Raw genomic sequence first — 72,089 nt, forward strand, 5'->3', positions numbered from 1 at the left:
ACACTGGAATGGCGTATGTTCAACTTCATTAGCCCAGTCGGTGCAGAAAAGTGGACGTTAAACCCTGTTTCGTTTCATTTTTCATTTCTTATTTTATTATATCATATGGTATAATGTTTTTAGTCAGTGAAGATGAAAATAAGACAGTCGACGGTTTCTATCAATAATATGTTCCGTATCAGGTTCTACCAGAAAATGCAGTTCGATCATTGAAATCATTAATGTGGAGGTCTTCGTTTTAAGACATATATATGCCTACTATTTTAACATACTACTTTATACCACTTTCCATCTTTGAGTTGTTCACACGGCTAACAGAGAAATGAAATGAAATGGGGTTTAACGTCCTACTGTTCTGCTACGACTGGGCTAATGAAGACGGACATCATACGGTGTGCTATGGGGCGAAATTTTGTCCGGGTAGCGGCACTATGGCCTACTCTTATATCGAATTCCAACTGCCAAGGGATCTTTTACGTGCACGCCAATGTATACACGGGACCTCGATTTTTCGTCCCACCCGAACGACTAGATAGCTGGTCCTTGTCAGGCCCTCCACCCTGCACCACTGACATAGGACACCACGTCTGAAAATCCCGATGATCTTTCTCGAACACTCGACCTCCAGACTAGCGAGCCAGCGTGTTACCCACTTAGCCATCGTGACTCCCACTCTTCTAACAATATTGTATGTTGTACTTTGGTACTTATTGAACCCTAGCTAAATTATAATCGATAGAATATTATTTGACTTTATTCATATGATTTGAAAACCTGATGTCAGTCTGGCAGTCCTCCGATGAGATTTGGACTCTTCTATTAGAACAATACAACTCATGGAAACTAAAGAGGTATCCAAAAAGACTTTAAAAATATTTGATGAACATATTAGATTAAATATCTGTCATTTCTGGGTCAAAGTGATACCAACATAAGGGTATATATTAACAGTGAAAGAAAATCTCAAACCGTCGCTATAAAACTGCGGTTTATTTAAACATGAAGGACAGCATTCACCTGCTATATCCTGTCCCACCGTGCATGTATTTAAGTATAAAGATAACCACCGGTTACTATAAATAACGAATGAAAAACTCGATGATGTTTTGGCCACGCCCATAGTACCGTTGACATACAATTGACCAGGGTATATGTGTCGCGCTGTTACTGAATTTAACTTACTTCCTTGTGGAGTTACGTCTTAAACTAAAGAGGTGAAATTATGGAAAGTCATATACAGGTAGTTGAAATGTTTATAAAAGTATTCAACTATTTTACAACAGATTGTTTGATACGGTACGTGTCTGATATTGTGTGGTTATAAATAGCTCAAATTACTGTCAGATTTAATATAGGCCTACGTAACTCGACGAAACACGAAAATTGTGTAAACTGGAAGGCGGTTAGAGGCGATGCTTGATTCAATTTAATACGTGTAAAACTTTGATTTGGAAACAGATAAGTGACCTGCAAGAATATTAGGAGTTGTTGTTAATGTCGCTAACCAGAAATCTATCACATACGACGGATGTTAACTTTTCGCGTTGTTTTGAGTTTGGAGCTTTGTGGCTATAATACGAGGACAATATGAATTAATTGCTTCTTTTGTAAACGATTTGCGTATTCAAGGCTATAGTCTAGATTATATTGACAATATTTCTAACCTCATCAATGGTTTAGAAAGACAAAAAATAGATATAACCATTTTTGTATTGCTAATAGTGAACTGTGCAAGTATTAATTTACGTTATTGGAATTTATCTCTTGATTGTAAGGTTGACCTAATCATTAATGTGTAAACTTATCTAGCGAGTGAATTTCATCTTGGTCACGTTGAGTGAACTTATCAACTCTTTTCGTGAACGCTACGGTGAATGAACAGACGCTTTGAACTCGCTCAGTATCCATCACGGTTATACGTAAAACTCTGATCGGCTTTAGTTTATATATAAAGGTATGTATATAGGCTACCTAGATGGGATTTGCATTAAGCCCGCATGTCTTGAATAGATAGAGGACTAAATCAGATTATTGACATTTTGGAGTCCACGACACATGCTAATCAAGTGAGTCTCCCTGTGAGAACACGCTGCTGAACAATTGTCTGATTTATTATCAGTGAAACAAGTTAGTTTGTTGATAATGTATTAATCAATAAACATAAATTTTATTTATCTTTATTGCTGGGATTTATTTGCGATGTGTCTTGTGATAGTGTAACAGAAACTCAAGATGAGGCTTAAAGGAATACAGGTTGATTCAAGCGATCAGAAACCATCTGGAGACGACGAGTCAGACGTAGAAGTGGGCGAAGAAGAAGGTAAATTATTCGGTGATATTTTAAATTAAAGGGATGTCGTGTTTTATCTTTTTTTTAAGACACGTGCAACCGTTTTCTTACCTATAACCCACAAAACTGACCATAGCCAAAATATGTGTTTATTGTTTCACACAGTACGTGACGCGATCCTACTGTCGTAAATCGAAACCGCCGCCCTACGTATGGAATCCACACACTGAAAGGAATGTCCCACAAGTCAAGCAAGAAGTATATTTAAACCCGAGACACCCTAGGACAGAACAATCTAGGTGTCCCTAGATATACGAACAATTAAAAGGCACGCCACATATTCACACCCCCGCTACAAATAAATACATAGTTACAATGTTTTGAACAAACCGTATTAGTAGCTGAACTGTTAAACTGTTTAAAGAATCATTATGTATATTTGGTTGGCTTATAAATTCATCATTACATTATACATGAAATTGATTTGATATGGATATTTAAATTAGATTGCGTGTATGTAATTTGAGATTAATCTAGCAATCTTTCAATTTATTTTTCAATCAGAGACAGTTTATGTTCAATATGAGTAGCCTATATTTTATGATGGCTTTCACGAATATCATAGTTAAAGGAACTAAATCAGTAATATTTGGGACCTAGAAATTGATACAATGGGTCGTAACACATTTAATAATGTAATACGAATAAATGTAAACTGAGTTAGATTCAATCGTTTCTCTTTTTTACTATAATTGCTAATCAGTTATGTTCGGCGAAATACACCAGAAGTCTCAATCGAATGACAATCTCTAGCAGCTAGTTATTCCAGTCTACACTGATAGTATTTATTGCGCATGCTCTCCAGATAAGAATATTGCGTCACCGTTTGATATGACTTGTGGAATATGTCTAGCCTCTTTCTTCGAGTCCCTTGTGTACAAATTGTAAAATGTTTATTTTGTCTTAAATATTGGATGTCAGAAGCCCATCTTTTCCCGGTAAGATTATCACAACATCATTGTTGATTTAAATTGCCAAATATAAGTCGTGTTTTCAATGTCGAAGACTTTGGATGATATTGAGTTAGAGACTTAGCTACATTCAATTATATCAGTATTAATTGAGAAAAGGTCTTTTTCAAAAGGGATACACCGTTGTTAACTATAGCTTAACTTGTAGACATTTGAATTATGCTGGCAAGGGGACCTCTCGGCTGGCATGTGGACTTCCAACTGTCAAAAATTCTTCTTCGAGCTTGGTGTTATTCAAGAGCTAAATTTACATATTGCAGGGCCTTCTTGATGCCTTAAATGTTATAAATTATTATTAGACATTTATTAACATAACTAACTCTCGATGCCATCGGATGCTCGAGATTTTAACTTGATTAGAATGGTCCGGCCATTTAATTATTTAATTTAAAAATGGAGAAGCGAGGCTAAGCATATTAAGATTCGAATATACCAATACCGTAGTTACGATAATAGTAAATCAATGCACATATCTTGTCAAAGCTATACAAACAGTGATAACTTGGCTCAGAAAATGTAATTTGAATGAAATTTTCAATATATTGATTATGCATTTTCTATTATAGCCCGAACGGCCAGCTCTTTATCCAAATCTTACATAATGTACCTTTAAGAAGCTTCGCGCCCATGTAGAATTTCTTTTTTTAGTAGCCGTTTTCTCTTTTGTTGTGTATATATCTGTGTGCTTTACTGTTAATTATAAACTTGTGGCCTTTCAATACCTATATTAATATAGCTATGAAAATGGAAAACCCATACTAATTTAGTTTTGCCGATGTCGCTTTTTAAAAGCTTTAATAGTTTATAAAATTGTACTGATGTTGATATCTATGACACCAGAAAACCAACAGTAATTTAGTTTATAGCTATGTCTATTTAAACGCATAAACAGTTTTCGGTGAGTTTCGTGAACATATTTTAAAAGCTAGTTTGCTTACTTTAAAATATTGTCAATTTGATTAGATTTTATATATTGATTTATTTTGTGGCCCTTGGATGAAATTTTTTTGTACGTCTAAAAGATAAAGTCTAGGTTAATATATGGTCGATTGTGTGTTTTGCTGTCGACACATGAAGCCAAGCATGAAACTAAATCTAGTAAATAAGCCGACTCCCAGTTAGTCTTTTGAAATAAAATTTTAATTATAAAGTTATGTCACCCATCACTAATTAAAATAAACCATTAGATTAACCCAATTACATCTTTATATTAGTCTAAATTCAGGTTACAATTCACCGATTTGGATAATGTTTGGACCAAATAGCTTTTAATAAAAGTACGTTTGATTGTGTGTTGGTTTTAAGCTGTATATTTAACCGTTGTTTTGGCTTTAATCAGATAAATCGTGCTTTGTATAAAAGATATAAAACAAATGCTATATTGTATATACATATATTACTTGTATACAGAGCACTTTGGGGAAGCCAGTGTTTTATAAATGTTTTCTAAAAATAAATAAATAAATAACAATTACGTTAGCGTTCTTTCGGCCTTCTGACTTAGTTGCATAACGAAGGCAATTGCTCTCACATTTACCCGCCTTAAAGCCGATCAACTAACTTAATATACGTGATAAGTTTTCAAACCACTTAACCCCGTCAGTATTCATCTTGAAATAAAGACCGGTGTCCCAAGCTGTTTTAAACAATGTCCGGATAAAACCAGACTTTTATTTAATAATAATACTTTTCGTTATCAAGTACAGCACGTGGACCATGCACTGTATAGACCTCTAAAGGAACGGCAATAGATTATCAGGTCCCCCAACGAAAAGATTGACCCGAAATCTTAAAAGGGTTATGTGTCCGGATAAGCGGTTTCGGCGTTCACGTCCAAACGACTCAATATTTTGAGCTGAATTTTTGCGACAAGGCAAATACACAACTCCTCTAGGCTATATTTTGGCGCTGAAATTTATCCGTACACGGACTTTTATATCCAAGACTCTGTTAACGAAAAACTCGAACAATCGTTAAGTCAGTTTAACTCTGTCGTCTAAACACAAAACTGTTACATTAGCAATATTATTTTTATGTGGAGTTACAACGTGTTTATAAGTTGAAATTTTATTTTATGTACGGTTTTGGGGATTGGGTGATATCATTTCTAGTGATGAATATCATAATTTATTATTAACATGCACGTTAAAGTTATGAATTGTCAGATATACTCGCACAGTCTCATACAACAACTTTTGGTCTTGGAAGGAATTATTAGTGAGCAGAAATTCGGCCGTGTATCTGTTATCACTCGTCACATCAGTCAGTTATGTAGAGGGATGCCTCGTGTTTTCCTTTGGCGTTCGTCACTTCCGATTCAGGAAACCTGTATTACTCAGCTATCGTAGCAATGATCTCTGTGTTTAAATTATATTTGGAACGTGTTTAAAGTTACAATTTCATATTTTCTAAGAAGGTCAAAACATAATTATTTCTATGTCTTTTGCTCAATAGGTTGTCAACTCACTATTATACGATCATAGGTGTCATTCTCACACTTAAAACGCATTTACACCGGAAATAATAACACAATTACCTCCCATGTTTTCTATTCTCCACCATGGAGTAGCTATCTTCAAACGTTTGAATTTGAAGATGAAAATGATATTTTTGCCAATTTCTCAACTGGCAATAGTGAATTTTAGGATAAATAGGATTATTCTTTAACAAGGTAGGACTGTTTATAGATACCATCTATTTTATGGCTTTATTTTAATAAATTTTAAAAATATAACTTAAAAATATGAAATTGTAACTTTAACAACAGGGGCTGCATATTTTAGACCAGGATATCTATATCCTGTTCAGTTAACCGCGATGTTATACTATTTTTTCTAGCTATATCGGTAATAACTGTTTTTTTGTTTTTTTTACATAATTATGATACTACTACGCGTTTAAAAATGACCTAACCAACACATTTGTATTTTACCTTTGCTTCGTATATGTCATTATTTCGCACAGTCTAAGCTTAATCATTTTTTTTATATTTGTTTTATTAACAAGGCAATTATTGTTACCACCAACTAGACTTAACCTTGCATTTGAAAAGCTCTATGGTCGCCATCCCAACATTGCCCACACTCGGCTATTCATTTTACCACAGTGACAATTATTGGTATCATACTAATCGGTTCCAGAACATCTAGTATCACTTGATAATAAATTAATTTTTCTTAAGTGTCGCTAATCCAAAAGCTATTGTTTGATTTTGTGTAATTTGTCCATATACATTATACATGTATTATTACTATTATATATTTAGGATGTGTTGTATTGAACGTTTACCTCAACCTTTATCACTGTTAAATCTACATATTGTACAACACTCACTCTACATTTTAAACTATGACTTATCTTACCTAACATTTAGTTAAAGGTCATGATAAAGATAACAAAATTACTACAAGTGTATTCATACTTTTCATTTTTTAATTTTAATTCCCACGTTTACTACTCGCTTCTTTAAAGAGACGGTCGTGTGACGTCTACTGGCCTATATGTGGTGTCGAATTGAAAATATAAATTGATACCTACGTCGTCTTGTAGGCTAACGCCTATAACGTAATAGCGGTTTGATTTGACCAACCTTGTCCAAGGCGTGTTTAATTACCGCAAATGCGAATCGAGAATCTTTACAGGTTCGCAACCCATCATGTTTCTTTCTTAAATATGTTGAAATTCAAATCTATGTTCGGTGAGGTTTCTTCCGATTCAAAATGGCAACATTCACATGTCCACAGCAATTCAGGTCGAATGCGTATCTGTAAATTAGTTTGTTTACGATCTGGATCTGAAATCTGGTAACCACCCTCGCTCTTGCAGAATGTTTGCTTCCAGGATTAACTGTTAGCCCAAACCGCTACCTTTCATAGCTGTCCCGAAACAATTGTGCCAGGTTGTTTTGAAACAGTATTCCGGAAACTGAACCATTGTATTCCATAGATTAATTTACTGGGCGGACACCTTTTAGTAAGTTCTGGTAAATTCTATCAAATATTCATTTATTTCTAACTAAGCAACATGTATTTTCCAGTGGGGAATATTCCACAGACGGTGTCGATGATAATGGTATTTACCATTCTTCTAATTTACCCCCGATAAGTGAGAAACTTATAAGTTATTCCCTGAACTTTGAACACGGAAGATTTTTGTTGACTTTTCATAACTGAACTTATACAAAGACCTGTTGTTTAGTTGGGTTTATTCTTTGTTTTTATTTGTTAAAAAAAACAACAACAAAACAAACAAAACACCAACTGTCTGGTATACTAGTTTGACCTCGTTCAAGTTGGAGACATATTTTAACGCGTTTTTTTTTCTTTAGTGACACCATTACTGGCAAATATAGTAAAAACACAGTAGGGGGGCGTGGTTTTAAGTCAAATATATGCAGACCACATGTTTCGATCACGCTTCACTAACAGCTGGACTAAACGTTGACGATATATATTTACTTGTTTATTTTATATATGACATGCATGACAGCTTTACCTACTAGAATACGTTTCATTTAAAGGGATAAGTTTGTCTGCGGTATCACCTCGGTGGAAGCGGACGTAATATACAGAGAGAGAGAGAGAGAAATGGGGTTTAACGTCCACTCGACACAAACTAGGTCATTTCGGGACTAACATATGGTTTAATTTTATTTCAATAATTCGCTTGCGCGTAGACGTAACATACAACTAACTCACACACAAAGAGAGAAGTAACATATCACATCTCTTTATTTCAATAATTCGCTTGTAAAAGCCCACATGATTTCCCAGAGAAAAAGTACCAGGTTTGGTATTCGACCCTACTCTTTGTCACGTACAAAAACAGGATCTAACCCTACTTGCATATTAATGAAATGGGGTTTAACGTCCTGACAGCGGCGCTACGGACTACTCTTATATCGAATTCTAGCTTCCAAGGGATCTTTTACGTGCACGCCAAAGTGTACACGGGACCTCGATTTTACGAACCATCCGAGCGACTATACCCTGTTCCTTGCCAGGCCCTCTGTTCTGAACAACGCCGGAAAATCTCGATGAACTTTCTCGGCCAACGCAGGGATCGAACACGGGACCTCCAGGTTAGCGAGCCAACGTCTTACTCGCTGAACCACCGTGGCTCACTACTTGTATAGATAACAGCCATTCGAATTGACTATTGTTAAAAAAAAACGGTTGTGAATTTAAAGTGGACAGGAGACAATTCGCGTTTTAGTCTTTAAGCGGTACTCATTTACACACCACTTTGCATGACGGGAAGCTCTAAAAAGCGACGGATGTCGTGTATGTGGCATGGTATGCTTATTCTCCTCCCTAGCATCGGGTAATATTGTCTTTTTATTTGTATTCAAATAAAGGACAAATTATATAGTCAATGGAGACCACTTTAAACATGAAGTCACGTGATCTATTGAAGTTTATAATCGATGCGGTCTTGTATAGAAAGGTATATAAACCGTGGATATTCTATATAAATAATATAGGAAAATGGCCTCTGATTTTCTTACTACTTTCACTTCCTCATCGATCTACAGTCTACTTACTGTATAGCCTTTCTTCAAACACCAAGTTTATAGTTTGGTGTAGGTTCGTATAGGAATATGTGTAGATATATAACAATAGGATAATTAGAACAATATACAGGAACCATGACATCGATAGAAGAGCAGGACGAAGGTAACATTATATTTATATATTGAACAATTCCTTCATATACTTCGTGTAAGAGTGTTTAACATTTATATACATATATATATTGCGATACAGGTTTTTTTATCCTCGTGTACAGTTTGTCTAGGAGCCGCCATGTCTTAGTGGTTAAGACGCTGGTCAGCTTACCAGTAGGACTTGGGTTTGCTTCTGGTATTGGCTGATAAAGTTCTTTGGGGTTTTAGGCGCGGCTTCCAGATGTCAATGGTGCAGGGCGGGGATTGGGAGGGGTGGGGGGCTGGCAAGGTCAAGTCGTTCGGGTGGTATGAAAAAAACGAGGCCCCGTGAACATTGGCGTGCACGTAAAAGAACTCTTGACAGTTGGAATTCGAAATAAGACTAGGCCATGACATGAGCTCGTCTTCATTAGCTAAGTTGGAAGTTAAACCCCATTTAATTTATTATCAGAAATTGATCACTAAAGTGTAGTCCTGTTCGGTGTGATATGCCAGAAAACACCATCTCTATTTTATACCCTCGCCCCCCAAATTCTAAACATAAGACGGTTTGTGGTTTTTTAAAACCCTGTTTTTGAAAATACTCATGAATCACTTCTTTGTTCTTCATTTTCATTTAAAACCACCCGTGGCCATCAAAAATAATGGGTGCAGAAGGCGGAACATGGGGCACTTTATCATTTGGATAACATCTCTAATTTGATAGAAAGAAAAAAACAAACATAAATAAATTGCGTGCTTTAATTCCAACGTTAAAGGGGAAGTCACAAATGAATCAAACGCGTTTTTGACTCTTTATCCTAGTCTTGTACAACTATCTGAATCTCTGTGGTACCCTTTCACAGAAATACAAACTCTCCGTTTCCACATTTGAATGATAATAAGTACATGTCTTCATAATGTGTTTAAGCTAACGAAGTTAAGTGTAAATGACGAGGGGGGGTGGATGACCAAATTGTTAGCACGTGCGCGTTGTATCATAAGGTCTGTCATTGAGTCAACTGGCGTGGTTTCGATTCACCGGCTGTACGTGACAAGGAGTAGGATCGCCTGTCCAACCTCGTGGGTTTTCTTCTGGTCCTCCAGTTTCCTCCCACTGCTAAAGAACCCTACGCGCATGCGAATTATGGAAATAAAATTGAATCATTTTAGTCCCGAAATGACCTAGTTTTTGTGTCGAGTGGATGTTATCTCCTCCCCCTCTCTCTCTCTCTCTCTCTCTCTCTGTAAAATTGTAAAATTGATTATGGTTGATTTGCTGATTTGAATCCATTTTTCTTTTAAGGCCAAGAATGGCTCAAAATACTATGCATCTTTTTTTTTTTAAAATATGGCGTACAAGTTTTTGCTGTACACAAAACGTAAGCTTCGCGAAAAACGCTGAAAAGGTGGGAGGGGGGGGGTGAAATAAACCACAAAGTAGATTTCCGATCGTATGCCAACTAGTTTTAGTCATAACCTAAATCTTCAGCAACGACACAATGTCACTAGGACAAGGCACTTAAATGGTATTTCCTTTCAGAAGAAATGGTGGCCTAGCTGATAAATATTTAACATTGTCTAGCATGAACAATTCAAACTTCTTACTTTCGATATATCATATCAAAAAGACCCATGTCAAGGGCAATAACCGGTGGCTTAGAGTCTCTGGGCATGATTTGAGCGATATAGGAATTATGTGGCTAACTACAATATTCTTAACTTTTTTATGTTCTCTCTTCTTTTAGTTTTTGACAGAACCTGTCAACGAAACAGGTCTTCATTTTTTCGAATTTGCAATTTGGTCGCCACTTACGAGTCTGTTTATTGTTAGATGATGTCATGATATTATAACACGTCCGCTGCCATCTTAACTTGTTCGGGAAATCTTATTGATTGGCCTGGGGATCACGTGGCTAAGTGGGTAAGACGCTAGCTCGCTAGCCTGGAGGTCGGGTGTTCGATCCCTGCATTGGCCGAGAAAGTTCATCCAGATTTTCCGGCGTGGTTCTCCCTTGTCAGTGATGCAGGACGGAGGGGCTGACAAGGAAAGCTGTCTAGTCGTTCGGATGGGACGAAAAACCGAGGTCCCGTGTACACATTGGCGTGCACGTAAAAGATCCCTTGGCAGTTGGAATTCGATATAAGAGTAGGCCGTAGTGCCGCTGTCCGGGCAAAATTTCCCTCATAGCACACTGTATGGCGTATGCCCGTCTTCATTAGCCCAGGTTAGGAGCAGAACAGTAGGACGTTAAACTCCATTTCATTTCATTTCATTTATTGATTGGCCTGTTTCTAAGTCGAAAGAAATTTGATATTTTCCGAAGAGTGCAAATCACGCACAATTACTTTAATATAGTTTGAAATATGTCAGTCTTATATCAGTCGTTAAAAAAAACTATGAAGCGCTAATTTCGTGTTTTCCCTTATTAATGATTTATAGACACGATGCACATTAACATTTGAAGGGATTCATCTTTAATTCATCACACAAAGCCTGATTTATTCAAATTATACAAATTAACTCTATCCATGATCGACATGTTAAAGTAGATCCATGAATTATATATCAATTGAATGTTAATAACATACGAATCACCGTGGTTTTATTAACTCTATATTGGGAATAGATACAACAACAATAGAAGCAGGACCCTACATGAAAATGACAAACTTGCGTTCACAATGGGATAAGTGCGTATACAACTCCACCTGGTGTAAGGAGTCGCGAGTGCTCAGTGAGTATGGAGGGCCGGGATTCGTTCGGATCGGACGAAAAACGGAGGCCACGTATACACGTTGAGCTGCACGTAATAGAACCCTTGGTAGTCGCTGCAGAAACGTAGGACGATAAACCCCATTTTGTTTCCATGTGCAGTATGTAACCTCGAATACTTCTGGCAAATGAGGAGATATCGTCATCCAAAGTTTCGGTAATAGTCAACGTTAGAGGTCGCATTGCTTCCTGCAACTATCTGAAGCTCTGTGGTACACAAACTGTCACTTTCTGTATGTTTTTTTTTATGACAAGTCCCCAAATTCCAATCAAATGAGTTCGGCGTGGTTCCTCCTAGTCAGTGGTGTAGGACCGAATCTGGCAAGGCACAAACAACGTATAGTCGTTTGGATGGGACGAAAAACCTACATCCCGTATACACATTGGCGTGCACGTAAAGGATCCATTGGCAGTTGGAATTCGATATAAGAGTAGGTCGTAGTATCGCTGTCAGGGCAAAATTTACCTCATAGCACACTGTATGACGTATGCCTGTCTTCATTATCCCAGTCGGAGCAGAACATTAGGACGTTAAACCCCATTTCATTTCATTTGATCAGATGGTTGAGTAAATCATAGGTGAAAAAGTAGAACATATACGTAACGTGTATGTTCTTTTATATAATAAGAATCAATATTTAACTTGTCTATTGATTTTCAATAAATAAAGGGTAAAACAATCAGGAATGTGTCAGGTATTATTCTGTCTAATCCTTCGTGATGTAACTAGATAAAAGGAAGATTGTTTACGAGAATACGTGCTTCGAATTTCGCAATATCTCCTAAGAATACATCATTTTACCGTAGCTAAACAGGGCAGTTTGGCTTCAAACCATTGCCACAGTCAGCTATAAGTATTGGTTGGTGTCGTGTATAAATGTGGTATGCTTCCTATTTCTAGAACCGCCGATAACACTTGTAATCTGAGGAGTTCACTAAGATAACGACATTTTGTTGTACCACTATTTAAACATGACTTTTTCTCTTTTTTTAATTATTTATCGTCCCTGTCCTGCTTTCCCGTAATTAACTTATGACGTGTGCCTTATTAATCGTTATATAATTAACTGGACTTTTATATGGCAAATATAGAAACTGTATACATTGCTGGGTGTTCTCCCACGTTCAGAACTGATATTATTATGTTGTTTCGATTTCAACTTGTAAGTGACAAGGGTCGCCTGCCTATGTATACATTACGTGTCTCCCTGCGTACACATTCTGTACACCTTATGCACCTCTCTCTGTACACATCATGTACCCCTATCTCTCTTTGTACACATTATGTACTTCTCTTTGTAAATATTATGTACCCCGATCTCTCTCTGTACACATTATGTACTTCTCTTTGTACATATTATGTACATGTACTCCCACCGTGAGAACTGATATTATAATGTATGTTTACTGCAGTATTGCTATATATTTTTTCTACTGAGACTTCCTAGTTATTATCAAACAAAGATCATAATATAGCATCCTAGTCGAAATGTCTAAATTGTAATATTGTATCCATATAATTGTGGCCTGTGTATTTCCAGTTCAGTTGCTAAATACCATTAAAACAAAATTTAATAAAGCATATTATAGGGCATAATATAGGAGTATAATATATAGTAACACCAGGTGATATTGATTCAAATTAAATGTAGACCTATAATCATAATATAAATTCTCCGCCAGGTTAAAGCCACAGTTATTAGAATTTTAGATTAGAGATCTTTCAAATTAATAGATTTTGGATGGAGTATAGAGAGAAGATACAGCGGGTGGGTTGTAATTCAGTATTGTAAACTCGTATAAAATATGTACTAAATTTTCGATTATTGACCTTTTAGACAGAACTCTTGATCAAAGACCACGGTCACCCTGGGAAAATAATGATTGGTATAGTTTGTAACAAATGGATATTTCTAGTTAACTATTACTTTGGGTCTTTCTGTAATTAACCGAGCATTTACTACTAATCAAAAACACGTGACGTGAGCTTATCTTATCTTATATTGTATGTCATATTATATGCCTGATACGGCACCTGTAGCTATCGCTTTAAGGTCTGGTGGCAGAACACAAACTTCGAGTATAATGTCGAATGAAATCGGACAATTTGCGTTGATATTCGGCACCTATGTAATCTGAACAAGTAACATTAGGGATGCGACACTAAACACATGTCGAAGTTGATTTCTTGAAAGTGTTCATTCGAGAAAGCCATGTTAGACGTAAAAGAACACCTAACAATTGGAATTCAATTGCTGACGGCAAACTTTCACTTATAGATCAATGTATGGCGTATGCCTGTCTATATAAACCCAGTCGGAGCAGAACAGTTGGACGTTAAACCCCATTTCATTTCTTGTAAGGAGGTAAACGGCAGCCCGTTTTTACCCCTCCGTAAATTTATGACCCCATCATAGGGACATGAAGGCCAACTTTCCAGAATATGTGTATCTTATGGTATGATGCGTATATTTTACGCTCGTTTTATTTTTGTGGAGTTATCTCGACTGTCCCTGGATTTAAAGCTTCGATGTGTGTGGTGGACCTATGTTTTGCTAGGGTTAGGTTTAGGGTCTTGTAGACACACTCTATAACATGATGGAGATCATAAATTTACCAAACGGTAAAAACGGGTTGCCGTTTACTTCAATATAGGCCGATTTATTTCGTTATTATTATTATCCCCTTCTAGGCGGTAATAATATTTGATCGAGTGTATTAAACGCCATTTCATTCATTCTGTGTTTATTCGGGCTGTCTTACTGCAGTTAGTGCGAATCCTGTTTTTAATACCGGTATTATCTGCTTTACTAATGGACTAAACTGATCATATAAAGAATAGAAATAATCTTGCTAAATATGATAAAATCGCGTACAAGAAATTCAATACTGCACATGTTTATTAACTAAACTGTTTAAAAATAATTGATTTATATACAGCGATCTAGTTACACAAATGGGTATTTTGTCAGGATCTGATCTGCGGTTAGATTAAATAATAAAAACCTTGATGAATCGATTTACAATAGTGTTCATAAAATCTATAATACTACCTTTATTGTCAATAATTACAAATCGATTCCTTTTTACAAGGGCGTATCCATTATTGATTTATTACTTTTTGTGGAGCTACGTGGGTCAATTAGTGCATGTTAAAGATGTAGCTTTTCCAGCAACGATCCACCCTCATTAAACGAGCTTTCCTTTGTACATATATATTTATTAAATTATGGAGTTAAAGGTTCTCAGCAGACAAGTTCCTCTAACGCTGTGGGGTTTTTTTTGTTTTTTTTGATTATACCATTGTTTTCAACGTGACGGTGATATCAGCTAATGATATATCAAATGGTTATAAAGGCTAAATCAATCAGAATCATTCTTATATACACTCGGGTTCTAAAAGTCCCATAATACACCACAAAAAAGCAGCCAAGTATACCAATACAGTTCCGTTTCTTACTTGACGGTTGATGTGTTTTGTTCTCCTACCCGCTTGTGTTTATCCAGTGCATGGTCTTCTTGTACTTTGAGTCTTTCCATTATGTGATTTACAAAGATCGGGAAATATTTTTGGCTTTTAATACGATTGCTGAATGATTTTAATTTATTTTTTACTAATATATGTATATGTTAGTAAAAACTGAGATTGTTTTACCCCATGCGAATCCAGGTAACTAAGCTAGAAATGAAATAAAATCGGTTTTAACGTCCTACTGCGTTGCTCCTACTTGGCTAATGAAGACGGGCATGGGCCTTGCAGTGTGCATTGAGGGAATTCCAACCATCAAGAGTTCTTTAACGTGCACGCCATTGTATATACGGGACCTCGGTTTTTGTCCCATCCGAACGATTATACGTTGTCCCTTGCCAGGCCCTCCGCCCTACATCACTGACAAGGGGGAACCACGCCGCAAAAATACGGGACCGAATACGGGACCTCCAGGTTAGTGAGCCAACGTCCTACCCATTGAGTCGACGTGGCTCACAACTATACTCTAGCTGGCCGGTCATCTTTGGCTTGCTGTCATAGTTCCGATCCCTGGTATGAGCGTATGTGGCTTGGAGATGCGGGTTCCTTCTCAACCTAGTGGGTTTACACCCACAGGAAAGACCTCTGAACGCAATAACATAACAAAATAAGACGACTTGGGAGCGGACGTTAAACACTAATAGAAAATGAAGAAGATTGACGTTTATAAATTTATATTTTTCAGATGATTCAGTTAAATCAAGTTTATGTTGTTTACAAGGTTGTATAGCAGCTTCTTCAGTAGGCTTCTCATTTTTTGTGGCCTTACCAACAGGTTGGTCTGGAAATATTTTTATTATGATGGATACAGGTTTATTTATCAACACCATGTTAAAACTCTTTGACCAATCTCTTCCATCGATATTCTTTTTCTTCCTGTATCGTTTTTAAGTTACAAAAGAACTGACTGTAAGCATAAGATTTTTGCAAGTAAAGTTGTAAGCAAACATGATATATTACAACCTGTTCAGACGATTTGAGCATACACAATAATATTTTGAAAAAAAAGAAATATATATATACAATGAAATACACATATAAAATGAAACAATATGAATGTTATACAATAGGCTCGATATGGGGGTGGGGCGAATGGTTAGCGCTTGCACGTTGTATCATAAGGTCTGTCATTGAGTCGACTGGCGTGGTTTTGATTTCCCGGTTCTACGTGAGTAGGGTCACCTGCTCAACCTCGTGAATTTTCTCCGGGTCCTCTAGTTTCCTCCCACTGCTACTACACGCAAGCGAATTATTGAAATAAAATTGAACCATATGTTAGTCCCGAAATGACCTAGTTTTTGTCAAGTTGACGTTAAAACCAATCACCTTTGAATTGCAAATTAGACCGTTTCTTGTTTCAGTCATCATATTTATATGTTTTGTAGTTTAGGAGGGACTTATGGAAGTTATTTTTATTATTATTATTTATTATGATCAACACGCCTACACACCCCTAAGTATTATGGTTATACTTAATTCCTGGTACTACACACATAAGAATGTTACGGAACATCCACGCTTGTCATGTTTTCTTTCCAGTGATTTTGACGATTAACTAAGATTCAAGGCGGTACAAGTTTGGAACTGCACATGTTCTATAAGATAGTATTTCGTCGTTCGTTCTTGGTGTTTAACGTCTGCTTCCACATAAGTGATATCGCAGACAAGACATAGGAGAGCCGAAGCTGATTCCTGTTTTTTAGAATATGATTTTGCAATCTTTCCATTTGGCCTTAGGCCATGGATTTGGTTTAGTGGGAAGTTCTTCCCTTTATTTAATACAAAACATATCGTTTGGTAGATGATCTCGTCTGCTTCTGGATTGGTAGATGTCATCGTTTGGGGTTAGTGTTTAGGTGCCAGGCCCGTCTTATCGTGGCCTCCCCTTACTCCACTGTCCCACTCTCTGGGTTTGGTATCAGTTTTATTTGCGGAATAGTGTTTAGGTGCCAAGTTCGTCTGACCGTAACTCCCCCTTACTCCACTCTCCTGCTAGTTTGGTAGATGTCATCTTTGTGGGGTTTGTGTTTAGGTGCCAGGCCCGTCTTATCGTGACCTCCCCTTACTCCACTATCCCACTCTGTAGGTTTGGTGTCTGTTTTTGGTGGAATAGTGTTTAGATGCCGAGTCCGTCTGATCGTGACTCCCCCTTACTGCACTATCCTGCCAGTTTGGTATAAATCCCCTATGTAGTTTAGTGTTTAGATGCCGGGCCCGTCTAACCGTGACCCCCTCTTACTTCACTATTCTACTTAGTCCAACTGTGTCCATTAGGGAGTGGATTTGTTCGAAGATTTGCAGTTTCAGATCTGGTCTCGGGAAGAGTAGGTTCTTAGTGTTGAATGGTATGTTGTTGGTCTCCATTGTTCTCACTAGTTCCCTTCTCTCCTCCTCGTATACCTCGCAGTCTACCAGGACATGGTTGGAGGTACATTCTTCTCCGCACTCACAGATGATGACTTGGTGTTTGTAGTCTCGCAGCCGCTCTTTCACCCTTAGCTTCGATATAAGTCTACAAATATCTCTTCTAGGGTGATTGAGTGTTGTCTTTGTGTAGATCTTGTCATCCAGCCGGAATCTGTATGTGTCAAGTTCAACGAGATTTAATTCCCAGATTGAATTGACGTGTCTTTTGACCATACTGTAGATTTCCGTGGTGCTGTAGTCTATGGTGCGGAGTGGTGTTGTGTCCTTGAGACCTTCATTGGCGAGTCGATCTGCCTCCTCGTTTCCTCTAATGTTGACATGTGATGGAATCCACACGAGTTCTACTTTGCTTCCCTTCTCTAAAACCCTCTGGTACAGCTGCCTGATTTCCAAAATGACTTCTGGTCTTGAGTCCGAGTTGTCATTTTGGATTGAAATCAGACTGCTCAGAGAGTCGCATGGAATGACGAACTTACTAGTCTTTTGATGGGAAATCCATGATATAGCGTCACGAATGGCTACAAGCTCTGCAGTGTACACCGAACAGTTATTGGACAGTTTCCTGCTTATTCCCTGTTCCAGGTATATTCCAAACGAGCTGGTGCCCCTTTCAGGATTGCGTGAGCCATCCGTGTACACATGGTCCCAGTCATCAGACGGCCAGTTGTCTTCCAGGTGTTCTAGAGAGAAAGCACGTGCAGCAGTGGGGTTGTTTTTCTTGTCAGTTTTCTGTAGTAGATCTATATTAACCGGCGGTATAGGGAGCGTCCAAGGGGCGATCACTGGGGGGTCGTGTTCATTTATCACGAGCTCCCCCAGTCGCAGTTCCTTGATTGTTTCCCTGATACCCTGGCCGAAGCTTTTCTTTCTAGGATCTCTCACATATCTTGTATTTTTTAGACTGACAAAGGTTGGGGATCTTTCGCCCAGTTGCGAGATCTTAGCCCAGTACCTTTCACTTAGTAGTTTAGTTAAATATGAAGTCCGTAGATGTACATTAGCAAACAAGATATGTGGCTTCAAAGGAAAGTGGCCTCGGCGTAATAATCTTACGGAAGATGGCCTTTTGATAGGTATTAATTACTAACAAAGATAAGTCTGGTGACTTAGTTTGTGGCCTTTAGTTCAGTATTATTCGTTATACTTTAACTCAGTAGTTAAGGCTTTTGTTATCGAGAAGTGTTGTGTGTCATGTACGAGTCGGGTTATACAACGACCTTGTAAACCATGACCCAGGTTTAAAGTAACGTGGTTTCGAATCCCCGGTTGTACGTGGCAAGGAGTAGGGTCGCCTATCTAACTTCGTGGGTTTTCTCCGGGTCCTCCGGTTTCCTCCCACTGCTAAAGACCCCTACGCGCAAGCGATTTATTGAAATAAAATTAAACCATATGTTAGTCCCGAAATGACCTAGTTTGTGTCGAGTGGACGTTAAACCTAATTTCTCTCTCTCTCTCTTTAAAGTAACGATCATCAAGCCTCTTCCGACCAGGAGGACATGTCGTGTACATAATCAATCTGTTTCACAGAGTATTACAAAAGTCTTCTAATATATCTTTAAAGAATGACCGCCTTCAACACATGACGTCATATCACGCGGCGTCAATCATGGGCTCAATAACGTTACATAAGACGTTACTGATTCGAGCAGAATGGCGCCTTTTACTCATTTGAATACCCATTTACATTAAAATAGGAAATAATTTTTACCTACAAATACTTCAAACGTCTTTATTTATTTTTCTAATACATAAAAAAAATGTTTTAGAATTTAATTTGTCGGAGGAAAAAAGTTAATATTTGTGGCTCATTAAGTCGTATCGATGTCATCCTATCAGTGATTGTCGCGGCCTAGCAAATATTCACTGCGGATCAGTGTGGTACATAATATTATTTCATACCAAAAGGTCGTTATAATTGTTGCGGCACCAAATAGCAACATCTACCACAGACTACTAAATTATGGAAATCACATTCATCGTACAGGACCGCCCCCCCCCCCCTCCTCCCTCTTCCCCCATGCGCCCTACAATAGGTCTTAGTACATGGTTATATTTTGGTTTTACAAAATAATAACGGTGATTATATTATTATGAGTTTCTTTGGTAATTTTGTTTTTGTTTTTCTATTTTCCAGGTATTTTACTGATAGTGTATTCTCAGAAAGATTCTGATTACAGACTTTTATCAGCTGGAATCGTACTGGTTATCTTACCTGTTGTCGTGTTATTAATAGTCATAGCCCTGTGTTTTAATAAACATAGATTAAAACGCTTTGGTAGAAATAGAATTAAACATGGTAGAGCGGCAACTATTACAGCAGATAATGGGATAGAGGAGACTAATTATGGAAAATATTAGGCGTGTAGGTTGTACTGACTGTGCAATCCTTTTGGTGCTTTTCAATGGAGCCAGAGACGAGAGATGGGGAATACTCAACTGTAAATGTGTGAATAATATTCCTGTGTAATCACCATAAACTTTTTTGGTGCTTTTTTATTTTATTGGACCTAGGGACGGGAGATCGGGGAATACTATAATATAAGAGTATTAAGAGATGTTTGCATAATACACTTGTTCAATCGCCAGAAACATTACCATAAACGTTTTTCTTTTGGGTTTTTTATTGTTAATAGACCCACGGACTGGAGATAGGGGGTATTCGACTGTAAGAATATTCAAATTCAAATGATTCGTGAATAATATTGTCGGGTATTCGTCAGAAACGTTAGGAGAAAAACGTTTTACTGAAGCCATGGGCGAGAGATTGGGGATATTCGTCTTCTAATGTTCCGTAGAAATGTTAAAAGAAATGTATAAACTATTCTGACAGAAACAATAATGTTATTTTGGCGAAGGAATCCTTTGATCTTATTTCCAGCTTTATAATGGAAACCTTACAACACTTGCAATATTTTGTGCAGTAAATTATTATTATTATTATTATTACAATTGTGTGTCTGTCATCGCTCGTTACTTCAATCAGTTAAATAAAAGGATAACTCCTATTCGTCATTTTTTGCGTCACTTCCCGTTTCTTCAAATATTTGTTACGCATCTACTATAGCAATGACCCCTGTGTTAAAATTGTATTTGTAATGTGTTTAAACAGTTCTATCACATATACATCTGAAGACGCTCATAGAAGACAACAACTAGCTTATATGATTTAATGTATGTCAGAATGAGGTAAAGTGGAGAATTTTTTACCTGGACGCATTTTTTTTATTTATTTATGCATTTATTTACCGTAAACAAAGAAGTACTTGTACTTATCTCTCTCTCTCTCTCTCTCTCTCTATATATATATATATATATATATATGTAATAGTGACTGACACCAATATTGTTCTTTAAGTCGAGTGAACACTGGCGTTTGTTTTAGCTCGTAGAATCAACGAACGTGCACTAGAACAAGCTATTTGCAGAACACAGTAAGTTCGGGATTGTCAACGCTGATTACGTTGTCAAACAATAAAAAAAATGCCCCTCGAGAGATTGCTTTTTGTGATCAATGTACGATTTCAGCGCCACCAGCAATTCTTTTTCGCCGAATATCGAACTTATTTGATAAATAGCAACTCGTTGCCGACGCAATGACGCTCACGCGGCTGATTTTTTCTAGCAATATGGCATTAATTTCAAAATCATTGATAAATCGGCTTAGAAGCTCGCTGTGTGTTCGGCTTAAGTCTATCATTATGAAGTGCAATAAATGGAGAGAAGATACATGGAAGGGAGATTACTCTTGTAAAAACGTTTTTAAACAGTGTGTATGGTCACGAAATGCATTAATGTAATATTAAACATAAATGATAATGCCTTTGACATGATCTATTAAAATGATTTTTCCTGAATTCTAAAAAATATGGCAGAAATATTAATGTTAAATGGATGTAACATCACAGGCTGTATCTTTTTGCTCAACATTCCGTTGGTTCCAATCGTTATAGACACAATGGGGACCACATTTGGCAATCTCCTCATCATAATTCTGTAGGGGTTGACCGTTTAGATTTTTTGCTACGGGGATTTGAAGTTGACTGGGGTGAAAATCTCACTTCAGACACAATGACTGCTCTGCAGAAAGACACTTTACACCCCCTATCCCTCCGCTGTAAATATCATCAGTATTACCCAAAACTGCTATGAAATTGCAAATTTCATCCCTTTTCTCCGATTCTAGACCAAAAAGTCAACCAAAAACATGCAGGAAGAGGGGAGACAAAAATTAAGTAAAAAATTGTCTATAACTCGCACTACATTCGTCTAAGAGGGAATAATTACTAGGCTGAGCTCTGTGTTATTTTGGTAGATTACCTCCCCTTATCTGTTTCTCGACGTTATTAAACTCCTTGTGACTGTCCAAGTATCCCCCTAAATACCTACAAGCTAACTTTGATTTAATGGAATTTATACTCGAAGTCTTCCCACCCTCATCCCCTAAAGAATTGCTTATCTCAGCTTAAAGATACTGTGTGATTTGGTGATAAATTTCACTAAAAACATTTTCAAACAATCACGGATTTGGGAGAAACAACCCACAAGATAAGCAACCATACACCTTGGCACATAGTATCAGTACTAAAGGACGCACACTAGAGATCGAAGTGGGGTCTGCTCTGACTGGGCCAATGAAGACGGGTATATGCCATAGAGTGTGTCATGAGGGAAATTTTACCCAGATCGCGGCACTGCGGCCGACTCTCATATCGAATTCCAACTGCCACGGGATCTTTATCGTACACGCCAATGTGTGCACGGGGTCTTAGTTTTTCGTACCATCCAAACGAATATACGTTGTATCTTGCCAGGCCCTCTGTCCTGCATCACTGAGCGGGGGGTCCTCCAGGCTAGAGTGTCAACGTTTTACTCACTTAGCCACCGTGGCTCCTAATAGTGACCGAATAAAAATGCAGATAACGAAGGTCAACTCAGGTGGTTTATGAACATAAGAACGCCAAGAATCGAGTTAATCTCACTTCTGCGAAATAAAATCATCTTTCGAGTAAATAGCATCTACATTGATAAAAAAAAACGTGACTTATGAATGGTTAGGTATCTAGTTCCGGTACTTCATAACACCCCTTGTGATATGAAAAATCTAGTTAAACCCCCTTTTGCAGAAGAAGTTGGTTCCTATTGTATGTCAATTGTTACATTCCACAAGATGAAAACCACCACTTAAGAAAGTAAACACATTTAGTTTTGGGTAAGAGTTAATACAGACCTATCCGAATATCAATCCTGTGATATAGGAACGTGGGTCAATTATTAATTATTCGCATGTTGAGCCCATAATCAACTCTGTTGATCATTGCATGGCTTAGCTATTGAATGGATTAGACCATTCGCGCCATATAATCGATTAACGCTAAAATTTACGCCACTCAATAAAAGGCCCGTCGTTTGAGATTTCGATTATTATCATGCAATGGTACTTCAAACACTCATAACATCTCCCAGGATAAAATAATTTGACTTAATTTTTCATTATCTATTAAAACAGGAAAGGTCAGGGTTTTTTTATTTAACGTTGGCATACTGCATTTTTAAGCAGTTTGCTTTATAGTTTTTCAACAAATACTTGGTAAATACTCATTAGCACTCTGACCACTGATTTATACAACATACGGCCTTGGTATGACACACGAAAACAAAAATAATCCATATACCTAATGCGAAGCCGTACACTGAACTCTATTAGATTTATAAACCGATTGATATTCATGACAACAGTATCTATCATTACTGCCATTACTGCACTGTATGTTCCATGTACTTATATTAAGAGAGTCTTCATTATTGACGCTAAGGGTAGGCTACTTCAAATGGCTGTGGTTTTCTGGATAGATCCAATACAACACACGCGCTAATAGATTTCTCAATATCCATTACTCAATCCACCTACCATTTCATTAGTGACAAGACTGGAGTTTCGCCTAATAATAACAGCCAACATCAAAACAAAATTGATCCCATAAACACCGAGGGAGTCAAAGACCGGTCTTTCGTTAGCTTGTCCGATACTCTTTTAAAATGATTTAAGTCAGTTGAAAATCTCTAATAAAGTACTAGGTAAGGTAAAATAAGAGCACTGCTTGCGACAACAATTTTATTATGGAATGTATATATATATATATATATATATATATATATATATATATATATATATATATATATATATATATATATACACGGGGCAGGGTATTATAACACTATGGATAGTAATTAAAATCATTAGTCTTTCAGTCATCTAGAGAATGTCATATATATACACGGGGCAGGGTATTATAACACTATGGTATGGATAGTAATTAAAATCATTAGTCTGTCAGCCATCTAGAGAATGTTATGAATTAGCAGCTTAACGTCTAATTAGCACTGGAGGATTAAAAGAAAAATAAGATTAATATAAATGTATAATTGAAAGAATGGAATATTGAATGAATAATAAAAGACGAACAATTCAGAAAATCACCATTATTATAATATTACAGTTTTGAACTTCGTTTATCGATAGATTTCTTTCTTTAAATGACGATATAATCGTCTAAACAATCGACCCTTTACTGTTACTGAATATCTGTGTCAAGTACAGAGTTCTACAAGGATCGCATTTAGTTTCTATTCTGTTATGTAATAGGAATATTTTGACATTTCTTATTGTGTGTTATTAGTTTACGGCGGACTGGAATGTCTGGTTTTGTACTAGCTCGTATTGTATTACACATTTCAGTGTTATCCCTACAGCTTTTACAAATTCGACAACACAACAGTGCTGTATTAAAATACAGAGCATGCAAATAAAAGGAAAAAGAAAGGTAACAATGCACCAAGTGCCAAGACTAAATTCAATAATGTCGCAGCTAATGTTTTAGTTACGAATGCTACAAGAAACCTTTCTCTCACCAGTGATGATCGTGATAAGTTGTATCAAATGTACTGTTCGAATAGCATTAAGTAACTGGGCACATAAAAAAATCGCAACAGTACTGTGGAAAGCAAGTACGGTGATATTATCTGCGATGCCACAAGGGTTGGAAGCGGCGATAAAACCCTGTCGAAAATGAAGTTTTATGCAGCAATAACTTTACAATACGCGTAGGAACTTTAATAACATTAACTTCTGCTTTATTCCTATACTGGTTGACGTCCACTTCAACCCATGCTAAAATGTCAACAACGTTAATGGGACAACTCCATCCATTGGCTTCATTTTTAGCTTAGTTTTAATAATCAAACTGAAGATCTTGGAAATCTAATTAACATTTAATTTAGTTTCGATAATCAAACTAAAGGGCTTAATTGAAAATTTAATTTCCTTATTTGTCGCCTTTAAACCACGAACAATAACTTGTTTGATCTGACCGCTGTATGTTTAATTTGCTTTTTGTCCAACAGGTAAAACGTAAGGAATAGGGTGTGTTCCCACTATGCCGGCAGAATGTTAATCCTTTAATTGATCTTAAAACTATACTCTGTTTAAAAGTAGTCACTCAAGAACTGTTCACTAGTGTTCAGCGTTAATGGGCTCTTAATCCCTCTTAATAAAATTTATTAACCAACTAATTAATGACATTTTAAACACAGTTCATGCCGGCGTATGCCTTCAAACATGAATTCAATTCACTATATTAATATAAATAGATGGTCGATCCGTATCGAAATATCGACGACTTGATACAAGAATTGACCAGTTATTAAATGGCACTTTAAGTGTAAATCAGTATAGAACAAATATTTCCTATTTAGTGGGGCTGTAAAATGATTGTTATGTTGTAAGACATTTATTTATAAATTATATAATGCTATTTAATAAAAGTTAAATGTGTAAATTGTAATGCATTTTTATATGTGTAAATTATTTAATGTTGTTTAATAAATGTTAAAATTGTTAAAATCAGTACAGTTTTATATGTGTAAATTATTTAATGTTATTTAATAAAAGTTAAATTTATTAAAATCAATACAGTTTTATTCTTAAAAAAGATATGGACTATTGTTCTAGGATTAACTCTGGATTAGCGGCAAAAATTTGACATCAAAGCCTGCCGGCAAAGTGGGAACACCCCAGGAATAGCAATAATGATTCTTATAATTTAAAAAAAAACAACTGCCCGCTTTTCTCACGACAGCGAAATTTAACATCGTGCTTTATTAAAGTGACATTGTTACATATTATAACGCTTTTTGTTTTTACCTTGCTTTGCCCCCTTCGTATGTAAATAACTTTAATCAACCTGTCCATAATATCACAGACAATTTAGCTGTTTTCCATAAGTATGTGTTTTTGTTGTTACTCTATCCAGTAACTAAATGCCATTTAAAGATTAAATAGTATATCATTACGATTAATGGGTCGCACAAGTGATAATATATGCTGACAATTAGCTGATATTCGCCATTAGCCATATGCATGTGCTATTCCCAGTTAAATAGGCTATTCTGTGTACATATAAATAGTATAAACATTGCCCTTTCAACGATCATAAACCTGATTCTATTCAATGTTTTGTATTTAATTCTTCTACTTTAATTGGTAAGAGAGAGAGAGGGGGGGGGGAGAGGGAGAAGGTTTAAAATCCACTCAAACTAGGTAATTTTGGGACTAAAACATGGTTCAATTTTATTTCAATATTTCGCTTGCGCGTAGGGGTTTTTAGCAGTGACTTTAATAGGTAAACATGTTCAACAATTTCCGTATGGAGCCGATCAAGTAGGTCTACGTAACAGGCTCGTGTAAATAATTTTTGAAACCAGACATACTCGATTGCATATGGGTAATTTTAATACTGTTTCCTGCTTTCTAGTGGATATAGGTCAAGTAAAATTGAAGGTGACATCTGTTAGTAGATGTTGAAAGTATAATGGCTTTAATCTACATAATGTTTATTACAATGGAATACGTGTTTACTGTAGACAGATATAACATTGAGTGCTCGAGAAATATAAATTAAAGTCAAATAAACTAACTAAGATTTGCCACTTGTTTGATATCTGTGTCTCTTATTATTATATTACTATTGTCTGTGGAGTCAGTGCATGGGTTGATTAACCAAGTCTTGTTTGTCCGCCTTTCATGTAAATAAGTCCAAAACAACCCTTAATAAGTTAGAATTGTGGAGATTATGTTAGTCTCATTATTTATCTTACTTTCTTCCGTTTTTGTTTGTATTAATGTACCAACTTAGTACTGAGACTGGGAAGTGAAATCAAATGGCGGGAACTGGTGAAGTGCAAATGCACCTTGAAGTAAAAATTAAACATCGATTATATAAATTCAGATTACATAAGATTGCTTCTTAACTCTAAGGTAGTTATACAAATTTAGATCTAAATTTATTAATCTAGAAATATGAAAATACAAATTTAAACGGAAAATTGGTTAATCTGTAGTAAGGAATCAAAAGATTAAAGTTTTGTTGCTGATTTCACAAAGCACACCGACTTGCCACTTCTAAGAAGTTTTATTTGATGAGTGTCTCGAAAATAGAAGGATACAAAACTTCAAAATCGACTATTTGAGTAGCCATATTGGTCTAGCCGAGAATTACACCCATTTTTGTTGAAAGTGATTTCTAAAACGGGTTGGGCTTCTTTTAAAAAAAAAGACTGTTTCTGAAAACACACACTGTAATGATACTGTATCAAGACCACAAAACATGTACGCAAGTAACTGGTTTGGATAAACGACCTTATAACATTTCTCAGTTTGTAAAAAAAAAAAATAAGTCAGAGTTGAGAATTTGTTTAAAGAAACTTTAGATAAACTAAACACGATGAACGTGATATAACTCTCCATCTAAGACATGTACACAAAAAAAAAACCGCCATAACGTAACCATGGCAACCGACATTATCGTCCATTTACCCCTCTCTGGTATCACCGAATTGGAGTAACCCTCGCCATTACGTAACTTGAGTTAATGAATTTTAAATGATCGACATATCTTTTCTTTTACTTTGAAGGATACCAGTCGACTCGAGCGTGGCAGATGGTTAATTTTCCTTCAGTTGCCTTCCCCTTTGTGTGTAGTCTCGAACTCGAAGTAGACTGGAATACACGAGACACTCAAATTTACTCAATATTGATCAGTGGAAGTTTAACGGCAAACAAAGAATACTCGCCATAAGCAAGCACACAACAGTGCTGGATACTAATAAAACCTTGATCTGCTACAATAGTATGCATCAATGACTAACTCCGGAACGGATAAATCTGTGACATATAATCAAATGAAGAAGCGATCAGATGCGAGTGATCTCATAAGAGGTAAGTGGAATGTTTTAACCCGTAACTCAGCAAGTATTTCGTTGATCAAACATGACTCTCTAGCCTCAGTCGGCATATCGAACGCTCGTACTCAACGCTGAAAGTCTACCGTTAGTTTTGCACTTGGTAGAGAAATTGATCCCACGCCAAGGGAAAGCTATGTCTTTTATATTATTATTATTAACATAAATTAAATAATGCAGCCCAGTAAAACAGCATGCCCCATTTCACTCATTTCACATGTATTCTAAATATTTAAATGATCTACATGACATAATAGACCATAAAAGTAATAACGTTTTCCAGGCCATTGATAGGGTTTGACATTACATGTAACTATACGTATCACTGTGCTAAGAGTAGGTCCTAACGTATTAAATAAATACACATTAATCCATTAGAGAATTTGATTTATTTTTAAATAATAAACAGCGTAGCTATTATTGTGATTATGATAAGGGGTAATCGATAATATGTTCTATAATGGTCATAATCTAGGTCACATCAGCCATTTCACCAAATTGTCGTGGAATATGATAATTCTTTCCCTTGGTAGCCAATATCAGTTAGGGGACGAGACATTCGATTAGAAAATGGGACATTTTTTTTACTCAAATGAAAGGGGGGCTGCATAGTTCTTGAGCTTTTGGATATAACGTCATATTGGATTTAACTTCAAATTTAAAATCACTTTTTGACTATTTATGACCTGCTTGGTGTAATGTCAGTCTGGCTGTAAAATGATTATATTTGAGCAAAATCAATGGAAGTGTGTCCTAGTTTATAGGGTGTAATCAATCACGATGTCGTACAAATACACCACATAGTACACGTCAGTCAGGTAATAGGCCCAGTGAAAATTGTATATTTCGGAGATCCGTTGTAGCGATTTGATTATCTTTACAGAAATGCTGCCATAGCCTTTGCAAGTAAAATCGTAATCATACATAATATACAACACAGAATTCAATATGTCTAAGTAGACATGATATAATAATAATCAAGATATGTTTAGAATATAGAAATGAATACGACATTTAATATAAACAGTTGGTTACCAAAACCTATCTCTTTAAAAAAAACGACTGTTGTAAAATGGTTTCCACATGAAACAGGGAAAGTAACCACCTGGTAATGTTTTTTTCGCATGCATCGAGCCAAACCGGGCACCGAGTCAAACTATTAACGGTGCAACGGCACTGACCTTTACCAATGACAATATAAATACAGGCTTATATTACAATGACAGTATGCAATTTATTAGGTCACATTGGTCAAATTTGGTATTTTAGTGACAGTTTTCTTTAAAAACAATCTGCATTGGGGTAGGGCGTTATGTTACTATTATTAAAACGCAGGATTTTGTTAATATATATCATTACCACTATTATAACAAAACAAAATGAAATGAAATGGGGTTTCACGCCTTACATTTCTGCACCGACTGGGCTAATGAAGACGGACAGTTTGCTATTAGTGAGAGCAGCGCTAGGGCCCATTCTCATTTCGAATTTCATCTGTCAAAGGTTATTTTACGTGCACGCCAATGTGTTTACGAGATCTCGGTTGGTTTCTGTACCATACGAATGACGATACCCCGCCTCTTGTCAGACCCTCCTTCCTATGCCAATTGGGGGACCACGCCATCATGAATGGCCCCAAAAATTGCCCACTGAGATGATGGAGTTGTTGACATTTCTGCGGAATACTGAGATTTATAATTATGTAATACGAGCCACCCAACGGTAACAAGTGTAACACCCATTACGATATTACGCAGGATGTTTTTAATAAAATATTCCTGACAATAAAACGTTGTTAGATCATGATTACTCGCCGTGAGAATTATGAACACGTAATTAAGGATTATGTCCATTTTAAGTAAGTTAAGCTCAGCGGGCCAATATTAACAAAGATTAGTGAATGTTGAATAACATATTAATCCCTTGCTCTATTAGACTCGTGATAAAGTTATATAATGTAAGCTTATAGATTATAAATTAAGTTAGGTACATCTCCAAGCTATAAATAGATCGGCAAAATCAAACAGGACATAAAGTGGTATGATATTCGACTTAATCAGCTAACAAGTTTAAGAAAACTCCAGTAAAGTATAGCCGTGTGGAAATCTTAAAGGAACTAAGTCGCTAATATTTGGGACCTAGAAATTGATACAAATGCGTCACAACGCATATAATAATGTAATATGAATGTATATAAACTGATTTACATTCAATCATTTCTGTTTTTACTGTAATTTCATCAGTTAAGTTCGGCGAAATACGCCAGAAATCTCAATCGAATGGCTATTTCCAGAGTCTGGTTATACCTGTCTACACCGAAATTATTTCTTGCGCATGCTCTCCAGATAAGAATATAGCGTCACCGTTTGACATGACTTATGGAATATGTCTAGTCTCGTTCTTCGAGCCCCTTGTTACAAATGACGCTGAAACGCACTATGGTACACGATTCGTGTACCAATGGTAAAATGTTTATTTTGTCTTAAATATTGGATACCAGAAGCCCACCTTTTTCCGGTAGGATCACAACATCAATGTTGATTTAAATAGACAAATAATTTGTGTCTTCAATGTCGAAGAATTTGAATGATATTGAGTTAGAGATTTAGCTACTTTAAAGATGTTATGTCTGCTTGAAAGATAGTACCTGTGTATGTCATTTTCGCCTCTCCTTTAATAACTGGGCTGATGTAGGGCACCGTTTCCGACTAGTCTGGAAATGGTGGGCAACATTTGCTATATGAACCTCGCTATATACCGTGTCCATAATAGTGACAAAAGCAGTAAATGGTTTGAAGGAAATTAACTTTGGGAGAGGGACAAGGAAAGGCCCCATGTAGCAGTTTGCCTTAGTAGTCGGTTTGACACGGTACCCTGTGCATGCTATTCGAGAGGAACCACATTACGTATATATTTTGTTGTTTTACTTTACTTCACTGTTTGTTTTTATGAAACACCTAGATAGAGAGCTTTTCAACAACCGAGTTATTTGTTATTATTATATAAATCGTATATTTGACTTTGTATTTCTTATTATTTACATATTTGTCAATTGAAGTCTTTTGGGTACTGCATTATATGTCTAATAATAATAATAATAATATAATAATAATAATTTGTTTATTCAGTATTTAGAGGTCTTGGACCCAAAGATACAAATAATACAATATCATTTAACAAAAATGTGGGAAGATGGTGGTGGTAACAACAATAACAATAAAATACAATATCAATAATGTCAACAATATCAATCAACGTTTTTTCAATTGACTTGCTTTATCGATATACTGTGAAATTGCAATTATGTAATTTTGGCACTCTGTATTACAAAGATTGCCTAGACTGAATTGACTGTAGTTTCTGAGAAAGTTTTGGGGAATTATCTGTTGTCTAAGTTCCGCCAGAACTGTACACTGGAAAAGGAAATGACTTATATCCTCATCAGACTCCTCACATAACTTACAAAGTGGGGAAGTGATTTGTTTTCGTTTGAAAAGAACAGTTGCAAGTGGCAATATATTCAATCTCAGCAAAGTGACATTCCGTTTAATATGTGCACTTATTGGTAATGATAAATAAGATTCCTGAGACAGATCTAATTTAAATGACTTATATATTTGGAGGGATTCAGAGTTTGAAATTTTATCTGACCATTCCTGAAGATTTATATCCCTTAATCTTAATTTAAACTGACACATAAAATACTTAATATTTCCAACTGTTTGAGAATTCCATATAAAAGCAAAACCAAGAGAGCATAGGAGCATGCGAACCTTCGAAACCCATGTCACACGACCAATCTCATCAAGTCTACATAGAAGGATATAAACCTGTTTCGGATAGCGTTCTTTTGTCATACACAAAAGTTTACACCAATATTTGATGCAATTTGAGATATAATCGATAGACATATATGTCTAATATTTTACTAGCAAATTATTATGGCTACGGTAACTTTATTTGACATCACAGCCTTGACCGGGATGAAATTTAGGATATCGCAATCCCGGTTATCGCCGGTACAGGGATGTTTAGTCACCCAAGAAGCATATTGGTAGAGCGCATAAAATATCCTTTGGCAGAATATCGCAGTGTTCTATTCTGGAAGAGATTGTCGTCTCTCTTAATGATCAGGATATGATCCATTCATGCACAGTACTGACCAAAAATACAATCCTGTGTACAAATTAACTTTTTGACATCATGAATGGTCCAACAAAATTGCCCATTGAGATGATGGAGTTGTTGACATTTCTGCGGAATACTGAGATTTATAATTATGTAATACGATTAACATGGATTGGTCTCATCACCGTATCTAGATATTTCATGTTTCGTGATATGCATATATCATCTCTTTTTTTGCAACATAATATACACAAGCACCGTTCTCCAACACGCAAGATAGAAATTAGAATTGCAGATCGAATGCTACATGAGAACTTGATATCCGGCATATCAATTGAATGGAAATGATGGCATGGATCGGGTTTGTATAACAAGCGGTGATTATGTCGTTCGCCGGATGAACTTTTAATGATTGTCATTTCATTCCCACGTTTGTATACTGGCCGTACTCAGACGAACATCATAATAGACGTACCCAATTGCTATAATGACAAATGTTAGAAATTGACTGATAGTAGTATTCTGTACAGTATGAAAATAGCAGTAGAATTCCATTCGTTTTATCTATTTAACAGACGGGCAGCAGCTCATAATTAAAGGGCAAATTTAATTAATCCCGACTCCAACCACGCTCAAATCTTTCTAGATTTGTAATGCCCAAATGTGATTTACCAGCATATTCCTGAAGCAATGGCCCGAGAATCCCCTCTCTAGCGATTAGGTCTAATCAAAGGAAACACCGTGAGGTGTAGGATTTACCAGAGGTGTACGACTTATCATGTATATTAGTACTATAACCGTGCAAGTAATAGTAGTTATATGTTATAATTTAAATCTTGAATATTTAAGATAATTTATGTGACCACGTTATTTCTGGTCTTATAAAATTAAGACTGAGTCTTGTAAATATTTGTTGATTTATCTATGTTTAATAAATCACATAGAAGTTACTTGGACTCAGTCTTAATTTTATAAGACCAGAAATAACGTGGTCACAGTACCTAAACAAGTTTAACCGCCATTTCACTCCAGAACATAGTTTCCTTAACATATTTCGTTGTCCCTTTATAGTACCGACCACTTGGTAAGCTAGAATAATAGGATAACATACTCCTTTTAAAGCCACGTCCCATGATAGCACTTCATTTAGGAAAAGAGCGTTAAACGCCTAACTCCAACACTGGGGCTCCATGGGTCACGATTATAAAGACAGAGCGACGCCAGGGGCAGATGATAGATGATGATGAATTAGTTGTATTTTACGTCCGCTTCCACCGAGGTGATATCGCAGACAAAAAGGCAGATGATAGTCCGTGCTATTACTTTTACGGAAGCAGACGTTAAACAACCAAGAAGAGATAGATGACTTTAAGATGGTAATTTGACACCAAACCGTTCTGAAATGCGAACGTTATGTAATCGCATTATTTTTTATGACCCCTTTTGAATGTTTGACTTATTCCAGGCGACAGGGGTCATCCACAACAATGTGATCCTAAAACAATTTCTACGACCACAGAACACATGCCTGGCAAATTTCAAATATACTTAATTATCTGTAAGGTAATTAATGGTTGTCTGTGGAATTTAAGGAATGTGGAATGATAATCAAATATTTAAAACACATTCCATTCTATTCTGGTGACAATCTCCACCGATCCATAACAAGATAACAATACTATAACGCCTGCTACACTTTAGAGTAGGGTGGAGTCGGTGGGTTGGGGATAGTATTTATGTAGAATGAGTATCTTGGTTCAAAACAATCAATCCGATTAGTATTGACGAGTATCTAATTATCTAGAATACTTAATATATTTTCTTAATATTTTGGTAATTGCACTGGACGGCTAACATTTCTTTTCTATATTCATATTGTATTCAAATACAAAGTTTCTAGGTTGAATTGTTGATTTTAAATTATTTTGTTTATTCTTACATGCAAGTCACATTCTGTTGATTTTAACTAAAATATTTCTAACGTGAGTAATCGTGTTACAATTACTAAATATAATATTTATATAAAAAATTATTGGTCCCTTGATTACAGCACTTAACAGGCGTTATGAAAGAACTGAATCTGCCTATTTATAAGATCTTTCTTTAGGCCTTAAATTTTATACATGTATATACATTATTATCTAGACATTTATTAACATGACAATCAATTCTCGATGCCATCGGATTTCTCCGATTTTAAATAGATTTGGACAGTCCGGCCACTTGATGATTTAATTTAAAAATTGAGAAGCCAGGCAAAGCCTCGAATACGCCAATATCGTTTTTACGATAATACACAATCAAAACTACAAACATTGATAACTTCGCTCAGATTAAAGTAATTTGAATGAAATTCTCAATTCGTTTTGCATTATCTATTTTTGAACTAGTATAGCTAGAACGGTCAGCTCCTGACCTGAATCTTACACGCCTCTTTAAAAGGGCATCACGTAATATTAGATAGGTGGCAGCTCTCGCTATAATTGTTACAAAATAAATAATGAAAAGGAAATATGTTGAAATGTCAGTCAAATTACTTCACTTTGAGCGGAGTTATCGGCGATATAATTACTACACTGTAGCCTCAATTGTCATTACTACCGTTGTTACGATAAGTCCCAAAGAAAGACCTGCAATAGGCAGATTTACCTCTTCATATATAATATCTATATTCAACAAACCGATGCTCATTTTCTTGTTCTTAGCGTTATTGTTCTTCTCGGGGCGACTCTCGTCAAATAAAGGCCAATACTCTGCCAATTTCAGTGCGATAGGCAAGGAACTTGATATGCTTTTCCTTGGACAATTGCGATCGAACTCAAAGCTGGCATAAACAATATCCCTTATGATATACAGTGATTTTATCCAGATACGTAAAATTTTAAATGCAGACAGATTATTACCCACAAAAGAAATCAACTCAAAACCAAATGCACATTTTCTCCCATATCAAATCGTCCAAAGGATGTAAACACTTATCCTCCGATAATTATACATCCTCTTATATAGCTACTCAGTTGATTATTTCATTACATTAAATGAAATAGAATCTTCTTCTAATACGTCATACTTTCTTAGCTCTTGTAAATATTATAACAAAGCGCCATCGGTACCACCGCCTACCAACAAATATTCACATAAATTCGTGCAGCCATTACACTGCCATATATTCCAACCTTTTTTAGAGAGAGAAGGGGGGGGGGCAAATTAAAAAAAACCCAACAAGAATCGTCAAGACTATTATTTCAATATCCATATCCGTCGAAAATGTCTTTTGTGATATTTAAAGAAATTCTTGCATCACACCCTTTCCACAATCAATAGTTACGCACGCCTATGGGCGTCATATGTATACCGATAATTACTATCTAACGTACTTAATTAATACACTGATTAAAAACAGGAGTTTGACGATAATAGCAGTATAGTAATTACGTCTAACAACTGTAACAAGAAAACCAGGTCAAAGGGACAATCTTGCGAAACATTTTTCTCCATTTGACCTGATATAACTTATCATAGCGGAAATCGCTATCTTTATTTCTCTCAGAAAATTATTGTAATAACAATATTGTGTTATCATTTTCGTACGAAAATAGCAGTATAGTAATTACGTCTAACAACTGTAACAAGAAAACCAGGTCAAAGGGACAATCTTGCGAAACATTTTTCTCCATTTGACCTGATATAACTTATCATAGCGGAAATCGCTATCTTTATTTCTCTCAGAAAATTATTGTAATAACAATATTGTGTTATCATTTTCGTACGAATCGGTTCATTCTCACTGGAACTTTTTTTAATACCCGGTGTGCTCAATTACGCAAAAAAACATTAATTGTATGAGCCACTTGGCTTGTTGGGCCTTTAAGTTTTACTCATAGCACTCTGCATGGCAATGATAAAGCCTTGGTCATTATTCAACACAAACTGATATGGTTCAAGTGAATACTCGATATTGAAATAATAAGATATCTGGTAATTCCCATCCCAGACAAAACAATAATATTTATTTTACAGAGACTAATATCATTGTGGCCCTTTATATCGTAACCGTGGCACCCATGCCAACACATCTTCAACACGTGTATCATAATGACTGTACATAAGACTCACCAACAGAAATATACATCTTAGTCATAACATTATAGTAAATAGCAATAACATTCCACAACCAAAGCACTCACTGCACCCTAAATTCTTATTACGTTTTGCTCTATTTGCACGCCAAGGTGAATATCGACTGAATTACTAATGTGTGCAATACCTACCTCATAATAGATCTATAACATTTACCTACATCGTAATAATCTATACTGATCTATTCCCAAGTGTTATCTAACGTAGATCAAATAAATATGTAATTATAATCCGAGCGGTTTGTGCCCCCGTGTAACATGCTTGACCTCCCACAGGCTGATTGGTAAGCGTTACATCTACCTTGGTGAATTACACACTTTTACTGCCTTCTTTTCAAGGGTTGATTATCCGGTCCAATTGAAAGCGGAAGATCCCCCGTGGGGCATTGCACACTTTGCTGCCCCCTTTGTTAAAAGCTCTGGGGAAATAGTTCAGTATTACAGAATTCGCATTCAACCTGTTTTACTAATCTTATCTGACGTAATGTTATGAAACCAACATCTTGTTGTAGATTAAGCACACCGTACTCAAACAATCTTTCTAAACGTCAAGTAGGCTAGTAATTATATACCAACAGACATACAAGGGAGGGTGTTAAATCAAAGGAACAGCGTGGTCCATTTATTAGACATCCCTTTCATTTGAATTAAGCACTATTATACAGAAAGCAATCTAGAGATATCGTCTTTTTGAATCTTCCTTAAAACATCGGGCTAGGAGGGCTGGGCGGTGCTTTACTTTCCCTGTAAAAGCTGAATTGCTGATTGCTGATTGATATATAATTAAATTCTAATTTCAATTTCAATGTCACTAGAAAGCCAGCAAATACCATTATAGAGTCTCGACAGATAACTGATAAAGCCCATATGGTTACAAAAATAACCCACGAACCCCCCATAGTCTCAACAATAACCAATAAAACCTAGCTAATCTCATTTACAACGCATGTTGTATCAATAACTTTTAATAACCATATTATGGTCTCAAAAAGACCCAATAAACCCCTATATTCTCAAAAACTATTCTAAAAAAACAACAAAACGTACACAAGTCTCAAAAGGTACTAAAAAGGCCCAAGTAGTTTCGTCAAATAACGAATAAACAAAAACTAGTCCTAATATACTAATACAGTGTGCTTGTGTGCAAAACAGTTGATGTATTTTCGATAGATGGCATTTAAAAAAAAATATAAAAAAACAAACTAATTTTAATTTTCCGAAATATTTAGCGAATTATTTGCTTCGACGATTTTACATCGAGTACCATAAAGGCATTGTACGCGTTCGCAATCTTAGCAATTTGGATATACAAGTATGTAAATGAAACTATAGGTTGTGATTCCCGTATAAATACCGGTCTATAAATTTGGCGTCCTTTTGGTATTCAGACAGCATAACATATGTTGTTAAGTAGATTAATGTATAAACAAACACAATCTAAAATGTCTACTCTCTTTCTTGTTTCCGCCATTCTTTATGGCAATTTCAACATCTGACAATTATTTTCTACACCTGCGCGTGAATTCTACCCGATGTTATCTCGTCATCTCGTGCTAGATCTCATTTCTATCTGAAAGTATGTAATGAGTTGCCAGATCACCGACATTTATTATTGATAATGTACTTAAACACCCTTGTCATTATTGTTTATGCATCTAATTGAGATAATTGACATCGATTTCAGTATATTGATCGTATCGGTTTGTGGTGTTATTAATATAGCCTACTATAAGGACAATATTTCAATATTTCTAATCTAGAAACTAAGAAAAGTCGGAGGTGGGGGGATTTAGTCTACTTTTGTGACCATATGTCTAAAGAAGAACGAAATTGGGGTGGTTCGGAGTAACCGAAAGTTCGAACGCGTGCGCATTCGATAGTAAGATTCGGCGTTGAGTGCAGTGTCAAGGTTTGGGATAGCCTGCCTATCCCCGTGTGGTTTCTCCGCTGCCTTTCCACTGCTAAAGATTTTGCCTACCAATATACCACCCAACAGCCGATGAGTGTATACGTACAGTTAAATTTTTACGAACCGCTAGTGTATCATGGGTTGCCATCATCCGGGGGAGAAGACGCCTTCCCTACACGGGTAGTTATAATTTTATCTTGTTTCACGAAACTGTCTTCAGTTGCATAATGAAGGTAGAAAAGGCAATAAAATGAAATATATTTAAATAATTATACCGAATAATTTTATAACAAGAATACTTATATTTGTGCAGAAATATAATTCTGGAAAAAAACGGGAAGGTGGTAGGATCCTTGATTTTCCTTGAATTCATTCATCCAATTTTGTATTTTTATTTCGTGCCCGATTATAGGTTAATAACTAAAACATTATATTGAACGTGCCGTTATAACCTACTTAACACAAAGCAACCGTTGATTGTACTAGGTTATATACAATTTGATTATAATTTATAACACCGTATGTAAAACTAGTCCAATATTGACAGGGGTAAAATGTATACACACGGTCAATAATCGATAGCATAGCATTAATAGGGATAGAAGACACCAGGTTCTATATTGTTCTATACCTATTCATTTATCTGTCAGGTAAAACTCGAGATGTATTTATATAGTATAAAATAACTGAGTATATGGATGATTTATTTGTTTTATCCTGTAAATATTGTACATTAGTTATTATATCTATACAGCCAGACAAAACACAGGTTATACTACATCATTAAATTGATTTGATTTATGTTTTAACTATGATAGTTGTTGGAGTGATTAGTAAACTGTAATCAGATACTGAGACCAAAGCCCTAGATACATATTTTACATTAATGTCAAAGGTCCAAAATCTTCAGATTCAATCACATTCTAATAACACCACACGTTTGTAATCCAACGAATTTATAGTCAAGAAACCAAGGATTCCATGCCGAAAATAATATAATAGCTTTTGCAATAGAAAGGCAGCTAAACTTGTAAAAATAAGTAAACATGTTTATTGGATTTTCAGATGGCAAATATCAAAGTTAATTCAAGTCAATTAGATATTTGATAGATTTAGACGCACTAGACAGACATTCATATAATCCTGGTGATTTTAAACACAAACCACTCGTTGGCTTAACATTTACAATTTACCATTGATCAATTAAGTCGACAGTATATACATCAGTAAAAGATTGATTAGTTAGGCTTAATACAAGGCAACCTATAAGCTCTGGGTGCAAATAATTACCAAGTGCCGCGGCAACAAAATTAAATCATTGCTAACGCTATGTGTTAAGTTTATCACATGTGTGTAGTGATTTTAGTTATTTCTTTGCATGGGAATTTATTGTGTAGTGTATTGCTTACTTCTTTTTTGTTTGATGATATGGTTTATCGGTGTCCGTTCGAATATTAGATCCTTAGATAAAGGCATTAAGAAAGAATCCGTTGTTAATTGAATAGTAGGCAGTTTAAGTACGAAACCAAATCTGCCTATCGATCGAAACTAAAATTTAACCGAGTAGAATTTGTACCATCACTAAGTGAAATAACATATGAGCAAAGCAACTTTTTAAACCCTACATCAAAGTTGTTTAGTTCCCTTTGATTTCGGGCAAGATATTTTCTCGCCTTAATTGAAACCTCCGCGAGAGATCTATAAATTTTGTTTCTGCAAATCAGATTCTTAAAATAAGTTTTATGAAAACTGATACAAGTTCTATTGCAAAGCATAAAGCAAAATGAAGCAAACTCAAACGATTGTATATTTATATACGCCCACTTTATTGGTAAGTTTTTAAACAACCCATCTGTAACTCTAAGTGGCATTATGTTATAAAAGACACGCTGCAGAAAGCGGATATTTATTAATGTGATAAAATAAAATTAATAACATTATTATTATCTAGCAAGTCTTTTAACTCCATTTCCGTTAATCTATAAATGAATAAGAAAATTAAGGATACCATCAAACACTGTCTGATCTTGATAGGAATCTTATTAAATTGTGGCTCTTAATTTTTTCACAACTACAGTATCATTACAGTATTATTAAATATTCAGTCTGCGAGTATGGAATGACTTTCTATTATAAATACTTCGATATTTCGAATGAAGGGCAGGCCAATTAAGTTGCAAGTAGCGGTGGATTTCGTGCAAAAGGTTATAAATTACTAATTTGTGTCACTAGTCCTCGGGCACGACATCCGAATTATCCAACAGAAGGATATTTGTTATCGGATTTTTTGAAAGCTCATTAAGAGACTAACATCCACTATATTGTAAATTAATAGCATTCGTGTTTTATATCTTCAACTTTCATTAGGTTTAGTACCGTAATGATTATTTAGTTTATGTCTACGTATATGTTTAGTTTGCCAATAAAACCATTTCAAGATACCAGTATAGTTTAATATCCATGTTAACATTTGGAAACACCTCGTAAAATATACTACAAGATATGATGAAGATTATACAGTGTAATGTACACGTTGTTCATCTTTTATCAGCCGCCCTCGGCGCCGGATTTAGATGAACAGCGGCCCTATGAGGTCCCTCCCAATATCCCACCGTCACGGTTAGAAAGATAGGTTGGCAGGCAAGGAAATATACGCCCACAGCAGTCAACAAGGGTAGTCGCAATTTTTTTTTCTTTTGCCAGCAATGAAAACATTTACAAGACACAAAAATCTGATTCTGAGTAACAACTCATTAAGTAATTATCAGAAATCATTAGAATTTGTTTGACTTCTAATAGTTCTGTCCTACACTAACGTTAGTGAACAAAACATTTTATATCAAGGGCCATAACTCTGAAAATCAGATATAAACTTTAGCCTCTAGAGCGTTAACAAGATTTTTCAAACTGAAAATCAATAGGATTCTTTGTCTTGTGACCCGAAACACTGTGTATGAATTTAAAGTCATTCGGATATTAACTTTAGCCTCTAGAGCTTCCACAAGATTAGGTTTCTTCATGATCGTAAACATTGTGTATAAATTTAAAGTCAATCGGATATTAACTTTGGCCCCCAGAGCATCCACGAGAATTTTCAAGGTGATCAAGGGCCATAACTCTGACAGTAATTATCGGAAATTGTTGAAAATCAATAGACTTCTTCGTCTCGTGACCTTCAACACTGATATTAACTTTGACCCATAGAGTGTCCACAGCCCGGACGGACGGACCAACGGACGGGGCGATGGCAATATAAAAATAAGATAAGATACTGTTGTATCGTTAAATCCATCATACACAGTTTACAGTTTTATCAAAAGACAATTTATCACAATTGGTGAAAGCCGAGGGTGATGATGGGTGTATAAGACAACATTGCCGAAGGTCCGTTAGATCTTGATTCAGCCTGCAAAACATATAGGGAAATCCGGCACTGGGGATGATGGAGTGTCCTACAACCAGCGTGTTATTTTCCACACAGGTGCATTTCACCGTCAATATCCAGGCAAAATTATGCTGTTCGTTGACTACTGACAGAACGAACATGCTTGCTAACGTGATCTACCTGACAGCCTTTTCGACTGGGTCATCTTATCCCGCAGTGGAGAGCTTTTCCGATAGAGTTCGGTGGGATTTGTCTGACTTAAAGAACGACTACAGTTGCTAACGTCCACTATATATTAACGAAATCGCGAAAAAAAAAACCCTGACATAATTAATACACCTCTTGGAATAATCCACCCATCAAGTGGCAGCCATGGGTACGTAAACGAGAATATTTTAATGCAAAATGCAAATAATTAAATTCAAATGCTGCTCTACTTTCAAAAATTCGAAGTAATCATACTCTCTCTCTCTCTCTCTCTCTCTCTCATTTTTGCACTATTTAAGAAATGAGTCTTGCACGCCTTCAAGGTTATCTTATTCCATACAATGAAGGACGTTCATAGGATACTATTAAAACCACTGTTATAATGTTACAGTGGCGATGGCAAGAACCGGGAACGTAATATCTATCAATATTTGTTTTATAATATTTATAGACGTTAGGTCATCTTTAGGGGCATGTATATACAATAAGGCGTCTGTGTGAGAATAAAACTAAAATTTATGACTAGATAAAGAAACGTGAAGCGGTAGAAGTGTGTTAATATTGTTCAGAAGGTTAATGGCCGATATTTTATTGGGGTCTTAATGTTTTGTTGCATTATTAGTGCAGAGTGAGAGATGGGGCGAGGGCGACACAATCGATGGTCACTTCAGGACTAACATATGGTTCAATTTTATTCAATAATTGGTTTGTGTGTTTAGCAATCGGATGGAACCGAAAAACATGGAGAAAACTCACGAGGTTGGACAGGCGATTATACTCCTTGTCATGTACAAGCTGTGAATCGAAACCACGCCTACTAGGACCTAAAGCGCACGCGTTAATCCATTCGACCACCTTAAACTTTCAAAAGGAATGCTATCTGTTGTTCTGAAAGAGGTATTCATGCACTAAGCTAAAAGGTCCACGTCGTTTTTCACTATCAAGATGATTTAATGACGATGGATTACTATGGTAGACGGTTAAATAGCCAGAGCTATAACTTTTCTCGAAATTTTCGCTGGGCTTGTCGTAAAGTGTGAATAGGGTTGTTCTTGGAATTCTTGAGATAGCCGGTGAACCCGAACTGGAAGTAGCATACCAGTAAATATGTAACTATATATATCAAACCTCACTTTTAGAACAGTTATCATCCCTTTAATGAATATGTTCTGGAATCGTAAAATTTAAATTCAAACCCACTTCAACAATTCAAAATGATGTTTTTCGTTGAAAATGTCTTATTTGTCCCATAATGGAACGCACATCAATCTCAATCTCTTACTTAATACGATCCTGGTAAAGAAAAATAAACCTTATTGATTGGCAAACTCTTATGAGTTAAAATGACTGATGCCGGTAAATAGGTGGGTAACAGAACACGCGAGAAAACCCGGTTCAAAAGTTTACATATCTACGTGGGAATAAGAAAACATGTAGCAGGCAGTCGTATCTTGTATCGTCGGATCAAAATAGGCTCGACATTAATACTGTCAATAAAGTCAAAAGTTGAGTTGTTATTAAATTAATAATGAACCCGTGTCTTTTAAAAAGATACAACAGCAAATATCAAATTTCAGTATGTATATTAAGCTGTTTTTGTTCCAAAGTGGGATTGGGAGTCCGCGAGGTCCATTGCTTACACAAGGCATCAGACTTGTTATCTGTGCAAGTCATGGACACGATCCCACACTTGAACGTGACAAGGGCTATATTATTTGTCTCCGACGTACCCGCTTTCTCCTCTGCTTTAGTAGGCCTATCTTCGACAAATTATTAGAAATATGCCATTTGTTAGCAGCGGGAATAAAGAGAAAGTTACGTGGTTTCCCTGTGTCAGTGATGCAGGACGGGGGCCTGACAAGGACAGCTGTCTAGTCATTCGGATGGGACGGAAAACCAAGTCCCGTGTATACATTGGCGTGCACATAAAATATCCCCTGGCAGTTGAAATTCGATCACATGTGTAGGCCATGGTGCCGCTACCCAGGCAAAATTTCCCTCATAGCACACTGTGTGGCATATGCCCATCTTCATTAGCCCAGTCGGAGCAGAACAGTAGGACGTTAAACCCCATTGCATTGCATTGCATTGGATAGATAGTTAACATTTCTTATAAAGTGTGTAGTTTACACACTCAAAATATTAAACTTTTAAAAAACTAATTTGGGAAGTATATTCCATTTTATTTTCTAAGTAAAACATTCTTATAACTTGTTCTACTTTTCTATATGTATTACGTTTACAAAGATTATTTGAAAGTCATCCGCCTATGAAAAGAATTCTTTTAAATATGACAGCCGATAGTTTATTATCTTATTATGCATTCAAAATTGTTGTTAACACTACCCATGGTTTTCCGTCTGCTTAAATATAAATGTAATCAGCACTAACGTTTGCAAATGACCTTCTGATTTTATGACGTTTTCGATTATTAGTTTGCTGGTAACTATTGTCTATTACAAATGTATATCAAAAATATAATACATATAGACTCACCTGACTAGGCACTTACTATAAGTACGTCCCTACTATAAGTACGTAACTACACTGGCTACGATCAAAGTAGCGTACACTGCATGAATAATCTCTTTGATAATGAGTGTAGATCTCAGCCCCCCCCCCCGCTCCGCGCCCCCCGGCAAAAGGAAATAGCTAATAATCTAGCGCTGAAAACGTCCGAATCTCAGCAAGAAGTTGTAGATTGTCCTCTCATGTATCAAATCTAATACGGTGGCCTATTGGTGTCATTCGTTAATTCATGGTTTTTTTTTATTTATCAAGGTATAAATTAACGAATGACACCAATTGCGAACCATAAAATCTCGTATTAATTTGAACTTTTGTTTTTAACTAATCAGCACCCGTTTAACAATATTTTAATATCCATTATAGTAGCTATCCTTTGATATACAACTCTTATGTAAATGTCAGCAGCTTTGATTAAATAAAATGACACACTATTTGAAGTATGAAATATTATATAATTATACACACATGATCTATTCTGATATTTATCATGATATACAGGAGACAGGGCGTATAGACCACGTCTGTTCCTTGATCTCTTTTGACATTTGAATAAAATATTAATTTTTCTTTTTTTTTCTTTTTTTGGGGGGGGTGGGGTGGGGGGTTACTATGAAAATAAACCTTGGCCAGTAAGAGTCTTTTGTGTTTAAACAGTTTAACAGCCCCCCTCAGAATTCGGAAAATTTAATCTTGTTGGGTTTCGAAAGGATCTTTCCTGCTGTCAACATACATTCTGTCAACGCTTCCTTGCTACTATAGTCATTATTATATATATAACACGTGGTCATTGGCCATTATCAACGTTTGATTTTTAGAAATAACGTCACGAAAGTTGGAATTCTTTTTTTAAAGTCGGAGAAGCAATAAGTTAAATGGTTGCTTCCTGTAATTATTAATGACAATTAATACTAGATAGTTGCTAGGTGGATGGATTTTGCCGAGCTGTGTAGGACTGATTTGGCACGACATGTTTATCACCAATGTATGGTGTTCTATTTCGGCCGCGTCGCGCGTCGCCCTTTGCGTCATGCGTCGCTTTTCAAAATTATTTATAGATTGACTCTCCTTAGGGAGATTTCATTATTTTATATGGTAGACCCTATCATCTAAAGCGCACGTGTTAAACCATTTGGTCGTCCAACCCCTCTTACTCCAAAGATTTAAGACTGGCTTGAAGCAATATGATTTTATTGAACAATAATGATCCGATATGTCTTACACAAGAGTAGTAGGCTCAATACTCTTATTTTGAAATAAATTTTTAATTTTACTATTTACTTATATAAATAAAGTCCCCGCATTAAGACATACGCCCATACTAATTGTTCATATATATAATTAAACCACTCTGCATTAATTATAACCGATATAATGAATGATTAACACGTTCCTTTACATAAATCTAAATGTTAAACCAAGTATACCTATTACATGCCCTGATTTATAGATTTGAGATTAAAAGACAGACATATCCATGCTGTTTTTGTATTTATGGGGTAATTGGTCCAATCGTTGTTAACTAAGTAAGTTGTTTATAAATGTACGGTACCCCGATTGCCGATATAACAAAGTTAATTTTACCTTTAACTCTAGCCATATACAATATAACCCTATACGTCATTGGCTGAATGACAGAAATACATACACGAGGCTATAGCTAGAAGTGTATAATATTGTTGGCAGTTGCTGAACTAACATTAAGCGGATTTACCAGACCAATGTTAGGAGTAAATTGACGATGTCGGATGGTAAATATTCTTTCTTTCGGTTTCCTTAACAATTTCACTTGCTTTCTTTTGGGGATCTTTGTTTTGAAACAACTGAAAGCTTTTATTGGATGCATTTTACAACAACTTTAGTAAGTAAGGAATTCATTGAACACAATTTCAATGATCGGGCACTCTACTCCATAGGGAATAGCTTGATGAACGTGGAATTCTGTGAATGTATTGTCTTTTGTTCTGGTAATATCTTTTGTTATTCGTAGCTGTAGATTTGATCGCGTTTTTTCTATAGTGCTTAATGGAAAAATGTTTTCTACTGAATTGATTTTTTTTTACCTTGAATATATGCTTACGAGACAATCAACGGGCTTTCTGTTGATCGATGGTTGGTTTTGACTTTATCGCTCTTTAAGGTACTGAACAACTATTTAGGGTTTAGCGTAAAGGTATCTTCACGGAAATCCCTTCAGTCAATGAATTGCAATTTTTTTTCTTTTCGGGAATAAGAACATCCTAAAAGAAGCGACAACCTAAGAAAGGGCACACACTCAACCTGTTTATCGTTTACCTACACGAGGCATTCTTGTAATTCTAGAACATCTCGTACCAATTCTTGTTTATGATAAGTTCATGTGCCCGAGATTTCTTTGTATCCTTTTAAATACTATAAGATAGTCAGAGAATATATGTTTTATTCGTTGATATTATAACTGGGGTTTCTGTGATAAATTATATAGGGGCATCCCAGCATTGGGTAAATTTGAGAAAATCTGACTAGCCATTGCTAAGATGTACCACCCTTCACTTTCAATGTGCATACAACTTACTTAGGTAAACCCGTACTTGGTTCAGTGCCGGATTAACCTAGTAGCACAAGTATAACATCATAACATGGGCCCCTAGTGTGAATACGATTCCACACTTGCTCTGTAACTATCCTGCCCTCAACTTTAATATGCTTAGTAAACAAATGATATTTAGTATAATTTATTTATGTGTATGGCTTTTAAGATGAATTATGTAAAAACTAAATCTGCCTATTACAGGTCTTTATTTTGGAACCAAATATTATGTAAACTAACATGGCAAGCCCATAATCATTTTCTAGACCATCGGATGACAGGGATTTAAATGGATTTAAACGCCGCTAGATTAAAACATTTAACAATAAAGCGTATAATCGAAACTACATCTCGTTTGGCCAGTACCATTGCTACCATGACAGACAATCTAGGCTACACCTTCCAACACTCATAACTTCGGTCAGAATAAAGTAATTTGAATGAAATTTCATTATCTATTTTTGAATTATCATAATCCCCCCCCCCCCCATTTTAAGTAGGCGAGTCAAAATTATTTACATTTAATTCCTTGGCGAGGGTAATAATGTCTCTTTGAATAACATTTTTAAACTGTATACCAGGGGTGGCTATAAAACATTATGACAAATTTTCAGTGTGACATTTACCAAATTTAATTATGTACACTTCATTTAATACATAATACATAATGTATTTAAAACAAACGTGCATAGTTTCAAAAAACATAGGATGGTTAATCAGACACCCGTTAAATATGTCATGTTTCTATTCTGTAATTTCAGAAAACCTTTTTCTTTTTAATTGTACATGTTCGCAGAATCATTTTTGTTTTTAGTAATTGTACATGACTGCATATAATAACACATATAGTAATAATATAACGGATATAATCTACAATTACATAACCACAATACTGTTAGTTGTCACAATATATGTTGTTTTTTCCCCCTTTCAATGAGTTAATTACTCGACACGTTTTCACGTATAGAGTTTTTCCACCATGCTATTAACGGTTAAAGGTGCAGGGTTGATGATTTAAGGTTAAGGTTTAAATTCGTGATTCGATAGAGATGAAATTATTTACATTGTCACGCACCTGGTGCATTATTGTGCATTATCAAGAACGCCATAAACCTTCTTCGACAAATGTACCATGCGGTGTAAACGAAAGCATTTTGTAGTCTTGTACGGTGGCCTGTTGCTGACCTTAACGCCAGCCCACTCATTCGAGATTTATTAAATTGTGTAGATATTGTTTCATCAATAATCGAAATAATACACCAATCTCCAACCATAGTCAACACAACTGTTTGATATAAATCAACGCGGTTAAGCTCATTAAGTTGCCATTTTTCTTCCTACCAGAACCAGCATTGGGATCTATAAAATCCCTTTTTTATCCCATGTTTAACAAATAAATAACTTTTACATATATAATCTTTTGGGAAATACTACAAGCGCCATCGTTCCTGCATCTTCGGATTGTTTTTACCAGCTACGCATATTCGTTGTATAAAGAATTAATCTCATTTAAATCCGAAGATATGTTTTAGGGTCAAAAAGTTATTCGATTTACATGCATAGGATTGATGTCTGACTTAACCAATTATCATTGGCGACATGAGAGCAAGGTATTTTTTCCAGAATATTCATCTTCGAGAGCTCTTTATGAAAGGGTCGTTGTTACCAAAATAGCGGGGGCGTCATATCTAAGAAGAAGCTTCTTAAAGGTAGCTTAACGCAGGGATTATCAAAAACAACATTCACGAAGATTTATGTTTATTTGAGGCCCTGGTTTTCTACCTCATCTGTTTGGAGTGCTAACATTTAAGACAATGGAACAATGTTAGACATCCATTATCGATTCTCTTAAACCTCCAACTATTTCTTTATCTGTCATGAAAATCAATAAAGACCATGTCTTAGCTGTCTTATTGGTGAATCGTGAGATTATAGTAATGTAAGTTCTCTGGTACTGCAATAGAACACCAAGGCAAATTTCTATCTGAAATATGATGGTACCTTCAAGCCAATGAACTGGGATTTAATTTTATTTGAGACACGAACATTCGATATTTTTTTTATTTTTTTTTTCAAATTGGATTTACATATTTGAAATTTGCTCAAAGAGGCATTGTCATTCTCACTGGATATGTTTTAGAAGGTACACTCGACAACTAAATACTGTAAGATGCATAGCAAACAGTAGAAGACATATGGAAACAAAATCATTAAATCCAAATAATTGAAAATCTAATCAGAAGGGTATTTTGCGCCTATGTTCGTTAACTTCACCGAAAACAATTTGTATACGACTTGCTAATTGACGTTTACATCTTAACGTTGACTCAACAGATATGTGTCAAATCACTTAATTTGAACATACATGAAGTATCTCTTTAGTCAAGTTGCGTCAAATCAAGAAGTATTATTTTACAACCGACTACGACGCATGGAGATAAATACATAATTGATTATATTCATTAATTAATTTGGTGTATCATTTCTGTTCAATTCCTAGACAACTACACATAAAGCAAACAGAAACCTGGACACATAACAGAATACACACATCGCCCTTCCTCAAAATCGATGACCCGCTTGACCCGAGCAAGCGCCTTACTCACTGAGCCAACGTGGTTTCCAAATTGTTTGGACGATTAAGTGTCCGTATATTTTGGCAAAATAGGACTGCCTTGTGTTTCTGTTACGGGTCATGAACTATATTACAGTATATCATTAATTATTACCATTATTGATACCATGGGAGCCACGGTGGCTAAGTGGGGAAGACGCTGGCTCGTTGGCCTGGAGGTCGCGTGTTCGATCACGGGTCATGAACTATATGGCCGAGAAAGTTCATCGGGATTTCCCAACGTTGTTTGTCCTTGGCGTGCACGTAGAAGATTCCTTGGCAGTTGGAATTCGATGAGAGTAGGCCACGGTGGCGCTGTCCGGGCAAAATGTCTCGCACAGTACTCTGTATGGCGTATACCCGTCTTCATTGGCAGAATAATAGGACGTTAAAGCCCATTTCATTTCATTTTATTGACATATTATCCAGCCATATATATAGCCTTATCAAAGAAAATCTTGATTTTGAAACTATTCAGCCGTTATAGTAAGGATGCGTTGCTTGACAGGTAACTGTTAAGACTTGTCATTAGGACGATCTGTGTGTTTATTTCTTTAGCAAATTACAAGCTTTTGCTATTTAACGTGTAGACATTACTAGCTGTGGATTATTGATTTATAGATCAAATGGTAGGTAATATAGATTTTTTAAAATTTACATATATTTGATAGACAGAATAAAAATAGAACATATGTCAACACATATATGTACGTCATGGATGTATATAAATATACTTTAGACAGAAAAGATAATGGTGGTTCTAGTAGTGTTTATTCTTCACTTAAATTAATCTAAAAAGCCTTAAAAGCGTTAATTTCAAAGGAAACAAAGACACAAATCTATATAAATGAACTCGATTGGATCGATCAAACATATAAATGGACGGATTTCGAAATTCCCGCCTATCGGCTGTTTCATATTTCCGATTTAGGTTTTTAGGTGCTATTATTTAGCAGTAATTGAGTTTGGATGTATAGGATTATGAAAATAAAGAATAGGATGCGGTGCTTTTATTAAGATTGGCAATTAACCATTGACGACCACAACATGTTTACGGAATATTTTATTATCTTTAAAATTTAGAGTATACATGTATTCTGTGTATTTGACATTAATTTAGAACATGCTTTCATGGTTAACTGTATCTCGGAAAAAAGATCTCTAATTATTTGTTCACGAATTCTATCTTGATACTAATAATGAAATAGCAATAATTCAGATCTTTTTGGACTTATGGTAGTTTATTATTAACCATATCTCTTGAGTATTCGACAGAATTGTATGTTGAATACAGGAACCGTGTTTGGAATAATTGTTTACTAGGATTATGTCCATGTCTATGGTTAAAGACTATAGTTTACTGGACGATTGATCTAAGGAGTATGGGTTAGATCATTAAGTCTGTCATTGAGTCAAGTGGCGTCATTTAGATCACAAATACGTGACACGGACCAGGCTCGCCTGACCCTCCCCCCATTCTCTGTCTCACCCCCCCTCTCTCTCTCTCTCTCTCTCTCTCGTTTAGGTATTATTTATGAATCGATGTTGGTTCTTTAACATAGATTTAGTAGGCTAAAAATATTTATAGCAGTACTATAACTTTGATAACAAATATCATTTAATTTTGAACAATATAATATTCCATTTTACCGAAAACACAAGAACTTCCCTGCAATTGGAGTAGGGGAGTAACGTGTCAGCATGAGTCAACTGGAAACTCACTTTAAATTGAAAGGTCATACTTTAGCATCTTGGTGATATTTTGGCAGATTTTGCACACATTCTAAATTGAACTAGCTGAATAATCAAATAGATTTTTTTACTAAGCGCTTATTTTAAACTCCGCAAACTACTTATTTATACTGAAAATCAGTAATACAGACATCGAATACAATAGTCAGAAAATAGAATTTCAGGCATTTTCAAAGATATACTATCATTTATTTTGCATGGAATGTCCCATATGTCGCTCCACTTATATTCACTGGTATGAACTGTCTTAATTGAATTAGAAATTAAATATTATTATCAGACAGATATTGATAATTGTCCTGTAATAATTCCATCTGTCGATAATATGTAGGTCTCTAACGTGTCTGTGATCTACGTGAGCAATGTTGATGTACGATATTGTAAATTGATTCCTCTTAAAGTACAAGTACACTCCATTTGAACTATTTCTATTATCTTGCGGTTTGACCCGTCTTGGTCGGTTATTACGAGAAACTGGCAAACTTTACATTCAATAATAATACCGCAAACATGAGCTGTCGGGAAAATCTTTAAATCGTTTCATCATTTTAGAATCTCTCGATTTAAAGACCTCCAGAAAGCATTTTTTAATCCAGACAAGTAGAGGCTTTTATTAAATGTATAAAAAATGTATAAAACATTTTAAATCATTGTTCATTTCTGTATTTACGGGTGTTAAGCAAAAGGTATGGCATAACTTCACTATATGGAGTACTTGATATCATTCATTCAGTTTAGGAGTTCACGTTACTAACATAATTAAGTTCGTTGACTTTGTCCGTACCACTAGTCTGAAAAATCTCAAAGTACTTTCCCGGCCAACACCGATATATATTCAACCTGGCACCCCCTAATTAGTTAGTGATCAAGCACTTTTCTCCCTGAGGCACCGTGACTCCCACAGAACTCACTATAATATATTTATCATACATCTTTTTTTTCTGTGTAATAAACCACTGGTTTTATGATTAGAAAACTACTGGATAAAGTATGTGATAATTATTATTTACGGTTTTATTGTATATATATAAATGATGTTTGTTAATATGGCATGATAAAAACAATAACTAAATCACTATGGGGCTTTAATGAGCAGTGTGTAAATTATAATCAATACAATTAATCCTTCATATCCCAGGTGACCTTGGTTTTAATCTTTGATTATCACTATTGTATAGTGAAGAGTCAGTGACATGTTTATAATGTTTGGATTAATAGATATAATAATCTATTGAAGAAAGCCCTTGACTTAATTGCTTGAAGGAACAATATTTTCGATGTTGTTTCTTTAAGACCAAAATCGATGTTTATCAACAGTTTTGGCTAAGACTTGTTTAAAATCGGTTTGAGATCGGTTAATACTTCTAGTTTTAAGTTTCACGTGCCCCCATGCATTGTGTGCATGATGTCAAAATTGATGTACTTAACTCACAAAACGTAATACATTGTAGACTTATTAAATGAAACTTACAATTCGTGTTTTATAACTATGAGAAACGAAAACATTATTGAGCAATAAATTCATGAAATTATGACAATCTTGACGGCTATAATTTAAGTTTTGAAACAAATATTAAAATAATAAATCTCGTCCGTTCTCATATACATATATTATTGTCTTTTAATGCATTTAATATTTAATTCTTCTGGAGGTGGAATATTAATGAAGTATTTTTCATGGACAATCCTCTGTTATTATTTGAGAAAAGGAAAGTCATTTTTTAATATAGAAAGCTCAAACGCCCCAATAAACACTTAATTAAATGGGAAGATAAATCCAACACCTCCTACAAGATTATCAACATTGATGAATATATTCAATTGTGAGAATACCGCGATTTAATCTGCGGTTTATCGCGTATCTCACGTCTGTATCAAAATGTCCGGTCAATGGCCCACTTTATGTCTGCGCTATGAATTCATGACTAGTTGCAGTTGGTATTTCACCTGACCCAATCAATCGCTCCCTTTTCTGTGACGTCACTTTGTTAAAAACTAGCACACAATCTCAATCGAAACGGTTTACGTAATATGTAACGTGCGATTAAACTTTTAAAAAGTGTCCAATGAATAGAGAGCATTTTAAGAACTGTTATGTTTTACACTTGACCAATGATCATCTATCTAACATTAACTAGCTAGGTCACCAATCTAGATACAGAAAGGTCAAAGTGTCAAATACATGTATATAGCCTAACGGTTATCGTATACAGCAAGCTTGTGACAGACACAGAGACAGCTGATTTATTTGTATGAGTCACTGACATGTATGTTCATTTAATAGAAGAGCTTAGATATCTACTCGGTCTAAGTAGCAGACGACCTCAAATTTGTCAGTCAGTTTGTGAGTGAGCGTTCACACAGCGAGGATGGGTCAGACGAAACTTCTTAAAGATAAATCTAAATCTAAACTAGGTAACTGATATACAAGAAGGGAATATTTAAAATAACTGGAAACATCCATAATACGACTATTCACGTATCATATATTATTCAATCGTAAATAATAGGACTGGTATTGGTATGTATATGCCTTATACCCTCAATGTACTGATGGGTTCTATTAGCCCCCATCGTTGTGTAAAGTTTTGAAATTAACAACCACGAATTTTGTATTTACAGATGGAACTCCTAAAAAGTCACCATGTGGAAAGAAATGTTTTGTGGCGACGGTGGTGGCACTCTTCTTATTCTTGATATTTGTTGCTCTGCCTGGAGGTAAGTTTACGTTATTTTATTGCTTATGTCATTGATCGATTAATCGACGATACACTTTCAATCGATCATTCGATTTTTGTGTCTACAATTTGGATATATTTGAAATCCCGCGTGTAACCGTTATTACCCCCCCCCCCCCCGCCCCTACATTTCATACAACTTTCAATACGAGAATGTCGAAATTATATATGCATTAAGGACAGCATCCAATAGTTCCATAAGAGCACATGTAATGGCAGGAAATATACACCGATTCTTCAACAACTCACATGTTCCCATGTACCCGTCACTTTTTCAAGGAACGTGCATATTCTTTTGCCGATTTGGTTCTCTCTGAATAGTCACCAAACCAAAACTGCACTACTCTATCATAAGTTAATATGACTTAACTGTCTAGATCTGTTGAGTGACAGCCTGCATTGACTAATATAGTGTCTTTTTAGTCATCTGTCATAAGTTAACATGACTGACTTACATTAAATCCTTATGTTAAAATCAGTTGTCTTTTTTGTCATTCAGGAATACTAATTATAGTCCATGGACGAAAAGTTCATAGTCTGGGATGTCTTATTGGTGGAGCCATTTTGGCATCAACGCCAGCAGTGGCTATTGTTGGTGTCTGTATAGGCTTCTTTATTCGAAGACGACGCCGGAAATCGACCGGAAGTGTAGCGTTGAACACACAACGTATTTGAATTTCAAAATGTGCTAGAATCAGCTTACTGTGATTTGACTCTTATTATTGTTGTTATTAATGTCAACATGGTTTCTGAAAGGTGTCGCTTGACATTATTTCAGTATTCAGTGCTCATGTACAGGAAACAGACTGTCGATCATATTGATCTGATTGTCATCAAACAAGATGGAGGTCAATCTCGCAACAAACTGTAAAAGACAAGATGGCTATTTCGTCTTAACATCGTTTCATGATCAACGAAATGGTTTTCAAGTACGTGAATGGAGTCTAAACGAGATTTATGCTTTGTCTGTCTCAAGGAGATTTTTGTGAAAGTAACTTAAATGTGAAATGTCATGGACGCAGTGTTGAGTTATATCCAAATGTGTATCATCAACGAAGACAGTTTGTTATGTAATTTGAATTGGGGCTGACTTTATAATCCATTAAAAAAAAAATCATTATTTCCTTTAAATGAAGGAAACTCACCCACCCACTCACTCACATGCCGCCAGGGTAGTATTATTTACGATAATTAGAACAAATGGATCTCGGAACATTTTTATGGAAGACAAAAGATTCTGAAACTACTGGTTGATATTAACATTCATTATTGTAAATACTCGATAAACTTGAACTTCGTATTGACGTAATCAAAATTGTTTTGTATGTGTGGCACTCTATAGTCGATAGTTTTCGTTTTTAATTGTATATCATAATTCAATATTTGAACCATGTCATTTAAGATCAGGCCATCACCTGAAAATGGTATTAAATCTATTGATGTTAATGAAAGACACAGACAAGTTTATAGATGTCAGTGCTCAATTATTTGTAAAGGATACAGTTTCTAGTCGTGTGAATTGAAATGTTTGTATTACCGTTTAATATTTCGCTTTATATTTAATATTTTGTCTCGTATTATGAACAATTTTCGGGAAATAATCGTCGTTCTAACTGACCTTAACATTATGGTTTTTGTTCATAATAGCTACACCATGCGTGATTCAATAGCGATGAGACTCTAAAAGTATTTTACGGAAATAGACCCAATTAATACGCCTGTTTACTTTATGACGCGATTAATACTTATAACCTACTATATATTTATTTTCTAAAATCAATTGAAACAAGTATGATTAGTTATACGGAACAATTTTGGGTATATTTTGCTGTCTTTTTCAAATGACAAAAGGTTTCCATAAGAAACTGGTTTTTATTTGTACGGTATCTATCTAGTCAGTTGAGAATACGAGTGTTTTGATTATACCAAATGTTTGTGTTTTTTTAGTCATTGTTTTGAGAGTGCATGTCGAAAGTGAATACAAAGATATAGTGTGTTGATGGAATGTGTTTAGCTGATGAAAGATATTATCTGAAGGGACACTCACTGGTTTTTCCTATGAAGACTTTTCGAAAATCCTTAAAATTCAAAATGATTCTGGATTCAATCGGTTTATGATTAATTTATTTACGATTTGTTTCTTCAAACCTTTTATAGTAAAGTAAAATTATAACTCCTGCAAAGGCACCACAATCAATGTACAAGACATAAGCGATTATCAATATGCCCCCATTTCCTTCATTAATAGTATATTAACAGAAATAATAGTCATTAAGCGAAAAACCAAGTATCTCTTCAGAATATGCATCTGATAACGAAATGTATGTGATTTATTAAAACATTTTAGTACTTATCCTTATTTATAAATTGGTAAGCAAATTATATATGCCGCTTTCTTAAAACGAGTAAAGCGAAAACCAGAAGCTTATACATATACGTCAGTATACATTTGTACATTAATACAAGGATTCTTGTACTTAGTCACAATGTCATATCATCTGCCTCCCTCAAGGTGACTTATGGTGAACGTAAGAAGGGACTATTTTAAGACACGGGGTCATGCCAAGTGCACTAATCAAATGAGAACATTGTTATCTGTCAACACTTTACACTCTTATCTTTGTGCAATATAAGACCGATTTAATTACGGTATTCGAACATGATCCCTACTTTTAACCTAACTGTTTATGCCAGTAGTAAATAACATGTACACAATGTTTTACTGGTGGACAACAACAGGAGGAAATGAGGTCCACTAGCGCGTGAAGTATGCCCGGGGCATTCAAATCTTGGTGATACCTAAAATCATCTTGATATATTCAATGACTTTCAGTGCAGTTATTTCCTAAATACAATTTAGTACTGCTATGGATTTAAATTTTATGTTATTTTCTAAGCTGATTCTGGAGATAAGAATTTATAGATGGAAATGTAAAAAAAGCAACTTCTAATGTTTATAGAAGAGTCAAGTTAATATCGAGAATAACAGCTTGATCAATTTTGATCCTCATTAAAGTTATGATATGAAGAACTGGCATCAGCTTTCATATGTAAGACATATTTAGATGCTAAACTCCAGAATTATGATAAGAAACGCCAACATCAGAGAACTAGTCTTTCAAGTAATGCTTTCAATCAATGTTTCTGGGGTATTTAGGCCACAACAGAGAATATCCTCTGTCTGTCGACATTTATGAATTTACATATAAATGACAAGCAAAGGGATTTGGTCCTTTGTTATTATTTTATATAAACAAACAATTATATACTGATGATTGATTTGACCGCCAAATAATTCCCTGTTATGTTTTAGTAAATAGGATTGTAAGAAAGATGATATTTATTATGAATTATGTAGTCTTTTTACTAATCGATTTCATTTAAATATCTTAAGGATGATTACTAAAATGTTATTTTAATTTATAATTCATATGATTCAGTTCCTCACATTTCAATACATTCCTTAATAATACTTATAGAATAACTGACCAATTATGTTTATTCAGGGCGATATTAGAAGCCTAAAAAATTTTTTAAAGCTCAGAATATATCATTACACTTCTATTATGTAATCATAATCCTTTTTTATATAAACAAGACAAAGTCATTATTTTCTCTTTTATCTGTATATTTTATTCACTTTAGCGTATGTTGACGCCATTTTACTACATCATTAAAGTTTTATCGCTATAATGGCCCATTTGTTATTCATCCAAACGTAATCCATCAAAAATATGCTGATTAAAATATTACTCGTGATGAATTTTAATATTATCATGTATTTGTGGTTTTGCTTATGTTAAGTGTATACGTAATTTGTTATTGTACATAAATTATAATATTAATTATTTAAATGAACTGATTGTTTTACATTTTAATCTTTTGTCATGGCTGACTGTGAAATTAAAACCATCGGTCAACAGAAAGGTTTGGTTGTCTTGGTAACACGAATGCCGCTGATTATGACAAATAAAAAGGATTAAAAATATATACCAGATTATTTTTCATTTATTCCCCTAAATCATATGAACTAAGAAAGGATCACGTTATTGTTTCATTGACAGTATTGTTTTACTTACTAAGCCATTGTGCGTTATGTTAAGTGCCAGTCAGTCTCCAAGGCCTCATCTTTGTATTTATAGGCCCACAGTTAATTTAAGATAAGTCAATAGTGTAACAAGAAGTCTTTATCAAAACAGTATTGATTTTAAGAAATTATCATTGTGAATTTATCATTTTAATGGGTTTTTTTTATGGAAGAGAATAATAAATGCTTTAAAACCTAAGTTGGTTCATTTTTATACGCCCACAATGAAATGTTGTCGTAAAATGTCGTCGCCCCCGTCCGCCCGTCCGCCCGGCGTCCACAATTGCTTGTGGACACTCTAGAGGCTAAAGTTAATATCCGATTGACTTTAAATGTATACACAGTGTTTAAGGCCATGAGACGAACACGCCTATTGATTTTCAGCGATTTCCAATAATTACTGCCAGAGTTAAGGCCCTTGATAATTACTGCCAAAGTTATGGCCCTTGATCACTTTGAAAATCTTGTGAGGCTCTAGAGGCTAAAGTTATCATTCGATTGACTTAAGATTGATATATACACAGAGTTTAAGGTCTTGAGACGAACAATTATATTGATTTTCAATGAATTTTGATAACTTGAACAACTAAATCCATGATATTAAATGTTTCGTACACCAAACGTTAGCATGGGGCAGAACTTTATAAAAACCAAACAAATTCAAATGATTTTCTGATAATTACTTAATGAGTTGTTACTCTTAATCAGATTTTAGTGTATTATAAATGTTTCATTACCGAAAATGTAAAAATATGCGACAACTCTTGTTGACTGTCGGACGATTTAGATGCTGTGGGCGTATGTTTCGTTGCCTGGCAACCTGTCTTTTAGTTTTCATTACCATTGATGTCCCAGACTTCTGTGTAGCGATCTTCACGAGGTTGACAAGTAGCATTGGTTTCTGAAAACCAAAGATCACACTAGAGAATGGTGACGGGGCATCATTGCTAAAACTGGGCTGGTTAAAATACTGGTATCCACAGACGCAAGGTTGCCAAAATAAAAGAAAAGACATGACTATCGACCCAAAGAGTATTCAAATTAGTGTACGTGGACTTTACCTTACCAGGAGAAGGTACCAAACTATTGACACAGTCGCGCACCAGGAAAAGCCAGCTTACTCTTTCCAGAACATTTGAAACCTCAAACTATTTATATCTCACAACTAAATCCATCATTGCAGGACAACCATACGACCTGATTAGAATCAAGTGAGAATTATACCGATTAAACAAACAATCACAACTTCTGTTCGTCTAAAGAATTATATTTCCACAAAACACAATTATTCTGTCTCAATTTAATAATACTTGATAATTGTGTATTGTGGATATAGACTAGCATTAAAATAGTCGTAAGAGTACTATACATCTTGGGTTGCTGAAATTTGATAGCCCAGAAAAACCAGTCCGGGTTCGATATCAGCAGGCTATGTTTTCTTGAGCCGTGAAATATTAATGATCATTCAACCTAATATGGAAAAGAAGGAGAGTTACATTTCATTATGTACTTTACTGTAACAAAAGATACGGCAGTGGATAAAATAAAATTCAGGTGGGTTTTAAATGATTGTCTGAGAACTTTGTCAATATTTTCTATTCTTTTAAGAGTTATTAAACTTGTAAAAGCTTGTTTCGAATATACATTTTCAGAATACTATGGTGGCTGAAAGCGTCCATTTAGATCACGAGAATCGCCGTTACGCCAGCACGACAAAAAGGTCGCCGAAAAAGGCGCCGATTACTTTACGATATAAGAAGTTGAAAGTTAGTAACATGCGCAAAGGCTACTTTCATATTTTACTTCTTGTTAGAACATCAGAATGGAGATGTTGGATGAGTTTGAGATTCCGATCGTGATAAATGAACATTTTCAGTGACAATAGGGTAAATTAAAATGCATTGTGTTACAGACATTTGTACTTTCAAAAGGGGACTTTCGTGTTTTGAGGCTCGCGGGTCGTCTACACGCCAGTACGACGAAAAAGTCGCCAATAGTCGCCCTTTTCGTCATGCTGGCTTAACCGCGAAACTCGTGTTGTATCTAGAAACACGATGATCTAAATAGACGCTTTCAACCAACACAGAATACTGCAACATATAACTATATCATAAATTCAGAACATTTATAGAATAAAGATGGCTATTCTAGCATTAATATACTACAATTAAAAAAAATCACAAAATATCCACTAAAGATTACCAATGGTCAAGTGTCATAATGACATTTACCACAGCAGAGTAAATAAAAATTGTCGAAGGCAACTTTAGGGTCTAATATGAGCTCCTCCTTCTGGGGGAACTGTTAGCCTGTGGTTCCTGTTTTAATTAAAATTCTCAAGAGAAAAATAGGTTTATTTAACAGTATTTGTTTCGAAGAACAATATCTGAATGCTATTAATGCAGGTATTCTTTGGTTGTGAATTAAGAATAGGTTCATAATTCGAAACGAAATTTAACATAATTTACAGCTACAATAAGTCAGGTAGTCTACAATATAATACAAGGTATCCGCATCGCTTTCCACTTATCGATGTATGATTATTTACATAACAATGCTGCTGGCGAAAGTTAACACTAAGATTAAACAGGACTATGGGAGTTATCTCCCTTGTTCCAATTCGAATGGACTAATAATAATTAACATGGGCAGGACATTTAAGGGCAAGGTAAAGTGACACCATCTTGTTGCAAACTAGTCTCGACACCAACAATGCTGAACATATTATTTTCCAACACAGAATAGTGGCCCTTGGATACAAAAGCCCAAAATATACTATAATACTCACAATACACTATTTGACTGCCAATATCCCTTTAAATCGTACACCTGCGTGTTATCATGTAAACGAAGATTTCAATTTTATCATTGTCTTGCCTAATCGCGGTTACACCTACAGACAAAACGATAAAACTTGGGGACAGCTATTATCTCTCTATTGATACGCTGATCTATGTAGTAACCTACAGTAGCCGAGTCTTAGATTTTCGAGTTGCTTTCCACTTTCCATGCAGTGTACGATTTCCGCGTCCTTGCTTCCACTTGAATATTACCCTTTAAACGAGCGATGCGAATACTCGTTAAACTGACAGCTTTTACCGGAAAATTATATCGATATGTAAAGGTTTCATTTACACCACCATACACACAATTATGCCATATTCCGTTTAGTAATAAAACACTTCACCGTTTTATTTAAACGTAAACAGTGTTAACGTTTCTACCTTCGCGTCCGAACGTCTAATGTCCTTGCCCTTCTGCTAATATCAATGAGCAAAGTGTTAATTTTAATTACACATTTTTATATTTTGAATTTAAACAATTGCGGAATAAGATTAATTCATATCTGAATGCAAATGAGGTGTTCTTTACGTGATTTGGTAATATTTAAAAAAAAAATTATTCACGAACTTATTGTCGTAATCAACACTTCCGTTGAGCGGCAATTCGACACAGAAAGGTAAATAAAGATGCAGTAAATACTTTTTGACTTATACTATCAAAATTATCGATAAATCAGGTGTTAAATCGTAATATTATAGGACTGTTGGCCATCATTTGCAAGAACTGTCACATCTTTTAATACCAACATTATTCATATGGAGCGTTCTATAAATTGATGAAAACAAAACTGTCAAAATCTAATATCATGACTGCCGTTGTCAAGTGTTGGTAAATGTTAACAAAAAGGCTTGTTTCTAAATTTTTGATTGATAATTATTCATTTATGTTAGAATAATTAGCATTTTGAGGGTTTGGCATAGAATTTGATACCTAAATATAATTTTTGTATGGCAATTATATTTCTATGGAGTACCATTTTGGCAACACATCATATGTTCTTATCAAACATTCAGCTGGACATTTCCACATTCAGTTGTGGACTATTAGTGTATAATTTAACAAGAGTGTGAAGAGTGTGAATAAATATTTTAATGTAAAACTTACTCAATACATATGTCAATACAACATTTGGGTGAGGAACTTATTTATTTATTTTTTTTTATATTTTGTTTTCTTCTTTTTTATTATTTATTTATTATTTTTTTATTATTATTTATTTTTTTATTTATTTTATTTTATTTATTTTTTTATATTTTATTTATTTATGTATATTTTTTCTATTTATTTATTTATTTATTTATTTATTTATTTATTTATTTATTTATTCAAAATCATTTATCTGCTTATTTGTACCATAACTAAAATAATGTAATAAGTTTTTGTCTGTATCATATATAATTCGCGCCACATTGTACATATATTATACACCCAAACCAGAAGGACGCAAATTAAAGGAGCTAAATCGCTAATATTCGGGACCTAGAAATTGGCACAGATGGATCGCAATGCATATATAATGAATGTATATAAACTGATTTACATTCAATCGTTTCTGTTTTTACTCTCATTTTAAATCAGTTATGTTCGGCGAAATACGCCAGAAGTCTCAATCTAATGGCAATCTTTAGCGTCTGGTTATTCCAGTCTAGACCGATATTATTTATTGAGCATCCTCCCCAGACCAAAGCCCTGTATAGGGAAAGTTATGACAAATCATTTACAGGCGCCATTTTGGGTCCCAAGTATGACGCCATAAAAACTATGACGTCATATAGCTTTACTTAGCAAAACGTTTCATTTTGTTCTTGGTATAAGTAACGTTTTACGGGCTATAATTTATCATAAAAACATTGCAAAAGAAACCAATGCAGTTTGGTTCAATGATAATATGTCAGACAAAATGATACTCAAAATCGGCCAAGGCAAAATGACATGATTAACATAATTCAATTTGGCGTTCTTCAGGAATTATCGAGAGCGCTATATCGTAATCAGTGTCTTTCAGTGGTGGTAGGATAAATAATTTATTTTTAAATTCCTCAAAAACAGAGTGGTTATGCAAGAGAAGTGTGTCGAAAAATCGAATTTGACAAACATCAATTTAAAAATGCATTTTTCATTTGATGTCGGGCATTTCTTTCAAAATTTAAAAAAATAAAATAAACAAAACTCCATTAATTTGGTAATAAAAGGGCAGCGATATTCTCAAAAATTTAATTTCTAGAATTCTTGATGGTAGAAATTCAAAATGGCCGGCAAAATGAAATCAAAAATGGTGGAATTTTCATTAATCGTCATTTCTTTCCGTTGGGTATGACTTGTAATATGTGGTATATTAATCCCGAAATGACATAGTTGCTCTTAAATGAATATATTGTTAACGCGCTTTAAACATCTAGATGCAATAGACAAGGTGTAGAAAATTCTAGCTACATAGTTTTTGGTTATACACTGTTAACCACCCGTAGATGTTATAAATCACATAATTTATTCAGCTCGACGCAAGATTTAAAATGAATAGATGCGGTTTGTTTAACTTGAATGTAGATATTATATCATGCATATATAGGACCTTTCGGTTGAATCATATCATAGAAATATCTTATTTGCATAGTTTTACGTATTGGTCGACATTAAGGTGTAGTGTTCTATTGTTCCATTTATAGCCTATACATTTTCTTGTTTCACTTGACTAAACAAAACATTGTGTAGGAATGTAGGCTTTTATAGATTGAACAAAAAGCTGATAAATGTTGAGATGTGTGGAACATGCCCGAAACACATGTTACACTAGACACCTTTTATTTAAATTACGCTGATTTTAAATGTTTTATCTAGTCAGTTTAAAGAAATTTCTATTTTCGAAAAATTGATGATACAATAATGATCGATGACCGTATCCGGAATGGCTCCACACCAAAAAATCATGGAATTTCAGGGATTTGTTTTGCCGGCTAGAAGGCAAAAAGGTTTTATCTCCCAAATTACTATATAATTTAAATTTTAATTTTTCACTTTACCCGTCTGTACAAAAAATCTGATTTTTAAAAGCGTATGCAAGTTAAATATATTTATTTAATAGCGCTTTTATCTGGTTGATCTTTCATTTCATTTTCTTATGAATTGGACTATATTCTTATAACAATAATGTGCACTTTTTGTTGTATAGTAATAATAATAATAACAATAGTTTGTTCAGCTATACTTTTCGTTTAAAAAATGTATATTTTATCTCTTTTTCGCGGAATTCTATGAGATATCCATCTACATCCCTGTCGGGTGTAGTCAACTTCGACACAGCAGTATGGTAGGACATAAAATAGAAAGTGAGTAGGTACAAATACTTGGGACCCAAGATGGCGTCTTTGTAGAATTGACGTCATATTTTCATGACGTCATATGAAATTTCTGGCTTCACAGTATGTCGCAACTTTATCTATATACGGCTTTGCCCCAGACAAGAATATGACGTCACCGTTTAACATGAATTGTGGAATATGTCTAGCCTCGTTCTTCAAGTCCCTTGTTACAAATGGCGCTGAAACGCATTATGGTACACGATTCGTGTACCAATGGTAAAATGTTTATTTTGTCTTAAATATGGGATATCAGAAGCTCATCTTTTCCCGGTAAGATTACAACATCAATGTTGATTTAAATTGACAAATAATTCCAAGGCTTTGGATGATATTGAGTTAGAGACTTAGTTACTTTAATATAAGTCTACTTGGCTTGTTTTTGTATCCTATTATTTATGCTTTTTACATTGTATAATATTCTCGAAATAAATACTGTTTAAACCAAATACATAATATGTCCAATATTTAATTGTCAGTGTATCTTTATGCTTCCGGAGAAAAAGTTTCGAAGGGTGAATTATTAAGAAGTCATAGAAATGTTAGCAATGTGTATTCATTAGGCCTATAAAATAGCTGGAAACAAAAGGAGTTTGAAGGAAATTTTTATGCAGTATTTAGTATTTGCCATATAGACCCGAAACATTTCATCCAGATGATGTATATGATGGTCCTCCATACAAAAAAGTATGTTTGATTATATGGACTTGTGCTAAAATAGATTTCAAAATTTAAAGTCTTGATGGTTGTAGTGTATATATTCAGGCATCTGTGTGAGACTTTGTGATTTCCCATGTTGTATTGTTTACCCTGTTGCTGCGCAGTGCTGAATGGTATATTTACTTCATATTTTCCAAAGTTACAAATCCAAATCATTATTTTTGCTGTTCAACCATTTTTTATTGTCCAGTATGATTTCAAGCACATTTAAATACCAAAATACAGGCACTAAGGCTGTTATGAATGATTTTTTGAGGACCCCTCCCACACCCGCCATTTTTGCCAATTTACCATGCCCTCAATACACATAACAACGAAACACAGGTGAAAAAAATGTAGTACTGCCCCTATCACAAATGAATCATTTGTAAGGGGATCTTTTATTATAAACGTGATTTTTAATGATCTAAGTTGTGATCTGTTTGAACTTCTGACAATGGATCATCTGATCAAACAATTATTAATTACTCATAAATAGAGTTCACAACGGAGGTATAAAATTAATTATATCGAGGTTTACCCGAAGGCCGCAATTGTTCCCAAGGTTAGATTAAACAATCGAGGTTAATGAACATGTAAAAGATTACAATCGGAATAGTGAAGGCGATTGAGTCAGATAGACTATATTTTTTGATCTGACATTAATGAAACTTGGCATGTTGCCCTGTACCCCTGAGATTTCGGATGGGTTCGATTTTAAACGAATGTAACGGTGTTGCTAAAACACGTCTAATCGATATTTGTAACAACAATGCCCCTTTAATAAAGCACTTCTAAACTACATAGACAAAATGTTTGAAAATATAAGGCATATTCTTCCGCAGGATGTTAATACTTCTACTGGATATAGTTGTCTCAAAACGTTAACATCAGCTGGATAATGCCAGCTCAAACGTTTTCTTCTGCTTAATATAGCTATCTCAAATCGTTACTTCAGCTGAATATTGCTGTCTCAAGACATATTTCTGGATATTGCCGTCTCAAGGATTGAAGGATGGCATGATGCTACTAAGTTTGACAAAGAGTTTGACACAGAAAATGTCAGTAAGTGGCGTAAATTTCGTAGTCCTACACCTGCATGATGTAATGACATTGATTGATATATGACGCAAGAATTATAGTCCAAGAGGCACTGTCAAAAATCCAAGCAATGACCTACTTGGAGTAATGTATGTAAGACACCTTGAAAACCATTTGTTTGGCAGATTTGTGGAAAATTTTACATACAATTCGTTTAAACATGACTACGAGGCGTTAAATCAAGTCGAATGCAAAATTATTTCATAATCAATCGACAGAGAAACTCCTTGGCCAAAGCGGTACGCCTTTTTAAATATATACATAAACACAACTTTTTAATTAATGGGAATTAGCCAATGGGATATAGATTCGGACTAAAAATCATTCCTCATCAGTTGCACTTACTCGGTATGTCAAATCCGGGAACGGTCTTCTAATTTGGTCCGGCGTGATTTCCCCTTGTCAGTGATGCAGGACGGAGGGCGTGACAAGGACAGCTGTCTAGTCGTTCGGATGGGACGATGTGCACGTAAAAGATCCCTTGGCAGTTGGAATTCGATATAAGAGTAGGCCGTAGCGCCGCTGCCCGGGCAAAATATCCTTCTTAGCACACTGTATGGCGTATTCCCGTCTTCATTAGCCCAGTTTAGGAGCAGAACAGTAAAACGTTAAACCCCATTTCATTTCATTTCTTCTAACTTGGACTTTCAACTTTTAATTTTATAACATTTGTCATTTTGTACGGTGGCCCATAAGGGACATGAAAACTAATTGTCATTTATTCTTTTTAATTTTCACCTAAGTCAATTTTAATATAATTTGTTTTTTTGTCATTTTCACCCAAGTCAATTATAATTAATATATTTATAATATAATTTGTTTTCCTAATTTTCACCCCATTCAATTTTAATATAATTTTAATTTTCACCTGTCAATATAATTTTTTTTTTCTAATTTTAACCCAAGTAATTTTTGATTACCGTGTAACCGCGATAGGGCAAGAAAGTGATGAAATTGAAATATTTACTTGCATCATAAGATGCGGATGTATGATTTTAAGGGGCATTGATAGTGAAAAAGTGTATAGTGCGTAATATATATTGTTTTGGACCCTTTTTATCTATTGGCCACTATTCTGTGTTGGAAAATGATATGTTCAGCCTTGATATTCATCCAAACCCGATGCGAGAAAAGAGTTGGCTGTACTCGACCAATCATCATAAGTAACGCAGGCTTATATGCTATATTACCCTGCCTTCCGCCGTTCTAATTATTGAAGTATCGATTATAATACATATCCATATCATAAGGAAAATATATTTATGGCTCCAATTAATCAATTCATACTAATTTACGTGTAATATGTGATGAATGCCTTTTCTTTGCAAATTTAAAACTACCGCCATCACATCACCGGTATCCACAGTGGTTTCATCCGTTCTACTCCACTAACCCCTGGGTTAATCAATGGGGGGGGGGGCAGGTTTTCAAGTTATCCACCCTGATGATTGTACTATTTTTATCGACCAATCCCATAAAGTTAATTGCAAAGGAAGTTAGCAAAGGGAAGTAACTCTCATCGGACAATGTTAGGAGTTAGCCTAAATGAGAGAAGTCCAAATTATTCTAAATGTATATTTATTAACAACAAATCATATAATATTAATGAAGGCCGGACGTTTACTTTTATGTAGGTTCAAGAGTTTTATTGAGAATCGTTCGTTCTTTCCCGGAGTTTTACGTCCACGTGATATCGTAGACAAGTTATTGTGTGTGTGTGAGTTAGTTGTATTTTACGTCCTCTTCCACCGAGGTGATATCGCTGACAAGCAAGTTATTGTTCGTTCGTTCCTAGAGTTTTACGTCCACTTCCACCATAGGCGATATCGTAGACAAGAAGTTAATGTTCGTTCGTTCGTTCGTTTCTGGAGTTTTACGTCCACTTCCACCTAAGGTGATATCGTAGACAGGTTAATGAGAATCAAATTGCCAAGTATAAGTTTAATAATAATATAACAGAATGAAACATTTCAGACAAAGAACGAATAGTAATAATAATAACAAAAGTCAAACATATAGCTGTTATACATATTTGAAATCACCGAAATATACTACAGATTTTGATAATACGATTAAATATAAATGAATTAGAAATATATACATTCAGTGAATGGACATGAATATGGTTATCTACCCTTATAAAAACAATGGCAAAACGACTGGTTTGTAAACTGTTTTTTGACTGGTTCGTAGACTTTAGCTACAATCAAGGCCAGGTCAGTTAATTTGAAATCGTAGAAAACCCATGGATTAATCCAGGGTATAGTGGAGTAGAACGGAATGAGAACACTCGGGATACCGAGGATGGCGCCATCACAGGCACTTGAAGGGATTAAAATAAAACTGCTTACTAGTATTACTAACAAACTAGTATTACTAACAAGCCAATAGAGAAACTGATGTCCCCCGCCGAAATCCCAAAACAATATGGTGGGTGACTGACTTTGTGTTAATAGTAATTCTTGTCAAACAGTAGTAAGATGCTTTATTTTAATCCCTTCAAGTACCTGTGGCCAACATTAGCGCTCACTCGTTATTCACTGAAATCTGAATGGGCTTCTGCACGTGCTAGTTATGAACCGTAACCACAAAAGTCCCAAGGATACTTACTACTGAACTGAAGTGAAATTAAATGGGGTTTAGCGTCCTATATACTTTACCAACCAGGGCCCTGTTTCACGAAATTTTATCTAAAGATAAAATCCAAATTTTAGTAGATACTTCAATTTTGATTGGCTAAGCACTAAAATCAATCTAATATCAACCAATCAAATTACTAAAATTTGGATTTTATCTTAGTTAAAATTTCGTGAAACAAGTCCCAGGATAATGAAGACGGGCATACAGCATGCCACCTGCTCTTCATCGATTCTCCACTGTTGAGGATTCATTTACCACCACGGCTTGTCAATCCAACCGAACAACTAGACATTGTTCCTCCCTAGGCGCCTCGCGGTGCACTACTGACAAGGGGAAAACAACGCTGAAAGATCCCGTCGAACTTGCTTAGCCAACACCAGCCAGGATCGAACCCTGGACTTTATGGTTAATAAACTTTTCCTACTGAGCCACATGGTTGACCGGACAAGATTTAATTTGTTATTCATTGTGAGCTCATTAATCATTTTTAGTATATACTTTAATTTTTCGGGTTAAAATAGATATATTTTCTGTTAAAATAGGCTTACCTGTTGCACTAGATAACACAATTACAATGAAGAGCTTATATTGTATCATGATATGTATTGTACCAATTCGATAAATCAAATTATAATATGTCATATCAAAGGCTTTACTACAGTCTTTATGGTACGAATAAATAACACAGGGTACTTTCGGCCAACAAAATTAAACATCGCCTGGCAAGTCTACTATTATATACGCCCACAAGCTGTGGTCAAGGGCAATAACTATTATTGATAAAATTGATAGGCGAGTTTGATACCCTGACCTGTAGGATGTAAATACAAATATTTGCCGACTGAGACAGTTGTTTTGAAAAAATTCGTTGAAAAAATTCGACATGATCCATACTAAGCAAACAACCCAAAGTTTAAAATAAAATATGAGTTTTTACAGGGGTTTCGACAAATAGTTTTGTCAATAGGGATCCTGTCTTATGAACGCTTACGGTGACAGTAGCCTTTTAAGTTAGTTGTATGACTCGTAAGTGAATATGAATAGGGTTCCTACCTCTACGGGACTTGAGGGGCAATCCCAGCAAGTTCGTAGAGCGTTTACAAAGTTTGGGTGATAGTGACAGTAACTCTGAATTTACTACATACTGATTTCAATGTGGTGTGAGAACAATAACCGCAACTTCACTCAAATCGACAAAATATTTTAAGCACCTCTAAACACATGTTTAGTGGTGACGCACACACATATCGGTTAAACTTCATTATCTAATCTTTTTCTTACAGCTTCATATCTCATTTGTCATACATGTCCAGTCAATCCATCACCTACACTCAAGTATCGTGGATCATATCAAGTCGTCTGTTCACTTTTTGACAACACCCCATTACCGTATTACCAAATCTATCCTAACATTGCATCCCTAATACCTTTGTAGACTGTAACATATTAGTTTACCGATTCCTGGACACTTATATATGATTTATTTCAATACTTGGAATTCTGACAATAGCTCATTGAAGACGGGGTGTAAAACGTCATACTCATTTGGATATATCCAGATCTGGATTAAAATAAGGTATATTTTTTATTTCTCAAATTAGCTAGAGCACCAAGAATTCACAAATTGCAACAAAATTAATGAAAGTCTCAAAGTTAAAGGTAATTCATACCTTGGTAAAAATTGTGCAGTTTCATCAAAGTCCATGCAACATTGTATTAATATTGATTAAGAAAATCATTACTGACAAACAGTTAATATATTGATTTAGTTTAAGACTGCCCAAGGTACCAATTCCTATTCTAAGATTTTTATTCCTCCCACTCTTGCAGTTTAAAGTTTGGCTAAGTTCAAGACTATAAATTGCTAAACATATTAATAACCAATCCCAAAATAGGCGGTACAAATCATTATAACAAATCCAAAATGTGCAATGCAAATCCATGAAAACTGTAAGACTTCTTTATCTCATATTTGTATTCCCCTCATGCTTTCAGTTTAAATTGTGACAAACAATCCCAAAATAGGTGGCGCATATCATTATGATTTTGTCGACATCTATGATCTCAACTTTTGATTCTTCTCACGCTCTCAGTTTAAATTTTGACTAATTTCAAGACAACACACAGTTGATAAAGCGATTTTAATAAACAGTCTCAAAATAGGAGGTGCATATTTGTAATACTGATTTCCCATTCACCAACAACAATAGTTTAATGACAGAAGAAGACATATTATATACACAAGTAAATTATATGTGTTTATCCAGCTCATTTACTAAATAATCCCTGCATTGGCCGAGAAGGTTCATCCAGATTTTCCGGCGTGGTTCCCCCTGTCAGTGATGCAGGACGGAGGGTCTGACAAGGACAGCTGTCTAGTCGTTCGGATGGAACGAAAAACCGAGGTCCCATGTACACATTGGCGTGCACGTTAAAGATCCCTTGCCAGTTGGAATTCGATATAGGAGTAGGCCGTAGTGCCGCTGTCCGGGCAAAAAGTCCCTCATAGCACACTATATAGCGTATGCTCGTCTTCATTAGCCCAGTTTGGAGCAGAACAGTAGGACGTTAAACCCCATTTCATTTCATTTCTATGAGGTAATTAACGGATAACTGTGAAACCTATAACCCGATAAAAAGGGTACGATAAGAAACTTCATATACACAATGTTCAGTTCTTTATACGTTATAACCATGAATATTTTAATATTTATAATGGTCATTTAGATGCAGGGTATTTTTTCACATATTGACTAATGAGTCAAATCTGCCAATTTTTTTGACACAATTCATCCAAGACTTAGGTACTATTCATACATCAACGTCCCACGAAGAAAACTAGTTTCTTAATATTATGAACATCATAACCACCTTAAAAAACTTCTCTTCTTCAACTTCACGTCTACTAGAAGAGCCAACCCAATCACACACCCAGTACATAACATGTTGAATGTCGACCCAGAGCACACTACTCTACCCCCCCACCCCCGGATGGTCGACTCATCTTAAATCTACTCAGGATAAGTGAACCTTTTTTGACAATTATGTCGCCGGTGGTAGTAATAATAATACCGGTTTGGACTGAAATGTTACATATATTTCTGGCTAATTCGTCTCTATGACATATTTAAATATTATCTTCCTCTAGTCTTGAGTATGATGATCATTTAGTGCTATCTTAACTTGGCTTATAATAACCTATGTATTACCAAATCTACATATTTAACACGGCTGTCTTTTTCATTGACGTTTGTGATACCAGTATTTATATTTAATTGATGAGAATTTTAATTGCACTGGCAATTTTCATATCGATTAATAATGATTGTTTTTAGTAATCAGATATAATTATAAACAAAATTACAATAGGTACAAACTTCAGAAAGTTGCTCAACTTATGGT

At 35.2% G+C, this 72,089-nt stretch overlaps 1 protein-coding gene and 1 long non-coding RNA gene across 4 annotated transcripts; both read left to right on the forward strand.

The window, feature by feature from the left end:
• The first annotated feature begins 10,551 nt into the window (after window positions 1–10,551).
• On the forward strand, window positions 10,552–20,702 carry LOC126827979 (uncharacterized). Its single transcript, XM_050557562.2, has 3 exons — window positions 10,552–10,609; window positions 15,956–16,045; window positions 19,832–20,702. Exons 1-3 carry the CDS (start codon window positions 10,552–10,554, stop codon window positions 20,053–20,055), a joined length of 372 nt encoding a protein of 123 aa, XP_050413519.2. The 3' UTR covers window positions 20,056–20,702.
• Window positions 20,703–27,579: 6,877 nt separating this feature from the next.
• LOC126828741 (uncharacterized) lies at window positions 27,580–58,246 on the forward strand. 3 transcript variants are annotated; one of them, XR_007683216.2, is made up of 3 exons: window positions 27,580–27,970; window positions 53,845–53,940; window positions 54,460–58,246. It is a non-coding gene; the product is annotated as an uncharacterized LOC126828741 (long non-coding RNA). The 3 variants fall into 3 exon arrangements; XR_007683217.2 differs by lacking the exon at window positions 27,580–27,970 and adding an exon at window positions 45,900–46,038; XR_007683218.2 differs by lacking the exon at window positions 27,580–27,970 and adding an exon at window positions 53,356–53,637.
• The last annotated feature ends 13,843 nt before the right edge of the window (window positions 58,247–72,089 follow it).

Source organism: Patella vulgata, chromosome 7, assembly GCF_932274485.2.
Source record: "Patella vulgata chromosome 7, xgPatVulg1.2, whole genome shotgun sequence".
NCBI lineage: Eukaryota > Metazoa > Mollusca > Gastropoda > Patellidae > Patella > Patella vulgata.

What these genes read in the sequence shown, in the direction of transcription:
- LOC126827979 (XM_050557562.2), top strand. Translation starts at nt 10,552, where the DNA reads ATGAACAATTCAAACTTCTTACTTTCGATATATCATATCAAAAAGACC. An exon ending in CAAAAAGACCCATGTCAAGG is followed by an intron (nt 10,610 to 15,955) that starts GCAATAACCGGT and finishes TATATTTTTCAG; the next exon opens with ATGATTCAGTTAAATCAAGT. An exon ending in TTTTGTGGCCTTACCAACAG is followed by an intron (nt 16,046 to 19,831) that starts GTTGGTCTGGAA and finishes TCTATTTTCCAG; the next exon opens with GTATTTTACTGATAGTGTAT.